Source organism: Erigeron canadensis, chromosome 9 (genome assembly GCF_010389155.1).
Source record: "Erigeron canadensis isolate Cc75 chromosome 9, C_canadensis_v1, whole genome shotgun sequence".
In the NCBI taxonomy this organism is placed as follows: Eukaryota; Viridiplantae; Streptophyta; class Magnoliopsida; order Asterales; family Asteraceae; genus Erigeron; species Erigeron canadensis.
The window spans coordinates 25,856,795-25,928,883 of NC_057769.1; the positions used below are offsets into that span (position 1 = coordinate 25,856,795).

General features: G+C 31.1%; 3 protein-coding genes and 1 pseudogene across 3 annotated transcripts; 3 read left to right on the forward strand and 1 right to left on the reverse strand.

Annotated features, from left to right (window-relative positions):
• The first annotated feature begins 23,700 nt into the window (after positions 1-23,700).
• On the forward strand, positions 23,701-24,805 carry LOC122582332 (FCS-Like Zinc finger 3-like). The gene is made up of 2 exons (XM_043754701.1): positions 23,701-23,918; positions 24,263-24,805. Exons 1-2 carry the CDS (start codon positions 23,806-23,808, stop codon positions 24,426-24,428), a joined length of 279 nt encoding a protein of 92 aa, XP_043610636.1. The 5' UTR covers positions 23,701-23,805; the 3' UTR covers positions 24,429-24,805.
• A 6,789-nt stretch (positions 24,806-31,594) lies between these two features.
• LOC122580991 (eukaryotic translation initiation factor 4G-like) lies at positions 31,595-40,272 on the forward strand. Its single transcript, XM_043753135.1, has 11 exons — positions 31,595-31,714; positions 31,889-32,051; positions 32,162-32,301; positions 32,724-32,870; positions 32,987-33,060; positions 33,194-33,250; positions 34,417-35,196; positions 35,975-36,244; positions 36,329-38,964; positions 39,055-39,249; positions 39,742-40,272. The coding sequence occupies exons 2-11, from the start codon at positions 31,900-31,902 to the stop codon at positions 40,070-40,072; spliced, it is 4,782 nt and encodes a 1,593-aa protein (XP_043609070.1). The 5' UTR covers positions 31,595-31,714; positions 31,889-31,899; the 3' UTR covers positions 40,073-40,272.
• Positions 40,273-53,299: 13,027 nt separating this feature from the next.
• Positions 53,300-57,488, forward strand: LOC122581327 (metacaspase-1). Its single transcript, XM_043753540.1, has 5 exons — positions 53,300-53,819; positions 55,135-55,465; positions 55,638-55,758; positions 56,182-56,415; positions 57,096-57,488. Exons 1-5 carry the CDS (start codon positions 53,471-53,473, stop codon positions 57,153-57,155), a joined length of 1,095 nt encoding a protein of 364 aa, XP_043609475.1. The 5' UTR covers positions 53,300-53,470; the 3' UTR covers positions 57,156-57,488.
• On the reverse strand, positions 56,789-56,932 carry LOC122584051 (annotated as a pseudogene).
• Positions 57,489-72,089: the final 14,601 nt, after the last annotated feature.

Genomic DNA, 72,089 nt, shown 5'->3' on the forward strand with positions numbered 1-72,089 from the left:
TAATTAAGTTAAATTTAATTAAATATGAATCATATATTTCATTCATTAATTGCTAACCAATAAATGAGTTGTTTCTAATTGTGAATCCTATTTGTCCGTAGACTTCAAATTAACCCATCCAAATGGTTTTTTTTTCCAACTTGTGCTAGTTTTTAATCATATATCACAGGTTGCCGACTTCTTTTATAAACTAGCAAAATCATTTATGAACTAGCATAACTAGAAAAGACTAAAAACACAACGCGTGATATATGATCAGCGGTATACATTTACACTACTGCATAAAAAAACATGAATCAAAGTTTTAACACGTAAATAAAAACAAATGTATAAGCCAAAGTATAAATCGTAATACAAAATAAATCAAAAGACGAAATAAGGTAAAATGCGGTGGGCTAGTACTTCAAACTAAATACCAGATTTAGTACAACACGAGTAAAACAAAGATAAGAACAAAATTAAAACAATGAGTTTTATAATTGATATACTTACATTCCGTTGTAGAGAATTGATATACTTACATATAGAATAGGTTTAGAATGAAATGAAACAATAGAGAAAAAATAATTTATACTGTTAGGATTTTTAGTTGTTTGACTTGATAATGTAATGAAATGTTGGAGTAAAAATAGGAGTTAATTGTTTCACGGATTATACGCAATTAATGAATGAAATATTTGATTTATATATAACTAAACTTAACTTAATTAGTATTATTATCTAGAGCCCAAAGGGCTTCCATTAGAATTACCCTATAAATAATCATATAAATACTTCATATGTGAATTCCATTAAAAAATATTTTTAATCTTATCCCTTAATTTCTTTCAAATGACATCATTTTATAACTAGGTTGATTTTTAATTGATTTTTAGGTTAATTTATCATTATCATTTATCAATAGAAAATGATAATTTAACCTAAATCATTAACCTAAAAAACAATTTAAACCTTAAATTTGGCATGTGAATTCACTAAGGGTGTGTTTTATAGCGGAAATGAAAGCAAAAAAATGGAAATGAAATAATTTTCTTGGTAGAGAAATTAAAGACGTTGAAGACACATAGATATAGATTTCTTGGAAAATAGAATACTTCATGTTTTATTTTCATCATATTTTAGAAAAAATCATATTCATTCTAAGAATTTCTTCGTGTTTACATACTTATAAATAAAATGACTTTCAACAAAGGTATAAATATGTGATTTTTTCACATTTCCATCAAAATTTGAAATAATCATTTCATCTTCTAGCCCTCTTTCACGTATGATTTTTAAGAATCTTTTTTTTTCAAATGCCACTTCTCCATTTTGTTAGAGAATGAGTATAATTATGGAGGTCACATGCTCACATTCTATTTTTTATTCTACTCTTAAAATCTTATTTTTGGATCATCTTTATTGGTATTAGTTTTGTTTTGATTTGCAAAAGTTGAGCAACTTATGGTGGTTGGGTTCATTTCCAGTGATAAATTAAATAGATGTAGATTTAAATTAATTCAATGTTGTATGTTGTGTACTTTTTAAAATGTCGTCATCTTATGATTAAGTTGATTTTTATATTTTTTTTTTAGGTTGGTTTATCATTATCTTTATTTATAAGTATGCATCTATAGTATTGTAAAACATTAAAATGTCATTAGTTATATATGTTCACCTTAAATTAACTCAATGTTGTATGTTGTGTACTCTTTAAATTGTCATCATCTTATGATTAAGTTGATTTTTAGATTTTTTTTAGGTTGACTTATCATTACCTTTAATTTATAATCATGCAACTATAGTATTGTAAAACATTAAAATGTCATTAGTTATATATATTTTCCCGCGTATTACGCGGGATAATGATCTAATAATAATCTATATCAATATAAAAGGCTATATCTATATAAAAGGCTATCAGAAAACACTCACATGGCGCTCTCTGAGAATGCCACGTCAGCTTTTTCTTACGTGGCATCACGAGAACTATTCAGGTGACAAGTCATCAGTCACGTAAGCAATTTATCTGATGATGTGGAGTGTCCACTTAGGCATTTAAACGACTCAATCATTAACTATTAAAAGTTCTATAAAAATACTAGATGAGGGGTTTGAACCCGCAACATCCGCGTTTGAAGTCATCGGGATTTACCATTTGAGCTAAGATGACTTTTGTTTCATTTTGAGAGTACCACAATTGTTAAACAAACTTATTAGTCATTAATTACATAAATAAAATATATGCATATACATATTTTTATTGAAGGGAACAAATAAACCCTTATTTTGGATTCCAAATTACGTTGTGATATTAGAATTACATAAAGATAACCTTAAAACTTAAGTTAGATGAATATTATATACAATTTTTCAATCACAAACCAAGGACAAAAAAAAAAAAAAAATTAAACCCATTTGATGGCTTTAATGTTAATTGTAAATTTTTAGTTTATTAATTCATACATATGATTCGCAATATACATACATATATACACTTAACTATAAAGATATGTGATATTAATCAAAAGCAATCAAACATTTTTTTCTGTCATGCATATATTTTTATATATATATTTATATATTTATAATTATTATATTAAGAAAGTTAACAAAAAAGAATATCTAGCTTTTAAAAAAATCAATTATTACATTAGACGACAAAATATATATTTTTTAAGAAAACTTTTAAATCTTAAATCTTTGTGTTTCTAAACTTATATTTGCATTATTTTATGACAGATAATTCAAATGAAAAGCCTTTTAAATATGTCATTTTGTAGAGTCGAACTCATGACCTAAGGTAAAACCAAAAAAGATCCTAACCATTTTATTTAGCCTTCATTATTGTCAAAACTCTACCATTTATAAAAGACAAACATAAGAAATAAGAATGTATTACACGTAAAGTATGTATTTAAATCGCTATAATAATTTTAATTTCATAAGATTTACAGAAAATAATAATATTCTAATATTTACTTTTATATCATGTTTTTTTTAACGACAAACTATCTTAGTCATAGTTCTGAATTATTACGAATGGATATGATCAAAACACAAGACTTTCGAATATATCCCGAATAGTTACTAAGACCTTAACATTGAGCAACTAACTTTATTGGCTTTTTAAAAAAAAAAATTTGGTTAGTTGCATCAAATTATTTATATATCTTTTGATAATTGTAAGTGACTATCACAAAAATGATTGATTTTATAATGTAAACTTAATCTTTTTAAATCGTGTGTATTGTAGATTTAATAATAATAAAGTCAATACTTTTTAATATTCAAAGTAGAGTGTATATATATATCGAATTTCCATCGTCATCTATTATAAATGATTAGTTTATGTAACGCATGTGTATGTATAATCATGTTGGGTATATATATACATAATTACTAGATTTTAGGCTCATATCTAATACGCGCGGCTTACGGTGCTATCAACATTGATGTTAATTTATTACAGTTTAAAATTTAGTATACTATTATGAGTAATAAAAAATGATCTATATATCAACACTTTAAGTTTATATTGAAATATTTTATAAAAAAATATGTTTATCGAAGTTGTTTACTGTGATGACATGGCCATGCTTAGCAATATTTGAGTATTACAAAATATAATATGTCCATCAAAGTTGTAAATTGTGGCATACTTAGCGATATCTGAACATTATAAAATCATAATAGGTCACTATCATTTTAATTGCTTTATTTTTACACATGGTGTATTATATTCTTATTTTATACTATCAGAAATAATATCTTATCTTTAGATGAAAAATATTTTAAATATTTCAATTAGAATATAACAATGTTATACGTTTTTCCTATAACGAATTATATTTTCACATATTTTATTTTTTTATATTCGTCTTGACAATTACTAAAAAAACAGTTCAATAAAAAAAATAATAGTACAATTACTCTTAAAATCATAATATAATTACCTTAAGTTTTATTTATTTTTGATTAATTAATTTTATGTTTATATGATAGAACATAAGATTTGATATATATTAGTTATTATTCAGTTGGATAGATATTATACTATTAGATATATATATATATATATATATATATTAGCTATTGCATTTATTTATTATATGAAAATTATTATTGGGTAAAAAGTGTAAATTTGTGATACAAAATAAAAAAAAGTGTAAATTAATGTAAATATTGAAAAGAAAAGTCAACTTTAAAAAATCAAGAGCTGTCATTGTCGATAAGTTATTCGAGCAATTGTGCTTTAGTATAATAAAAGTTTTTTCTCTTCTATAACACCCCAATATTTTAAGGTAATAGAAAATTTACCCTTTTTATAGTTATGACACTAAATTAATTTCCTAGTATTTAGTTTTGAGTTAAGGGGTTAATTTAGTTGGAACTTTAGTGGCTAGCGGGTATTAAACCCACTAAAATTAGTATGGGACGTGGCCGTATGAGAAGAAAGCCAGCCACATAGTGTTTGTGACTCATGTTTTTCCACTTCAAATTTCACTTCACTTCTAACTAACTCATCTTTCAAATCCTTCCAAAGTTCATGCAATTGAATCATCAAATCATAAATTAAAGAATAACAACAATCATCTCCTATTGTATTAGAAATTGAAATTTGGGGTTTTCTTTGAGGTGGTGGTGGCCGAAATATTAAGGGGAAAAAAAGGGGGGGGAAATTTCAATTTCAAAACCCTAATTCTTTGTCTCTCATTATTCAGGTATTGATTCCATAACCATAGTTTTATTTGTTATTGAAATTTAGGGTTCTTAACCTTAGAATTCGGGGGTTTTGTTAAATGAAATTTTCAAGTAGAATGTCACACTTCACCTTAGGCGGTATTGTAGGATATGACGAAAAGACATAACATAGCACATGGAATTTATAATAGAGTTATACTAAATGAAATCCATAAATGTAATTCCCAAAAGCGGGATAAGACTAGGCAACACGCCCAACGAATAGCAAATGATGTAGCAAATAGAATTCAATGTTCAAGTGCAACTAGGAGTCCATGAAGGATCTCTTTATTAGTCTTCCTAAAGTCCTTATACTCAGTCTCCTTAAGCATTGTTATTACCTGAAAATGAATGCTCGAAAATGTCAACATAATGTTGGTGAGTTCGTAGGTTTAAAGTAATACAAATGAGTTTGTTGTGCATGATATATCAAGTTTGGACAATAGTGTAAATATAAACATGTAGTAGCATACTAAATACTGATCAATGCCATCATATTTATCCAACAACACAATCCCCATCACTCCTGCCAACAACTCAATCATGCTTTAAATACCAATAACTACCAGCTGGAGTATATAGTTGGTCGATAGTTATCCAATAGTCTTCAATAGATATCAACAGACATCTATTGCATAATAGAAATCAACACAAGCAAGCTAACATACACATTTCATAAGTACACGTATATGTCCAATAAACAAACTAGTTTTGGCACAGCCAGTAAAGAAATAAAAATATTTTGAGCATCATTTTCCCCCAAAGAAATAATACAAAAAGGGGTCACGAAACTCACCTCAACAAGCAAGTAGTTATGCAAATCCAACAAGGTCACTAGAATCTACACAACATATATATGAACAAGTTACAATTATGGACATGGTCAAAAACCGTCCATTGTAACCCATATTTGATGAAATACACATATGGCTACTTTCAAAATATTCACAACTGATTTGTCATATATTATTAAGTTACAAGTCACATCACTTAATATATAATATTTGTTTTAATGATTTAAGATTAAATTCTACAAGTTCCTATTCACTGAAATTTTTGGTAACTTTATCTATTTTTTATTAGGATGAAACGACCAATTCAAGTTTTCAAATCTTAACTACTGTTATCTTAGAGTGTTATAAAGCTACATGAATTTTTACTTAATTTATTTCGCACGTTAACTATTTAAAAATTCCATAATCACAGACTAGTCAGAAAATTCACTGTTTGCGTGCAGAAAAGTTTTATAAAAGTTAAGGGCCTACGAAGCTTCAAAAAAAATCCAAATTTTTACTGTACACTCTTAACATCTTAAAAATATTTCTGGAAAAAAATAATCTTCCAGTTCATAAAATCGACCCAAGATATGACTATTTGAATTCTTCCTAAATATATTCGGAAAACTCAGCTTTGCGCAGTTTCGTTATAAAATTCGTTTGACAACCTTAAACTTCATATTTTGACACGAAACCACTTCCACCAGAAAGTAGACTTCCTGAAATTTATTTTAGACACCAAAAACGTGACTTAACCATCTTCCATGACCAAGATACGACCTTTCAAAGTTAACAAACCGAATCTGTCCAGATTCTGAAATAACCCAAACGTACTGTTTTAAAAACTACTACAACTAATATTCATATATAAACTTTCAAAATCTTTCCAACACCTATTTACGTCTGTCATTATGATTTTCATGCCTTCATAATTGAATTTCTCTAATTACATTAATCATTATGATACAATAAATACATAAACTTTTAACATTAATATGATTTATACTTCAAGCTTTTGATTTAACCTTAAAAAAAAAAACCGTTTCATTCATTATTATAAATATGCCATAATATATATTCATCAAATAGGTTACTTATAAATAAAGATTAATAAATAAAAAATATAGTTATATATATAAAAAGAAAAGATAAGTAATTTACCCCAAGATTGATGATCATTCCTTAAGATACCTTTACACAATAAAATAGATATAGTTTATAAGAATTTTACCATAGATTTTTTTTATATAAAAGATCTTTTAAAAATACATAATTAAATTGTATTAGCTTACCAAAATCCAAGAGATCTTTAAGATGATTGCTTGACAATTGATGAGTGTTTAAAAAAAAATTAGATTTTTGTGATGGTGTTGTGGTTTGTGTTTGACGGCAGCAAAGCACACAAGTTGTGTTATGGATTTTGTTTTGATAATTAATGTTATATATATTTTATAAGTGTTGATAATTAAGATTTAGTAGTATACTAATTTAATAAGAGTCATAAAAGGAATTTCATTCCTTCTAACCGTGAATCACAAGTTTGTGATTAGTAAATGGGCTGGACTAAAACTCATTTGTTTGCACTCCACATATACTTATATTAAGTCATGGTAACTTCTAATTTGGTTACTAATTATCTTTTATTTTAATATATTATGGTAAATTGAGTTTATTTCATAAATATTTATTATGACTTAACACATTAACTTATAACTTCAAGGTACACATAATTAGTCTATAATGCTTTAACTTCATCTAATATGAATATGACTAATAACTACGCGTCTAAAAAATATAGAGAAATAGTTATAATCATATATGTTTAGGAAGATCAAATTACTAAATCCAAAACTATTTGAATCCAAGTAATAGTAGTCACATATTGGAATGATCACAACATTTCTACGCTTGCTATACTATATAAGAACGTTGACTACTCAATAAATTAGGAGTTCAAGTTAAAGGCTATTATAAACTATCGGGTTTGGTGAGGGGTGTCACATAGAACCATAATAAATTTGATTGAGAATTAGGTAATTCGATTTAAAGAGTTTGTTGATAGTGAAAAAAAAACCCCATAGTAAGAAATTCATAATTGGTGATGTTTGGCTAGTAATCATGAAATAAAGTTTTATTATGAAAAAATTTGAAATTTGTTGAAAGAGGTTTTGAGTAGCCAAACACCACAATGTTAAAATGAATGAATGCAAGTATATGCTTGGAAGGAAGTTGAGTTTATAGAACTCATAGAATGTTTATGTGTTGATTTGTATATAGGTGGTGAAGAATAAATTGTTGAACTTGTAGCCTTGTAGTGCCATGTAGCCAAGTTTGAGGTGAGTGTATATGCATATAATCATATTCATGTTATTAGAGGTCATAGGTGGGTAAATTCCTATGACCCGTTAATTGATTGATTGTGAGAACTAGTAGGTGGGTAAATTCCTACTAGTCATATTGTATGTAAGAGCTAGTAGGTGGGTAAATTCCTACTAACCACTTTGTCCATGGTCATGTTGAAAATGAATGTATGTTGTTTGATATGTATGAAATGGCTAGCTTGCTAGACTTTATGTGGTGCTTGATGCACAATGTTAAAGAGGGCATGATTATGATTATATGTGTATGCATTCACTAAGCGTAGCTTACATTTTAGTGTTTAACTCTTTTATAGGAGTTGGTAGTAGTAGCAAGAATAAAGAACCGATCGAGTGAAGTTGTGGAAGATTTGGAAGTCTTGGAAGGTTGGAATTTTGGGTATTTTGGTTAGATAATCCCTTTGTACATCTTGGCTCTTGATACAAGTCCTTTCGGTAACTTGTCACTTTGGTAAACTTGGTTAATTTAGGATGTTTGACTAAATGGGTGGTTGACCCGTAAAGTTGTAGAACTTACTCTTGAACATTTAAAACCTTTTGTAATGATAAGTAATGGGTTTATGATTTACTTGTATCAGAGAGTGATAAAGAAAAGTTTGATTTTTAGTCGAAATGTTGAAAAACATCAAAAAGAGTATTTTTGGTGTACAGCAGAGAGCACGGCCTCTGTGTCACAGAGCACGGCTCTTGCCTTGTGCCAAGGGCGTGCTCCACTGACCTCGAACCTTGTTTTTTTCCCAATCTTTCGTTTGACCTTTTTGGGTCCTGAAACTTATATAGTAGTCTATTTACATCATTTTAAGAACACTACAAGTGTTTTTTCTTGAATTGCAACATTTTGATTTTTCGCGAAAAATGACCGTATTTTTCTAAGTATAAAGTCTAAAGTTTTGGTTTTCAATAATTATGCTTTCATTTGGGTTGAGACGTTACATCTTCATTCAAGTTCTATTAGTGGCGAATTCATGATTTTAGGTCGCGGGTGGCCGAATAGTTAACAATATCCTAACAAGTATATAAAAGTAAACTTAAATTGAGTTAGGATGAGCGTATGAGATTCTAATTATTTGCTTTAGTGGGAGGTTAATTAGATTTGAATTACACTAATACATAAAATAGTACTGAAAATATAAAATTTTATATGTTACAACTACATTTGGCCTCTATGTAGCTTTGTCACTGAGTTTTATATGATTGTTTTTGTTGTAAATAATTTACAAAAAATCAGTGAGAAATAAAATAGATCGAGGCAACGTACGAGTATAACCTAGTCATATATATTGATGTACACTTGCATATTACATACCAAGAAACGTATATATGTGTTTAATTACATTATCCACCAATATATTTACAAAGTAATTAAAACATGCATGATTGTATAATTTTTACACAACATAAAAACCCGAATAGTAGTTCCTATATTTTCGAAAGTTAGGGCCTGCTTATTTTTTTTAACCACTAAGTGACTGAATGGATAAATAATGTCTGTATGAATTAAGTCAATACAGTTGTTTTTGTTTATTAAGTTAAGAAAACAAACATTTTTGATAATTTAATGAATTAAGTATTTTTTTTATTAAGTGATGACTTAATTTATTAATTAGTCTCAAACAAACACCACCTTAAAGTCAATTCACAAAAAAAACCAATATACATTTACTACTCGATCATATCGTACAAGTTTTGTAGATGATGGCCGGAGTGGATCTACCAATAAAACAACATTGGTTTGGCCGGGTTTAATTAAGAGCTTCAGAAATCAGAATCATAACAAGGATTTGGGCATTAGGAGTGGTAACAAACATTTTATCAACCCTCTTAAATTCAACCAATAATATTCATCCATCTCACTTTACCTTTTCATCTCTCTCAATCAACCCTCTCAATTTTTTTTACTAGCATCTATAAAATTTTCAACCCTCTCAATTTTCTTTTCTCTTCTTTAAATAAATAAAAAAGATAACAATTTTATATTAAACTAAGAAAAATTTATTCAATTCAAAAAAACTATTATTAAACTTACAGACCCATTACATTGATTAAACTAAACAAATTATTTATTGATTAAACTAAACAAATTATTTAAAACAAAATTATAAATTAAAAAACTAGCTAAATATATAAATATATAATACTCTAAGGTCTGTTTTGTAATTTTATACTAACAAACAACAAAAAAAATAGAAGGAAACTTTGTGGCTGCAGCACTCTCATCTTCTTCCCCTAGTTATATACATACAGATTTATATATGTATAATACTATATCAGTCTTTAAAAAAAAAAAACACACACACACATCCCCCATAAATGCAACTGACCTATGCACGCTCCCCACCAACGTTTTTGATTTTATGGGAGCCAGGTTCACAAACCTTCGACCAACCCGTGAAGCCAGCCCGGTGGTACCGGCAGCGGTGTAGCCGCCGGTGTGAAGCCAGCCCGCCGCAGCCCGCCTCTCCACTCCTTACGCCCTTAGGTGGATCGTATCTTTTGATTTATTTCAAACAAGAAAAAAATAAGTTAGGTCTTAATTGGGAATGGTTCGATTTGATGCATTTTTAACTTATATTTCGCATATAAAAGTGACACTCAATTATGAATCTAGCTTAATTATTAATTAGTTGACGAGACAAGATGTCATTATTCAATAAAAATATTTTAGATATTTAATATAGCTATATTCTAATTATAGTAGTTATATATAAAGTCTCGTGAATCATTATATTTTTCTCATGATTTTAATTATTGAACATATTTATTTATAAATATATCAAGATAAACGATCGATATAAAATATACATAATGATATGAAAGGTTATGAACTTTAAAAAAAGTTAAAAACTTTAAACACATTTTCTTTTCGTTTGTGATGTAGATTTCGGGATTTTAATAGTATATTTAAGCATGATGATGACGATGAAAGAGGGCATCGAGTCTTTTTCGACTTGAGTTGACGAAATAATCTTATAATAACGATATTGTGCATCAATTCGCTTAAAGTGACTCTAATTGCATTATTAAATTGTATATATATAGTATAAGTTTTGAAGCAATTGACGTCAAGCATCGTTGAAAAAGCGTATTAATTTGATTCTTATACGTCACTACAACAAAAATGTCATTTATTCACACTTACTTTAAAGAAGTGTGAAGAAATTTCTTAATTTGTTCACACTTAAAAATGTTTAAAAAATATTCATATTTAAAAGTGTGAACAAATTTAAAAAATCATAAATTTTTCACACTTATATATGTGAGAAAAAAAGTTCATACTTTCAAGTGTGTAAAACTATATCAATTGTTCACACTTAGAAATGTAAGGAATAATTTGTAACATCAAATTGCTTCACACAAGGAAGGTGTGGAGAAATTAAGTGTTACAATTTGACTTTCACACTTTTAAGTTTGAATATATTTGACATTTGTTCATACTTTTAAGTGTTAATTTTTTCTTTCCACATATATAAGTGTGAAAAAATTATAATTTTTTTAAAATTTTTTACACTTTTATATGTGTATACTTTTTAAACATTTTTAAGCGTGAATAAATTAAGAAATTTTTTCACACTTCTTTAGAACAAGTGTGAATAAATAATTTTTTTTAGTGTACAAATTTTTTTTTAACATCTTAACTAATAATAAAATGTGTTTTTCTAGAATGGCAAATTCTAGACAACAAGTCAACAACTCCATCTCATCAAATTCTACGTACATGGTAGACTCGAATATTTTAACCGAATAACCGTCCCCGACTACCGTAAAATTAATTGCTTTCCATGCATCAAATTAACCCCACAAAGACCCAGTCGACGATTAAACCTCCGTTTAGACTTTTTGTTAGGTGTCCTCGATCTAGTGCGTTGCTAAAGGTTCATCTTAATAATATTCATTTTGCTGCCGTTTAAAAAATAAAATAAAATAAAATAACATCTGTTACAAGAGAAAGCAAAGTAGTATAGTAATATGGTGAGAAAGTCCACATCAATTTAAGGAAGTGAATCATCAAACGTCGACATGACTTGTTAAGTTGCTTTGTGACTCAACTCCACCTATCATCTAACGTTAAATATTCATCAAATGTATAAGGACTAGTTTGATGACAATTACTGAATCTCTTATATATAATGTTATGATGATGACATTGTAACTCACCAAAATATCTATTTTATATATATCATATATATATATATATATATATATATTATCATGTCATCTCGGTGTGTGGCCGGGTAAAGATTCAAATCTCCAAAGGCTTACTCAACTAGTCTAAATATAATATACAATCACTAGCTACAAAACTAATGATTCTTGATCTCTTGTAAGCAACTTATTATATATAGTGTAAGTTGATTTATTATCTAAGCCGTTTTGCTTTTTTTTTCAAATTTTAATTAAGTAATTGAACTACATAAATTATCTCTCTTCTTTATTCATTAATTTAAACATCTCTACCTAATATACTTATAATGTCCTTAAATCTCAACCATTCATTTTTCTCTATCTCCTCAAATCTCAACCGCTCATTTTTTTTCTCTCTCATCTATAAATCATTTTATTCTAATAATTCATTCAAAAAGTTTTATCTCAAAAACCGTATATCGATAAATTATAAAAGTTGACTAGGTATTCTTAAAATTTCATGCTCTTAGATTAGAGATGTCATTCGATATACTTTTGGCGAATTTTTAAATCCGATGACGGAACCTGTAAAGTTAAGGCTTTTGTCTATCATACTCTATGACTTGACCTATCACCCCCACCATCTCACCGCCGCAACGCACAAACACTATCTCTCGTTACTTTATAAAAAATCTCATTTGCCATGGAATCTTGAATTCCTTCATATGAGAAAATTCAAAGGATTCCAATTCCAAATCTTTACGATTAACAAGTCATAGAATGGATTTCACACCAAACAGGATATGGATTCCAATTCTAACAAATTCCAACAAATTTTGCGAACCAAGCACCCCTTCAGAAGAAATCTTTGTCACCTATTCATAACACCCCTTAGAAGAAATCTCAACCACCTATTTTTTTCTCTCCTGCATAAATTATTTTATTCCTCTAATTTATTTTAAAAAAAGCTTATCTTAAAAACCGTACATCAAAAAATTATAAAAATTATATGAGTATTCTTAAAATTTCATATTCTTTCAATTGAGAGGTTATTCGATATACTTTCCACGAATTTATATATCTGAGGCTAAGACATTTGGTTATCAGACTCTATTACCTATTACCTCCTATGATGTAACACCCGCCACTTTGACCGGTCAACGCTAGTGAACTCGTAAAATGGAAATTAGTCAAACTGAAGTAAATAGAGTTTTGTAATGAAAAGGTAGGCATGTGAATAATCATTAATTAGGAGCGTAATTTCAAAATATGTTTGATGATGTCGACGAGATATGTGAACAAATCTCTAGCGAAAGATTTTAACAAAACGAATCATTTCTCGGGAGAAACCGGAAGTCGATAGGAGAGTGTTAATAGGGGAACAAAACACTCCCTCCCTCCTTTCTCTTTCTCATTTCTCACACACTAACTCTCTCTATCTTATCCCTACTCTCTCAAAAAGAAAACCAACCCCCCCCCCTTCATCTTCTTCTTCATTTCTTTGATTTATTTTCGGATTTAAGGTTGTGACAACTTCAAAAGTATTAGTTAATCTTTATGTAATAATAATCATTCTTGAAACTTCAAGATTTTTTTTATTATAAAGGTGTTCATCCTTCTCTAACACCCCCAAAAACAGATTTGAAGCTTTGGGACGTGTTAATTAGTAAGTGATTCTTAGCTCAAAATGTTCCTTATACCTTGTAGACAACTTTCTTGTTGTAGATCTAAACGATTTGTGGTTGATTCGAGTGTAAAATGGTTGTTTTTGCTTAAAAACAGGTTTTTAATGGATCTAATGATTTTGGAAGTGTGTTTCGGTTTAGAGATGATATATAAGCTTGATTTTACTAGAAATATGTTGTGTTAAAGTTTTGTAAGTTGATTTGGACGTTTGGTGAGTCAGTTTGTGTCGAAAATGAGGCTTTTGCCTGAAATTAGACGTTATGTACCGCACAGAAGTTCTATGCTCCGCATATTTTGAGTTGACAGATTTTTGACCTCGAAAATGGTGAAATATGCGCCGCATATTTTTTAGTTCAGCCAACAAACTGAATTTTGTAACGATCGTAACTTTTGAACTATAGGTCCATTTTGAACCGTACTTCCTTTCATTGTGGGGTTGTTATTGATCGTCACAAATGAGTTTCGTAGCTCCCTACTCAATAGAGATTCTGGCTGAAAAGTGTACAGGTTTTGTGTGTTGACTTGCTTGATTGTGCATATGCTTGATATTCTTGATTGATGACGTTATTTGACTATGCATACGCTTGATTGTCCTGATTAATGGTGTTATTTGATTTTGCACACGTATGACATGTCTTGTTAGTGGCATTGATTGATTGATTGACGATCTGACTATTCGCTTAGTTGATTTTGCATGATTGTCATATGTATTGTTATTATTAGGATAGTCGTGCAAACATGGAACTTGGTTAAGCCTTCAAAGGGTTTAGATGTGGTGGGAAGGCTGTGGGTGACTCTATATATAAGCATCTAGGACTTTTTGAAAGTAGATACCTCGTAAGTGTATGTACGTATAGTTTTGGTTGGTTTGATGATTATGGACTTGTAATTGAGATAAACACACATACGTATTGTTATGGACACATGTGAGACGGACATGGACCTCTAAGTGTATAGATGTATACACTTGATGATTATGATTGTTGTTGCATTTGTAAGAAGGACATGCACATCCGGGTATATAGACATATATACACCGATGATTTTGAGATGCCACATTGTTCATTGGGATGACATGTAGATATCGTGGCATTGATGACTTGATGGTCACACTTATGATATGCATTATGTCATTGACATGCATACGACACATATCTTGTTATTGACATCACTTGTGCATATTCATTACACGCTTATGAAGCACCCTTGATATTGGCATACATTTAATGATATTGACACACATTTGGTGCACTTCTTGTTATTGATATCACTCGTGCATGTTCATTATACGTTTACTAACTATCTTGTATAGTTACTTGTATGATTACTTGTGTGTGAGGAGGTTTCGCATTAAGCAAACCTATATTACGTGTCATGGTTGTTTAAGGGCTACATGTAAGTTATTACTTGCTTATATCTTGTTCATATTGTGATTATTTGACGATGGTTCCTTGTAATCCATTACTACGAACTCACCAACCTAGTGTTTACTTTGTTTAGTACACTTTTCAGGTAATCAAGTGAATCCGAGACGTGATGGTTGATTGTTGCATTTACCAGGGTTTTGACTTGGACTTACATGGATCCATTATTCATTTGCCCCTTTTAAAGTTTCATGTTCTTTATGTGTATTGTACCTTAAATGTTTGATGTTGGATTCACTGAATCTTTTTATGTTATATAGTTCATGTTCTACGATAATTCCATGTTAATGTTATATCTTTTCGGTAATATCTCAGGCCTAGCTTGGGGTGTTATATATAACCTAACACTCTCACCATTTCACCGCCGCAATGCGTAAATACTTTCGCTCGTACAAGGAAATTGTCTAGTAAACTAAATAGAAGTAGATTGGAAATCAATCATAAAATTTTACTATTGGCATAGAGGAGGTAATAAACTTAAATGTGTTTGTTTTTTCGTTCATAACAATTACCATGTCATATAGTTTATACTATACAATTGTATGATGTAATAATTATGAGTATTAATTATTATTGATGGATAAAAGTTCATATGAATTTATCACTATTCATTGAAATTTTGAATAATACCTATCAAACAATAAAGGAAACAATTTCGATAACATTTATGTTAGTTAATTACATACATATTACATGTCATTTATTTTAATTCTCACGTACCATATTCAGAGGCTCTCACGTACCATATTCAGAGACGGTATTAAAAAAAAAATCTTAAAAGGGACAAATTTGAAAAGTAAAAAAATAAAATAAATCTAAAAGTGGACAAAATATAAAAAACCTATAGAAAAATTTCTAAGTTCATTAAAATTTTAAATATACATGGCAAAATTAAAATTTTAGAGGGGACATTGGCCCCCCTTACACCCCATTTAATACCACCCATGACTATATTCAACTAACATATATATACGAGATTAAAAATTCGTTGTATTGTATGTTTGATATGTCATTTACGAAAATTATAAGGCGGTATATGTACACAAACAGTTAATAGCCAATGATCGAGCTCTTATATAGTACTCGTAGTAGTTAAAAGGGGAGGTAAAAAACTTCACTTTTTTGAAAATTTAAGTTTATATCCAAAGTTAATTGTTAATTTGGTGAAAATTTAGTTACCGAAATGACAAATTTCTGTTAAAATTAGAGCAACTCCAATGGTAGGTTGATGAAAAGCTTTTTGTGAAAAAAAAAGTCTTTCAATAGCTTTATACCATTGGAGACAATAGCTTTTTTCTTCAAAAGCTTGATTGATTAAAAACTTTTTATTACATACTCACACTCATTTTTAATTAAATACTTGTTTATAATTTCTATTAACACTTTTAATTAAATATCATATATTGATAGTAAGAACATTAAAAAAAAAATCTTTAATAATTTGATATTATTGGAGATGCTATTAGATAAAACTAACTTAACTAATGGTGCTCGTGCAGGCTCAGTGAAACGACACCGTGTGACTTTCAACTCCGTGCCAAATCGACTGCAACATGTATCTAACGTGAGTAAGTAATAATTTAGTGCATCGTTGTCCAATCATTCCTACCCGAGATCATTAACGGTCAGGCAGGTCCGGGCAGTGCAACAATGACCTCGTAGACAGAACCTGATGCCGTGGGACCCATTAATCAAGAGAAAGAACCTTCGAACACGAGTGGCAAGTGGCAACTGGTGGGCGCCCACGTGTTTGCCCAGTTTTTCTTTGATTTCTTCTCTCTCAACATATTTCAATCAACCCCCCTATTGTTTTGTGAAGTTATTGCTTGTTTATGTTGTATTATTACATGATTACTACATTTTAAAAAACTTGGTATAATGCAGAAAATAATTGCATACAGAGGCGGTATCAGGAAAGAATTTCAAAGGAAGTAAACTTAAAAAACTTATGAAAAATAAATCTAAAAGGAGGCAAAATGTTAAAAACCTATAAAAAAAAATTTAAAAATTTATAAAAAATTTAAAAATACATGACAAAATTTAAATTTGAAGGGGGCATTGGACCCCCTTGACCCCCCTTTAGTACCGCCCATGATTGCATGGATCATACAACTTACGATTTTCTTTTTCGAATGGAAAGTTATTTATAACATTTATGTCACTACTCTTAAATAACCTTAATATAAAGGTATGTGTCAGGAATTGAAACATGAATTTACAACTCAAGAAATATGAACGACTCTATTAAATAGACTAACTCTAAATGAACAGCTACAACCTACAATTGCCTAGTTAATAATATGATATAGGTGATATTAGCTAGCTTAAATATGAGATTAAAAGTTTATAGTGGCTTCAATATTAACTATGTTTGTAGTCATATGTGTGGTCATATAAAAAGCCATTGAGATCCTACTTAGGTATATATTTTAAAATTTAGCAGATACTATCAAAGTCAAGCTACTGTTCCTGTCGATATTGAAGTGTTAAAGATAATTGGCTTTTAAAACACAAATAACGGATATAAAAAAAGAAATGAGAAATAAAATTAATAAGTATGTCTAGAAAACAAATTCTTGCTTAACAATATTAAAAACTCTACAAAACATAGATTTCATATTAGAAAACTATTGGTAGCTCATGAAAGGTAGGTCTCGTACTCTCGATTCATACAACAAACTGAAGCTAAGTGTTTGTAAAAGGCAATCAACAACATTGTTAATTGATATTGCAAAGTAAAATCGAATAAGAGGGTACATCTGAGAGTATGGAAATAGTCAAGGGGCGTGTTGAAATTATTTGGGTTTCAAAGGACCAATGCTTTGTCATCTCCACGGTGGGGTATTTTATAATTATCGATAGCGACCGTCGTATAATGAGGGACTGATTTGTTACCCATATTATTATTATTTTTATTTTCATTATATAGAGAATGGATAAAAATCTTTTAAAATTGTTTTTAAATTTATTGGTAAAGTTAAATTAAAATGATCAATAATAAAATATCAAGTTTAAATTTTAATTTTTTATTTTCATCTAAAGGTTAAAGCTAATTTAACTTTACCTATAAAATTTGATTAATTTTAAAAGATTTTTATCTATGAAAAAACTTATAGAGAAATATACAAATTAATATATATAATTATATATCCAATATTTCTTATTAGATTCAAGTTCTGATATATATATATATATATAGAGGTTGGATATTGTAAAACAAATATTAATGTAAAACAAAAAAGACAAGATCTTGACCCTTGAATCATGGTTAAATTGATGCACGAAGATTTACGAAATAAATGATACACAATGATTTTAATGATGCACGGTGATTTTCAATGAAGAGAAACATATTATTTTATTTGTTTTACTTTAATACTTGTTTTATTTTACCTAAGACCTATATATATATATATATATATATATATATATATATATATATTACATTTTACTAATTTAATATAAGAAAAAAATGTAGTTTTATGCGTTTAATATAAAAAAGAACATTATAGGTTGATAATAGTAAAAACATGTATTAAATTAAGACGAATAGACCAAACTCTTGATAATTAAGTTATGATAAAACTGATATACGAATAAAACTGATACACGAATATTCATAAAACACGTATATAAACACTCATGCACTACAATTTTTGTTATGCGCAATACTTAACAATAAAAAAGAAAATAAATGTCTTGTTTTTTATACATTAACACTTGTTTTATTTGAACCAAGACCCCAAATATAAATATATGTGTTTTTTTATTACCTACAAGATGTATTTGAAGTCGTTCAATATGATTAAATAGTTACGAGTGATGACGTTCTACAATTCATTGGGTTTATATATTTAGAATTTGCTATCTAGTGTGATTGTTATTTATCTTTCAAACTTCAAACTACAGATAGTTTTATTTATCAAAAAGTTTAATTCATTTTTCCTACTAAATTCACTGTTAGCCCTTTTTTTTTTTTTTTAGTTTATTCGGTGGGGGTTAATCTCTATTATTTGTACCTTCTATGGATATTTTGAAGCGACAATAAAAGATTACCAGAGGGATTCCCGTAGAATGCGACGATAGTGTGATAATAAATGATTATGTTTAGTCTATATTATCAGTTAAGATTTGAAAGTTGGGATGGGTGGTTTAATAAAAGAGTAAATTACACTTTTTATCCCTGAAGTTGGCACGTTTAGCACTTTTTATCCCGAAAGTGAAAAAATTATAATTTTGACCCTAAACTTGGCAGACTTTTGTAATCGACGTCCCTCGCCAAACGGTGTTAAGTTTCAACCGTTAAGTTCGACACTTGCAAAACACGTGAGGGACTGAAAGTGTAAAAAATGACAAGTTCAAGGACGAAAACTAAAATTGTTGTCATCATCTTCATCTTCTCCGGCTGACATTCGTCAGAAAATTCACCGGAAAACTTAAAATGTCGATATTTCACTCGTTTCTTCGAATTAGACCACGAAACCACCACCAAACTTCTCAAAATTAATTTTCGCACAAATCCTAACAAAAAAATTTTAGATTCAACACTTGTTGGAAAACTCAAAATCTGGAAAATCAATAGATGTACAAAACCACAAGTACAACATAGGGGCTAAAGGTATAACAAATTGTAAGTATCTGAATCTTATAAAAAATGAGGTCAACTCTAAGTGATTCTTAAGGTTGTTAAAAAAAAATAAACGATTAAATATACCTGCTAAGACTTGCAACCGACAAACCACGATCCAATGCCTCTTTGCATATGTGCGAGCCAACAAACCCATTTCCACCCAACACTAGTAACCATCTATACATGATACACCTAAGATCCATTAGCACGAGTAAATAAGATTGTGATCTCTCCGGGGGGAAAAAAACAACAATTTACGATTTAGCTTGTTTTAAGAATGCAATATTTCTGTTTTCGCAAAGTTTCATCCGACTCTACTTACTTTTCCTGTACTAACTATCACAACTTTACAAGATACCTATAACATGGATTTTGGTTTTTAAAACGCATGCACGTTGAAGGAAAACTTAGCCAATGGTCAAACTATATATATGCAAATCGATACAAATTTGGGACAACGGGAATACCAGTCAAACATACAAGAAACCAATGTAGTACACATATACGCACATGAAAACCATAGAAAAGATATGTTCTCTGTAAGAGGAAGTGGGGTGTTGACTGTTTCAGCTTTCTCGACTTTAAGTGGTTCATCAATCTTATTCGACTCTGTTGACAAATACCTTCCTTCCCCAAAAGTACGCGTAATCAATCTACCTCGTTGAATGTATCGATCCACAACATCAACTCACATCAAATATCAACCAAAAGATTTCAGATTTCCGCAAGTATTGAATCTGAAATCTTTTGGTTAGGATTCATGCGGAAATTAATTTTGAGAAGTTTGGTGGTGGTTTCGTGGTCTAATTTGAAGAAACGAGTGAGATATCGGCATTTTAAGTTTTCCGGTGAATTTTCCGATGAAAGTCAGCCGGAGAAGATGAAGATGATGACAACAGAAAAGTAAATCTCAGTTTTCGTCCCTGAACTTGTCATTTTTTGCACTTTCAGTCCTTCATGTGTTTTGCACGTGTCTGACTTAACGGCTGAAACTTAACACCGTTTGGCGAGGGACGTCGATTGCAAAAATCTGCCAAGTTTAGAGTCAAAATTGTAATTTTTTCACTTTAGGGATGAAAAGTGAAAAAACGCGCCAAGTTTAGAGACGAAAAATGTAATTTACTCTTAATAAAATGTATATATACAATATAAAATTTAGGGGTGAAGTAATATTTACATTAATATATAAGATTTGGAGAGGAAATTGGTGATTTTCATTAATAAAGAGTATAGATAAAGATTTTATTCTAGAAATTTTCTTTAAATTAAGCATTTGTGATTTGTATAACATATTTAAAATCCAAATTATGATCCAAATACCTTTTAATGCAATGTGTTTAATCCTACTCAGAATTAGATCATATTGATTGATTTGATTTAGATAAACTAATGCCCCAATCACGTAAGGTTTTTTTATTTTGCATGTGATAGGTGATATTTCAACTTTTCTTGAAATTACAGAAATTGGTTTTGAGATATTCTTTGATTATTATGCAAAAGATGAGAATCAAATCAGCGACCATTATTTCCCCCCAAAAAAGAAAAACGTTAAAAGTGATTAATCTTTGCTTGTTCAGGAGTCAATTTCACTCTGTCAAAAAATGACATGGTGACAACCAGTTTTATAATAATGATACGTGACAAAATAAAAATTAAAAAAAAAAATAGCATACCAAAACATAAAGGTCTGTTTGGCGAAGGCTTTTTGGGAATGATAGCCTTATATGGATATGCATTTGAAATCAAAAGTCCAACCACCAAAAAGTTTCTAAAGACCTTAAAAAGGTCTTTAAAATAAAAGTTTGTATAAGTAGGGTTAAAATAAAAGCTCCAACCGCTAGCTTCATTTTCAAGCTCCAACTTCAAACCCTTAACTACATCCCCAACCTGAAGCTTTTGTGCTAAACATACTCTATCAATTTATAGCAAACTAAAGGGTATTCATGCCAAATGATAATAATCAATATTATTCTAATTATATATGTATGCATAATACACTATTATAATAATTATATAATTTCTGATTCAAATAAAATAAATATTAAGGTAGCACAAACATAATAATATCCGTGCATCAATTTTACCATTGTCTGGTTGTCAAAACTTTATCTTATTTGTTTACTTTAATATTTGTTTTAAAATAACCAATCATTAATTGCACATGCCCTCCCCCTTCTAACCACACCAAAAGTGGTCGAAAAACACAGGCACGTAGCTTACCACCATCTCTATCATCATCATCCTTTTTTTTAACATCGTTATCGTCATCGTCATCTTTTTACATGCCAGAAAACGTACAGCTACCTTCAAACACGCATCATCGGAAAACAGAAAACGAAAGAATCGTCGAAAACATAAATTTATGTACATATCGATATATGTATACACAAATCGGCACACTCCTTTGTCTGTTTGAACCGGTGTACTGGTGCCGATTCACCATCAATCTTACCGATACCGATGCTTACTAATTGAGAAGAGATGTCAGATACATATTTTCGTTATCGGGCCTCCACATCGTTGGACTCCCTCACCTTTACTATCTAGATAATTAGATTAATCAAAAATAAATGATTGATCCTCTTAAAATGTTGGTTTAATAATTCTTCTAATACTATAAATTTTTGACATGTAAATTATTTATAACTTTTTTCCATTATGATTTGATCGTTATGCTTAGAAAAAATAATTAAATTTGATCAACAAGGACCTATGATTTCTCCGATCAAAATTGTTACAGAAATTAATTAAACTTCAATTCAAGTGGATATAATTTAGTGCCACTATAATATGATCGTTATGTTTAGAAAAATAATTACATGTACGCGCTGTTCATGAGCCGATTTAATATTGATTATTATTGTTAATTATTAGAAACATCAACTATACGTAGTTTCATTCAATATTATATTTAATGAATTGATTGGACACCCTCAGGCCCATGAGCACAAAAGACATCAAAAATATCATTCTCCCTCTTTTTTTTAGCAGGAAAATATCAATCTAATTGAATAGCATCCGTTGTTATTGGCTCCCAACAGAAAACGATGTTTAACAAAATATAACCTCTTCTATTTAGACCCCAAAGTTTATATTTTTCAAACTGCAGATATAACTTTGGATTTTGTAAGTAAGTAGTACACTACTTTCTAAAAAATACCTTAAAACATTGGGAAACTTTAAATATGTAGTTCTTTAATCCAATTGATAGTTTATAAAGACCGCCATTTTTATAAACTATTAGTCGCTATTTGAATACCCTACTAGAACGTTTAACTAATTTTGTAAAATATACACATCCAAGTTTTCTATAAGAATGATGTAACATGATCCAATTCGATAATTGAAAAAATGTTCTGATCACGCACATAAATCCCATTTCATTAATTGTTGCCGAGCAAAATGACCTGATTGTGCAATAGTAAAAAGATTCACTTGCTTTTTAAATTAACCTTTAAAATAAAAAAATGATTAATCAACTTAACTCATATGTCTAAAAATTAATCTAAAACTTTAGGAATTTGACATGTAAATTTCACTAATTCTAGTTCCCAATCCTGTCCTTGATTTTTCACTTGTCATTATCTTAATATTAGACATATCTTTATATATGCCAATTAGGTTTATTTATTATTACCCTTTAATATAATTAATGGACTATTAAATAATAATTTCAAACTCCAAGTACTAAAAAGGTTCTAAAAACAAATAATTGCATAAATAATCAAAGTGTGGGCCACTGGAGTTAGCTGTCAGGCCCTCAGTTTTTGGAGCAAGCAGTTTATGATCACCTGCATCGCAGTTTACAACAAAAAATAGAATGATAGAGGGGCCATTCACACGTGTCACAAATCTATTAGTTAACATACAAGATACCTACCTGTTCTTGCCCACACTGAATCATTACTCCTTTCAATAAGACTCTATAAATTAACACTTATTCACAGCCTAAATTCCTTCCCCCACTCTCTCTTCTCTCAATTGCTTAGTCTAACATACGCACTATAAAGCATATTTTAGCAATAGCCGGCCCAACAAAGCTCTTTTTCCACTAGTAAACATACACAATGAGTTCTACCTTGCTAACGTACGCAGGTGGTGAAAATACCACTTATTTTCTTGAAGCTTGTAGTTTTTGCTCAAAGCCACTTGGTCATAATAGTGACATATACATGTACAGGTATATCATGCATTAATATGTTGTACCTTATGCTTTTCTTGTTATACCTTGCCATTTTTACTTGTATATGTCAAAAGTCAAAACCCATGACAAAAACATCTTTTTTACTTAATCAATTCTTGCAAAAATCCAAAACACAAGATTCCATGCATTAAAGACTTGTACCTTATGCATATCTTGTTGTACAATCAGATTTATACATTTGTAATTGAATTTAGGCAAACAAATTTGTAGATACTTACAACAAAAAGGTTGTACCATGAGCATATTTGATTGTACCGTGTGATTTTTTTTTATACTATGATTATTATAACTAATGGTTTTTTTTTGTATGTTATTTTCAGAGGGAACAAACCATTTTGTAGCCAGGAGTGCAGGCAAGAACAGATTGATATTGATGAAAAAAGAGAGAAAAGATGGAGAGTATCTAGGAAAACAAAAGAAACAAACAAGAAATCAGCCACAGACAACAAAAATAATGTTCAAACAGGAACTCTTGTTGTGGCATGACAACAAAAATAATACATGTGAACCCATAAATTATATATTTAAAACCCTTTTTGAAATGAAAATATATGATGAAGGGGATGTTAAGGTATTAATTTGTGCTTGACTTGGTATTGTTGTATATATAAAATCATAAATCATATATCATAATAATAATTGATGATGATGATGGATGATGATGATGATGGGTTTTGATGGTGGTAAATTTTGGTGAATGGTGGAGGAGGAGAAAGGGACTTTTTGAGACAATTTTGGTTGTATTTTAGGTTGATGTATTTTTGGGTGTTGAATTGGTCAATTCTGTTGTAACTTGTAAGATAACAACAACTATTTTAATGCAAAATAGACGTATCAAAATTTTGATATGTTTAAAACGTAAATGGTTTTGTGTTTAGGGGTGTTCTATACAATGGTTAAACAATGAGGTCTTACACCATCTTTAACTCATCGTATTGAAAACCAACTTACACTGAAATATCATATTATTTGTTTCATGTCATCATTTATATTAATATGAAAACCACATTATATTGAATTAAAAGGCACTTTTCATCAACAATAAAATATATATTATACATTAATAAAATAATTAAATAGAAAAAAACAATCATATTACGAGTACAAGAAAAAAAAAAGCTTACGTGAAAAAAACAAAAAACCAAATACTTTAGAAACCGATCTGTAAATACTTGAATCTTCAAAGGTTTAAAATGAAATACATAATATAATACGTATAATGAAAAAAAAAGAGTACCACACAAGTCGTCTTCTTCAAAAACACTGAAGCCATACATCTCCATTACCATACATATCATATTTATATATCATACACACTAAACATATACATATCTCTATCTCTATTACATTATAATATGTTTGTTCCTTCCAAATTTTTTCAACTTTTCAACAAAGTACACCTACTAATGCATAATGTACAATACATCTATATACATCTCAACCACTCATTTTTCTCTCTCATCCATAATTTATTTTATTTCTCTAATCCATTCAAAATCAATTATCTCAAAAACCATACATCGATAAATAATAAAAATTATATGAGTGTTCTTAAAATTTCATGCTCTTTCATTAGAGATGTTGTTCGATATACTTTCGCCGAATTTTTAATTCCGATAGCGGAGCCCGTACGGTTAAATCATTTGGCTATCACACTCTATGACATATCACCTTCGTCCTTCTATAACCTATCACACTCTATGACCTATCATCCCACCATCTTATCGCCGCAACGCGCGGATACTTTGTCTCGTACACATATATATCAGAAATTAATTATAAAAAATAAACAATAAAAAACTCAATACGCCCAGTGACACAGCGTGGTGGTGACCAATTCGGGCAAATACGTCGAAGAATACACCGGTGGCATCAACGGGATGCGCCAGAAACTCAGCATATTCGATTCAATACTCTGCTAATAAACGTTGCATTAAAGGTGGTCTTAGAGTCAAGTATATGTGATCTAATTCTAGAATTTTCATGATTGTTACCAAACATTTATTTGGTAACTTTGTTTACATTTTTATTTACGAAAGTTTCTAACTTCAGATATTTTGAAAAACAGAACACCTAATTATTAGGTGATTTGACGATGATTGCTATGAGACAATTATATCCTAATATTAATAGGAATGCAGTCATGAACAGTGCACGGATAAATAGTAACCGTCTATGTGGCGCGTTACTATACGTCCACCACACATACTAAATCACTAATCGGATTTTGCCATATCGCATTTCGTTCTGGTTATTAAAAACGGATTGTTTAGTGGTTTTCTTCACAATTTTTTCCCTTTGAGTTTACAATCAATATATTGTACATTTTTTTTCGTCATATCCCGAACCATTATGTACCACTATTTAGTTTTTTCACACTTTTTTTTCTTTCATATTTTACCTAATATATTAAAAACACAGTGCACGGGATGAATAGTAACTGCCTATGTGGCGCGTTATTATTCGTCCACCACACACACTAAATCAATTTTTTTTTTTTTAATTTTGGTTTATTGTATTTATAAAATACATGTATTCGTTAATATAAACTTTTAAAATCGTTTGTGGTGTTAACTTTAAGCAAATAAGTACTTCATATTTAAACTTTTTAACTAACATATATAACGACACATTATCGATAACAAAGTCTAATCACAATAATTGAAACCCTGTAATGCGCATAAGTAACCTAATGTAGTTTTTTCCAGTTTTATCCCTTTGGGTTTTCAACCAACATATTGCAACCTTTTCGTCGTCATATCCGAAACATTATGTTATTATTTAGTTTTTCTCACACTTTTTTCCTTTGATTTTTTTAACTAATACATTGAAAACTTTCATCTAAACTTTTTTTTTTTTTCATTTTTCATTTTTGGTTTATTGCACCTATAAAATATGAGGAAATGATGAGAACTGCAGCAGTACCCTATTTCTTCTCACATCATCTTCTTAACCTCTTTACATGATTAAATCAATAACCCACCCACCCCCTGATTGTGAGAGGTGCAAGACGGAAGATATGTATTGCCCGCAGTACCTATGCCCATAAAATATATGTATTCGTTAATATAAATTGTTAGAATCGGTTGTGGTGTTGAATGTAAGTAAATATGTACTTCATATGTTAAAGTTTTTAATAAACATATATATTTTAATAACAAAGTTTAATCAAAATTATTGAAACCCCGTAATGCACATAAGTAACCTAATGTGGTTCTGACCTTAAATAAATATATATTTTAAACAATATTATCAATTACGTAATCATTTTTAATTAAACGATTGAGAGTTCAACGCAGTAATAATAAAATAATGCAACTGTTTCAAGGGAACAGTTGAAGCTCCGCAACGTGGGGCCAAATTTTATTATTAGTAATATTATATTTCATTAAAAAAAATCTCTTTATTAAAAGCTCTAATAATTACTGCAAACTCTTTTATATTTCTTTTTCCTAACTAAACGATTTTGTCATAACAACTTTTTAAACATATGCATAATAAGCTAGTTAAAATACAAAAAAGCCATGCCTCCAATACTTGGCTAGTTGGCTTACACTTTGTTTTTTTTTTCTCTTTTACTTTACTTAGCCTGTATTCTTGAGTTTTTTTTATGAAGAAAGAGGAAAGAAGAGAAGAGAGCCTGTGTTCTTGAGTTTTTTTTATGAAGAAAGAGGGAAGAAGAGAAGAGAGATGAATGGAATAGAAGGAGTAGATTTTATTTCCTTTCAAATTATCCCAAAATTGGGAAGAAAATATTCTTAACAAAATCTATTGAATTCTCCTTTCATATCTTTTCCTTTCTTTTCTCTTCTTCTTTTAAATAAAACTCAAGAACACAAAAAATTTTTAATATCCTTCATAATCCTTTCCTTTCCCTTTTAGAAAAAACTCAACAAACATACCCTTAGTTTTTAAACCGTGCCTTGTAAAATGATGATTTATATATTTTTTTCAAAAGACTATTAGATGTTCTGGGTTTACTCTTTGATGCACCTCAAGTCAAGTGCCCAAAAAAAGATTTTTTTTAGGAAAAAAGAAGACAGAAAAAAGATATATTCGAACAATCGAAGATTAACAGATCCAATGAGTTTCTTTTTCACGCCTCAACCAATCTAGCCATAAACCATAAAAAAAAAATCCTTATATAAAACTGTGTGTCCTTTTTAATCCTGATTACGTCACTCATAAACCATGAATAGCTTCACTTTTTCAGTATTTATTTTAGTGTGGTATTGTAGGATATGATTATTTTTTTTGAATAATAACTTTTATTAATAAATCCCCTACTCGCTCAAATTAGGAGTGGCCACCAATATACACCAATAATTACAAAAAATTACAATTACATAGCGATAATGCAAGAATTCCAATCTTCCAAACTAAGTGAGCAATTAGACGTCCTATTATTGAACCATAAGAAATTAATGGCCTTTATGTCTTGAAAAACCTTTTTGATTCTAACCGCCTCACCTTCAAATCTCTTAGCGTTCCTTGCTCTCCATAAGCACCAACATGTCACAAATACTATACCTTTGAAAACCTTCCCGCTACTGTTCTCTAAGCCCACATGTTTCTTAATATTAAACAAATCCTTGATTGAGAAAAAGAAAAGGGGAGGAACCTTGCACCAAAGTCTAATTATATACCAGATTTCGACTCCGCTTTGAGAGACATCATTGTAGGCAGCCTTTCCATTGAGACTCTCCACATGAACACGTTACACTTTTTGGCAACCCATTTCGACCATTTAAACACAAATCTATCCATTCCTCAAATACTTGGCTAGTTAAAATAATTAAAATGAAAAAGATAATAGAGGACTCAATATCCAAGGGGAAGCCCAGTCCACAAGAACAAGCAGGCTATGTTTCCCTTAAATTTTATTTTGGGTTGAGATAAAAATAAACAGGTTAAACCTTTTGATTAATAAAAAAGTATTTTTTAATACTAAAAAAAATAACATAGATTCCAATACATTGTTTTACAAGAGAACGGGAGTGATGTTAAAGTAATCTGGTAATTTAATTAGTATCGTATTCTTTGCATTATAATCTCTTGTGTTTATAAAAATATTTCCAAAGTATTATATATTATATATGTATATGTATATGTATATATACATCTATACTATCTTTAGTCTTTTATAAAGCAAAAGCCTATTTTTATTTTTAGAAAGTTCTGTCTTTGAATTACCGAAATAGTCTTTGGACATTTTATGCTTTTAATGAATTAATTTACACTTCAACCCTTATCTTTTAAAATATTTTCACTATAACCTTTACATCAACTTACAATCCTACACGATTTGACACCACCACCACCACCAATAATACCATCACCGACACCACAAAACCGCCGTCCCCGCTAACACCGCCGCATTGCGCGGGTACCATGCTCGTTTATATAAACAAACTACCAAAAAAAAATTTAACACTCTACCTTTAAAATCTCTAATTTACACTTTTAATCTATACTACCATTTAACACTTTTTCCCTAAAATTCCAAAAATATCCTTAAAAAAAACAACCTTCCCTTCTCTGAAGTTGCTCACATAGTATACCAAAAAAACACACATGCATTAAATTTAATAATCAATCAACATAAAAAACGTTCACTCTAAAATAACAACTGTGATTTGCACTTTCAGCCGGACTAAAACATATTTGAGTTGAATCATACATTCTATTAATAACACAATACCGCTACTTCCAACTTTTTTTTCCTATGTCCCGCCGCATCGCGCGGGCACAAGGCTAGTATACATATACATACATTAATATATATGAACATCATTAAAACATTAAGAGTAATATATAGAACACGTAGTGTTTTTTTTTTTTGAACATACCTTTTCGGTTGTTCAAGTAGGTTGCGATGATTAAGTTTTGGTTTATCTTATAGTTTTTGTAGTCATAACAAAGGACCAAACATATCATTTAAGTATTTGAAAACTTATAATGAGAAAATGTTTGCTTGTGAAATCTTCTTAAATAATATAAGTGATTAAGCACAATTTTTTTTTTAATGAATAAAGGTATTGTTGAATATGTTATTTTGACGTCTTTTGGCAACAAAAACAGGTCTCAAATTTTTTTTGCACGATATATATCAAATGTTGAATAAACATAAAACAAAGTTAGAATAAGAAAAGATTGTATGATTCTCACTATCGTACCACGTCACTTGCATTGTGTTTCAGTATGGTCTGTGATCATATGGCTAAAATTTTGCAATATTTAGTTTAGTGTTGGTATGTCAACTTTAATGTTGATCTATGTTAAAAATTGGTAACACTTGGTACAGTTATAGAAATTTCAACATATTAGAGAACAAATTATATCCACTAAATAAAATTTTTCTTATTTAACATTCACTAATTTGTTGGATGAAAGAAATAATTATCAAGTTGTGAGTACTAGTAAATTAAATTTTCAGCTTGAGATGCAAGTCATCAATTTTTCTATTTGATTGATATATGAAGTATGAACGTCTAGACGGTCTAGTATGCTTGCTTAGCAAACGGGCTTTTTAAGCCCAGGTAGAAAGATGGTAGCCCAACGTTTCTAGCAATTATAGACTTATAGTTTTGAGCAACTGCAACTCCAAAAGTCCAGTTACGCTATTTTTTTTTTGGTTTGTTAAACAAAGCCCTAAGGACTTTCGTTAAGGTGCATTAATTAGTTGTACACTTACCATAAAATTCAGGGGCCGACATTTAATATAGAAATGTACAATCTTTTTATGCACGTTAAGTAAAGCCCTAAGGGCTTCCAATATTTTTTTTTTTTGAGAAAAGCCCATAATTTGTGATTTGTATTTGGTATTTTGTCAATTGTGTTTCAAACTTACATATTATTTTCCTTAGTCGAATTATTTTATGAAGTGATAATGTGAGATGTGAAAGTAATGATAACTTCTAAATCAGTCACTAAAATATAATGACATAAAATCTATAACATGTTTTCAAATCATATAAGAAGTTAATAATGTGAGATTAGAAAATAAAATTTTTTAAATGTAAAGTAATATCTTTTTTATGGATCTTGAAACTCTTCTAAAAAAACCGAGTTTTTCATAACTAACACGACATATCAAGTTATACTAAACTCAAAATAGTCATAATCATCTCTAACTTAACTTGTTCTCAACTCCAAATTATAACTATTACATTCAACTGGAAAGAATCAGTATTCATCTTTAACTAAACTTGTTAACAAGTAACTAAACTCGAAAGAATTATAGTTTATTCTAACTCAACTTGTTTACGATTAACAACTATGACATTTAACTCAGAAAAATAATAGTTTATCTTTATTTCAACTTTTTCACAAATTACAACATTATAACAATGACATTCACATACTCAAAGCCATTTAGGTAATTAGGTGTGGTGAGGTGTGGTATAGTGGTTGTAAACAAAACACGAAGGAAAAAACACACACGCACACTAATTTTTATACTTAGTGAGAGTAGTTCAAAATTAAAACCCATAATCATCTCCTAAAAAACCTTAAAATTTGACCAAACTTTGTTACCATCCATAAAATTATATTCACCATTACCACATCCTTCTTTTTCTCTCCATTCTCTCTCACACACTCAATACACCCCCAAAACACACACACACATACTTCTCAATTTTCTCTCTTTTTTTTTTCGACCCAAATATATAACGTTTCTCTAAACCCTAACTTCCCCTTTTTCGTCTCCCTCCCTTTATATATCTATCCATCGCTTTTATAATTATTTATTATTTATTATTTCACTCCTGGTAAGTATAATAAATTAAAATCAATTTTATTAATTCGATTAAAGCACACACTTTTTTATATTTTCATCACTTTTATTGATCTGGGTATGTGTTATTTTTCCGTTTTATCCATTATTTATATTGATTTTTGTATAATTCATGAAATTTTTTTTTTTTTTTTTGATTTTTTTTTAGGGTTTGAATACATGTCCGTCAATCAATCAAGAGGTGATAAAAACGAGTATCCATCGCAATACAAAAAATCAAATCGATCTGCCAACTCATCGTCGCAAAGGAATTTTTCCGGCAATAAAGGCGGCGCCGCCGCCGGTTCCAACACCTCCTCATCTAATAAAAGGTATAATTTTAATTATTAGGGTTTGTTTTATATATATGTATATATGTGTGTATGTGTAAAGTGTGTTTGGGGTCTGTTTTGATATATATTTGTGTTTTGTTTATGTGAAGTTTTAAGAAGGTAAATAGTCATGCACAAGGAGTACAAACTCGGGTGAATAGTCCGAATACGAATGCGGAATCGGTGAATACGTCTGCTACTGGAGGTGCTAAAGTGCTTAATGGCGTGCATTCGCAACAGCCTGCACGTGGTATATGTGCTCTATAATATGAAATATTGTTTTGTTAATGTCAAAGTTATTTATTGCTACACATTCGGTTTATTGTTACGTATTTTGTTTACTTTTCATTAGATAATTCATAACTTTTTTAATGACCTTTTTAGTATGATTTTTCTTGATGGGTTGTCCATGTATAATGCAATGCCATGTCATTAAAATGGTACCGCATCATCTGTTTACTGAGGTTAGAGACATACAATAGCAGTGAATTGAGAATCTTTTACGATAGCAAAACATGGATACTTGAATACATTTGGTAAACTTTTTGGCTTGTTTAAATAGGTTTTTACTTATTTGAAGTACCATAGACGAAGAAAACAAAAGTTCGGGCTTATATTTAAACTTACTTGCTGTTTGAAATGGTACTTACTTTTAAACTGTATATATTGTAGGTCCGTCTGGTGCTCCTGCTACTGGTGCTAATATAAAGCCGTCCCATGTATCAAATGAGAAGATCACCCCGGGCCTACCGAGGGCCCCGCAGGGTAATGCTGGCGTTCCGGCTGCTGAGGCTACTGGTCTTTCGACTCCAACAAAGGGTATGGTCAATGGTGTTTGGCATTTGACATATTTTAGGGCCCTATTGCACTAATGAGTTGTGTCTTTTAGTTGAATGAAAATTATTTTGATTATTACTTATTGTGTGTGTGTTCAGATCAAGTAGATGCTTCTAAGGGTTTTTCTCTTCAATTTGGGTCAATTAGTCCCAGTTTGATGAATGGAATGCAGGTAACGTGACTCTCTGTGAGATGTAGTTCTAATATTCTTAGCTCGGTTTCATTATGGTCGACATTTATTTTTCTTTTGTACTTCTGATTGGATAGTTTTCTTAGAGGCTCTTTGTTTTTTATGTTGTCTGTAGGTACCTGCACGAACCAGTTCTGCACCACCAAATTTTGATGAGCACAAACAGGCCCAGGTGTGTTATGCAATATGGTTTGTGCTTGGCATGTACTAAGATGACTTATATCTGTACCAAAGATATATTTTGTTTCTATAGATTAAAATTAAATAATTTATAATGTTCCTTACTATGTTTAATTTGTACAATGTACAATATCGAATTAATTGCTAAAACTTAAAACTGAAGAAAAACAATAGTGTTATGACAAGTAAATAACCAAGTTTATTGCTTATTAAACATTATGACTTATCTCAAGTTGGTACTAGCTAGTGGAAAATTTCGAACAGCCAAAAGGTGGACCTTGTTTTTTTTAAGATAACGAATGACATTTTTTCATGCAAGGATATCTTCTATGTCTGTTGGCATCAAGGTAGTTAAAGGTGAAGAGGCACTCAAGGCGACATTTCTCTATAAGAGCCTAACTGCCTAAGGGGAGAGTTCGAATACATTATAGGGTTAAGTTATGCCAGTAACATTCATCGCACAATTTAGCATAGAAGCAAACGTTTTAAGCATAATATGGGATACAAAGAAGGATGCATATCTTAAATACTAGCTTTTAATAAGTAATACTTAAATAGTTAAATACCTGAAAAAGAGAGGCTATAAATGAGTTAAGTTGCTAATGAACTAATTGCTTAAAGGCTCAAAGTTCATCTTTTGAGTTGAATGTGGAAATTGGAAAACTGAACTTCATCCTAATGTGTTTTGAATTTGAATTTACTAGTTTGCCCCGCCTTATGATTTCCCTTGGTGATGAGCCTCTGATCCCTCGCCTCTCGCCTAAGGCATGTGTATTTGTGTCTGACAACATCGGTTGGCATACACCATTTAATAGTATGTCGCTAAACGGGCTAGGGTTGGGTATGATTAGTACTTGCTAAACAATAATGTGTCAAATGGGGCTGTTGGTTTGGCCCTCGGGTCAAATACTTTGTTTTATTAACAATTTCTTTATAGAAATCAGAAAGTTTTGTGTCTATATTTGTGTGTCGGAAGTCGGTAGCATATTTAGATCACCTGTCCCTATTTTAATGACAACGGGACATATTCTTGCATGATGATAGAAATTTTAATTTTAGAATGATCGGTTTGATGGCAATGTGTATGTATACATTTTAATGATATATCTGTTTTGAATTTTCTTACAATTCTCTTATTTTTTAATCACTATCTGGCAGGCTCTTCATGAACCCTTAAAATCTGTTAAAGCTCCACCTCCAGCTGTCCCGAAACAAGAGTTACCTAGGAAAGATGCTGGGTCGGTTGATCAACCTAAGGCCAATGAGGTCCATCTTATCCCTAAACCAAAAAAAGACGTTCAAACCATGCCTTCACTTGCAACTCTACCTCAAAAGCTCTCTGGTCCTCCAATTCCTGGGGTTCCCATGCAAGCACAGATACCATTCCATCATCCTCAACTTCATGTTCAGTATGGTGGTCTTAATCCACAAATGCAATCCCAAGGAATGACTAATATACCCCTCCCAATACCTTTACCGATGGGAAGTCCTCCTCAAGTGCAGCAGCCGGTATTTGTTGCTGGCATCCAGCATCATCCAATGCAGCAGCCTCAGGGGATCATTCATCAAGGTCCGAGTTTGAACTTTCCAGCTCAAATAGGACCGCCTCAGATGCCACCTCAGCTAGGAAGTATGGGAATTGGTTTAGGACAACATTATCCTCAGCAGCAGACTGGAAAACCCACTGCGCATAGGAAAACTGTGAAGATTACTCACCCTGACACTCATGAGGAGTTGAGACTTGATGGTGGGTCCAAAGGGCCAGGCCTTAGGTCAACTCATTCTCATGGGATGTCTCAGTCACAGGCAATATCATCTTTTCCATCTAGTCATCCAATGAACTACTATCCAAATCCAGTTTTTTTTCAACCACCTTCTAATCCTTTGGCCAGTACGCAAACAACTCATGTTTCTCAGCCACCGAGGCTTTATAGTCAGGTTGGCTGTCTTTTACGTTTTTTCTTTTGTTGAGAGGGTGTTTGGAATTTGGATATGAATTAAAACTGATTGTCAAAGTATCGCAAATTGAGTCTGAAATGATCAGTTTTGGGGTAAAGTGGATGGGTTCTGAGTACATTGGTTCATACCAGCCACAAGAAACTAGCTATTTAAGGGAAGACGTAATTGGTTATTTATCTTTTTTATCCCCCTATCTTAAGGACCATTCATTTGCATGTCTTACTGCTAACAAATTTTTTGGGTTAAAAGTTTAGGCACTTTTTCAGTTTATTGCTAGTTTTATCTAGCACAATTAGATATTTTGAAAATCTCATAATAATTGTTATATTTTTGTCATTTTCATTAATAGACACTGGAACAATCAGAATTTCATTAACACTTAATCATTTATTCTGATGGTTGAACATCACATAATCAGTTTTAAAACACAAAAGTCCAAACATCCCTTAAGGCCTTGGTTAAAATAGCTTGCAACAGGCGTGGCTTTGCGTTGCGTGTTGCGACCCTAGGGCGCAATGCCAAGGATGTGGCGACCAGGTTACATGTTGCGAGCGCAACATGCCTGTAGCGAGCCGTTGCGTGTTGCGTGTTGCGTGTTGCGTCAGGGACTTTATCGCCACGGGTCACCACACGCTATTTCAAACCAAGCTTAAGGCTTAATTCTAATTTTTTTTTATTATGTTCGTCACACTAAATTTTCAGAAAGTAAAGATAAGACGACCTCCCGATTTTCTTAGTTTGATATGTATCTATGCAGGTGACAGTAAAACCTGCTGCTAATGCGCCTGAAAAGGTTATTGATTCTGCATCTATTATTGACAAAGATAAGCTCCACAAAACTCCCATAGATCATAAAACCAGCACTGGATTGTCTACTATAGCAAGTAAACCATCCAATGTAACACAATCTGAAAATTCATCCGTTTCTGCTTCTTCTAATGTTGAGGATGAAGTTGCAAAAGGGCCAATTGTGAGCAGGTCTGGTTCTTTTAAAGAGAAAAAGGCTCAATCAACTCCTCTGGATCAGGTAATTAGCTGTATGTCTTGTTTGCTATTGTATACGACATTAACTTTCCTTAAATTGTGATCTGTTGTTTACTTGTATTTACAGGAGGTTGGACATTTGGAAGTTTTAATGACCTCAAATCCTGTAATGGCAACCGAAGAGGAGGCTTCAGAAGCCAGCAAGAAAGTAGCTGCTGTAGATTTTACTGTTTCAAAAGGTAAAGAAGGCCTCAAGTGTACTGAAACAAGTGACGTTCAAGAGCCAATTGCTGAAGCTGTGGGGTCAGATGATCGGAAAGAAGATGTGAGGAACAACGAGCCTGAGCAACACAGGATTGTGACATCTACAAGTGATCAAAGTATGAGTGAACATAAATTACTGACATCAGCAGATCTTAATGTTCTTAATGCTGAAACATCTTCACTTAATTTGGGCCCCTCTCCAAGTGATAATATCCCAGTTTCAGAATCTGATTCGAGGGCAGTATCAGTTTGTGTTCCTGAAGGAGTGGAGACAGTTGACACTGCCAGCTTGGAGTCTTCTACATCATTGGTTTCCATGGTGGATATCAGCAAGGGAAAGGGTAATATAGGTAAACCCAAGAAAAAGAAAAAAGATATATTGAAACTTGCAGATGCTCAGGGGACAAATTCTGATCTTTATAATGCTTATAAAGGCCCAGAAGAAAAGAAAGGAACCCCATCTCCTGAAACACCAGATACTTCCTCGGGGATAACAGCAAAGCAGGTAGAGAAAGATGTTCCATGCGGCAGTAACAAATTTGAGCCAGATGATTGGGAAGATGCCGCTGATATTTCTACTCCCAAACTTGACACCCCGGGGAATTCAGTGGAAAATGATGGATTGGCCAAAAGGTATACCAGAGACTTTTTACTAAAATTCTGCGAACAGTGTAAAGAACTTCCAAACGGGTTTGAACTGATACCAGAGATATCCGAAGCAGTGGTATCTGTAAATGCTTCCCGGGAATCATATCCTAGCCCGGGTAGAGTTGTCGACAGATCAGCAGCCCGATTAGATCGCCGGTCAAGTAATGTCAGTCAGGATGACAGATGGAATAGGGGTCCCATTGGTGTTCCTGGATGGGACATACGGATTGATAATAGCTACCCTGGAAATGTACCTGGTATTAGACCGGTCCATGGTGTGTCAAGGCACCCACGTGCATTGACACCGATTCAGTATACAAATGGCATCTTATCTGGCCCAATGCAGTCTCCTGGCCCATATATGCAACGCAATAATTCTGATTCTGACAAGTGGCAACGTGCGAGTAGGGGTTTACCTTCTCCACATACTCCAATGCAAGATATGCATAAGGCAGAAAAAAAATATGAAGTGGGTAAAGTAACAGATGCAGAACAAGCCAAGCAAAGACAGTTAAAGAGTATCCTAAATAAGCTAACTCCGCAAAACTTTGAAAAACTGTTTGACCAAGTCAAACAAGTGAATATCGACAATGCAGGAACTCTTTCAGGTGTAATTAATCAAATCTTTGATAAAGCTTTGATGGAACCCACATTCTGTGAAATGTATGCCAATTTTTGCTCTCGGCTGGCTGTAGATCTGCCAGATTTCAGTGAAGATAATCAAAAGATCACGTTTAAGAGACTATTATTGAATAAATGTCAAGAAGAGTTTGAGAGAGGAGAACGGGAAGAACAAGAAGCCAATAGAACTGAGGAGGAAGGTGAAGTTATGCAAACTGAAGAGCAACGGGAAGAGAAAAGAATCAAGGCTCGGAGACGCATGTTGGGTAACATTAGATTAATCGGCGAGTTGTATAAAAAGAAAATGTTGACAGAAAGAATTATGCATGAATGCATAAAGAAACTGTTGGGCCAGAATCAAAACCCAGACGAGGAAAACATAGAGTCGTTGTGTAAATTGATGACCACAATTGGGGCAATGATTGATCATCCTAAAGCTAAGGAACACATCGATGCGTATTTTGGCACGATGTTAAGATTATCAGATAACATGATACTTTCTTCAAGGCTGCGTTTTATGTTGAAAGACGTTATTGATATGCGGAAGAATAAATGGCAGCAAAGAATGAAAGTGGAAGGACCCAAAAAGATTGAAGATGTACACCGCGACATTATTCAAGAACGGCATGAACAAACAACCAGACTCACTCGTGGACCGAGTTTCAACTCTTCACTTAGGAGGGGGCCAAGTCAGCCCACGGACTTTGGACAAAGAGGGTCAAACTCGAATCTTTTACCTTCGCCGAATTCTCAAATGGGTGGATTTCGTGGACCGCCCCAACAGCTTCGTGGCTACGGAAATCAAGATTCTCGATTTGATGAGAGACAGGCGTCTGAAAATAGGATGCTGTTAAGATCCTTTGGTGATAATGACTCTATTACCCTTGGCCCACAAGGTGGGCTTGCGAGGGGGATGTCTGTTAGAGGTCAACCTTCCATTCAAAGTATAATATCTGAGCCTGCAGCCTCTAGGAGAGTTGCACCTGGTCCAAATGGTTTTGGTCCACGAGAAGACCTTGGTTCGAGATATATCTCGGAGCGGTTAACTCCTCAACCCGCTTATGGCCCGTCATATGTTAATCGAGACATATCAAACCCCGAGCAAGGGTTTGACCATGGTGCATCCTCTTCACTAGTGGCAAATCCTTCGCAAAACGTCTCTTCAGATAAAGTCTGGCCTGAAGAGCGTTTACGCGATATGTCGATGCAGGCAATTAAAGAATTTTATAGGTACCTATTCTCTTTTTTGTGAGCTTTTTGGAGTGTAGTCCTTGGCTTATTTTTTTGGCTTATTGATTACTTTGGTGTTCTTATTTTCAGTGCAAGAGACGAGAAAGAAGTTGCTTTATGCATCAAGGATTTGAATGCACCCAGTTATTATCCGTCAATGATATCCATTTGGGTTAGTGATTCCTTTGAGAGGAAAGACGTGGATAGAGATTCACTTACTAAGCTCCTTGTCAATCTTGCAAAAGCTCCAGATGGAATGCTAAATCAAGGCTCATATATTCAAGGGTAATAATATTATCTATAATATTTATGATCGTTAGTTAGTGCATAAATTTTACCCTACTGTTTATGAGAGGTGTCAGGATTGACGGGTTGGATGATGGTTATATTGAGCTGGGTTTGAAACAGATCTTCTATTAATACAGGGTGGTTGGCCCCTAAAATTTTTTGTTCTCTTCTCATGAATAAGCAAATGTATTGATCGTGATTTGCATATACAGTATTACAACGTTAATAATTTAAATCTTTAAAGAAGAGCGATTAGGGTGCCGTATGTAAGACTGGGTGACATGATTTGTTTGAACTTTTATGATTACTCGTCCGTAATAATACACAACCCAAAATGAGTTGAAATGGACACCTCTACTACTTGTGTTTGCCTTTTGCTATACTAACTAATGCACATTTATGTTTTTATATAATTTATATATATCTTTGCATATATGTATATATGTTTGGGAGTTTAAAAGCATCGTTGTTTTGTTTGAAAATGACCAGGTTTAAAGCTGTTCTTGCTACTTTGGAGGATTCTGTCAACGATGCTCCAAGAGCAGCAGAATATTTTGGCCGAATATTGGGGAAACTGCTTATAGAAGATGTGATTTCGTATAAAGAAGCGTGGGGGTTGATATATGAAGGCGGGGAGGAGCAAGGAAGGCTAGTCGAAATAGGACTTGCTGCAGAAGTACTCGGGGTCATTTTGGAGATAATTAAATCTGAAAAAGGCGACCCGTTTTTGAATGAAGTTCGTGCAGTATCTAATCCTAAGTTGGAGGAATTTCGGCCTCCAAATATTAAAAAACCGTTGAGATTAGACAAGTTCATTTAGATAAGATAGTGATGCTCATTATTGAATCTAGTTAGAAAATGAAATTAGTGTCTAGCTTAAATAGGCTAATGTGAGTGGTCAGATAGTAAGCAATATATATGATTTTGGGGTTTTTTTTCAATTTTCTTTATTCTTAAATTTGTTATTAACTTGAAAAGAGATTATATTCCAATTGCAAAAAAGAGAAGGTTCAGTGAGCATATCATCCAGTTTTTTTAAGTTTGTGCTTGATATACTAGGTTTATATATTACTTGATATTTTGTATATATATATATTAGTTGCTAAAATGCATTTTTTTTGTTGCCTCAAATATCCAATGGATGAGATGGATTAGTCGATATTCATTGGGTGACTTTAAATTATTTTCGCAATAAAAAAAAACTTGAAATATGACGTAAACATTGTTATCAATAAATATGTTGTTCCAACTTTTAAAAATCACAAGTCATCATTTTTTCATATTACGTTACCCGTGCAATGCGGCGGCAACGGTGTGGTGGTAGAAGACGGCAAGTTTGTGGTAGTGACAGCGTCGAGTGATGTTAGATAATTGATGTAAAAGTAATTGATGGATATTTTTTTTAAAAAAAGCCGATGATGTTATATAATCATTAAGAGTTTTTTATTCATTTTTTCCTATGTAGTTATTCAACACATGAGCTATTTTTTTTTTGTTATAGATAGAATCAAAAGTCCCTAGTTATTTAGTTTGTACAATCAAAAGGCATAATGATTTCCATGCTTTTTACAATCCAAGTCTTAATATATTGAATACTAAATACTAGCTTAAAGTTTTTTTGGTTGCAACATCAAGATTTAAGAAACACACCACTTCAAAAGTTACATATGAAAATGTAAAATATGTTAAACAAATGTGCAATACAAAAAATAATAACAAATTTAATTAATTTCTTAGTAATGGATGACATCCATGTATGACAAAATTTCATCAATATCGCACTCCATTAAACATCCATATTCATTCCACATCCAATATTCATCCACTTAACGTCACTCATATCCTTCAATAATGGATCGGATCGGGTAGATATTCATTAGATCAGATTACCATTTTCATCCACACATGAAAATAAAGCATATGATGCTTTGTGTATCTGTGGCGGTTATACAAATACCACCACTACATACTAAAGCTGACATTAAGGTTGTGGGATTAGGCATCGAGGTATTTGATGCTGAAGCTGCCATAATTTACGGCTGAGTTGTTAGTGCAACCTCCAATAGCATTTACAAGGATTTTTTCATGTTAAAAAAAATATAAAACCACTTATTTCTATATTATTTTTAATTACTGTGAATAAGTCTTTGATCTTTAAGCTATTCTGTGATTGGCATGCTATAATCTCATTGGTATCCTGTGAATGAAGTGCCCCTTTCCTAAGCGTGTAGTACAAAGTGGACATATTCCCTGGGGTCATTAGATCACCTCGTAAATTAAAATCTCCAACCAGGATCCATAAGAATTATTAAGGATTTTAGCATGGTCATAAATTTCGGTATTAACTTCGATATTACCGGTACCGAACCGATTGGTACCGATACCGATTTTACCTCAAAATCAAAACGCTACTAATTTTCGGCAAGGGTACCGGTTCGATACCGGTTTTCCCGTTTATTTGCTCATCCCTAATTAAGCTGTAATTATCATTCTACCGTTCATAGGCCGTCTGTTCAAGTATATAAACGACAACCGTCTGTTCAAATTATAAACGACAAGTATGCAACTGTATGCTTTGTTAATTTCTATTGATATAATTTCTATTGTTTTTGTTCCAAAATATGGGTTTTCAGTAGGTTTTGACAATGTGGAAATTTTTGGTTTTGTAATAAGGACTATGGGGTTGTTTTTTGTTTTTGTTTCTTAGTTAAAAGAAAAATGGAAATTAAAATTAAACAAATGTGGAATTTTGGTTAGTGACCAATAGTAGTTAATTTATATGCAAAAGCAAAGCTAAGATGGTTTTAGTTGGAATTTAGATTTAGATAAATTTCTTCGTAATATCACTATATATATATATATATATACCAAGTTTTTTATCCGCACGATGTGCGGTTGTTATAATTATCGGTTCATTCTTATTTGTTAATGTTTTGTATATTTTGCAGATAAATAGAAACAAAACAATGTTAAATACATTAATGAAAATCATGTTATTATAAAGTTAATTTTTAAAATACCAAAGATATTGAAACGACTCGACCCGAAAACATAAATTTTTTTTAAAAAATTTTATAACCAGATGAAGAAAACGACAACCCAGATGAAGAAAAAGGGACAACCCAGATGAAGAAAATGCATAACCCGGATGAACAAAATGCATAACCCAGATGAACAAAATAACAACTGAGATGAAGAAGATGCATAACCTAGGTGAAGAAAATGACAACCCAGATGAACAAAATACATAACCGAGATGAACAAAATGACAACCTAGATGAAGAAGATGCATAACCCAGATGAAGAAAATGACAAACCTAATGAACAAAATGTATAACTCAGATAAAGACTTAAAAGACTTGCAACTTTCACCATTCATTTTCAGTTCAAAACAATTGTAAAACTTAAAAAATGCACTAAAGATATATGATTCAACTTAGGGAAAACTTTCAATAACATAAATATAAGCAAGTCTTCATATTCACAATCAAATAGGTCATTTACCCATTTTGCCAAACCTTTATTTTGACACTTAAGTCACCATGACCATGATACAAAATCTGAATGTACACAAACTTCATTACATGACAATACTGAATTCAAGCCATTACATGACCTCACTTTAAGCATAATTCGAGTACTCTTTTGACCATACATTCATTTACACACCTAAATGGGTAGTTTACCCAAAACGCAGATTTTCAAGTCAAACAAACACTTTTCAAGTACCAAAAGACCATGCATGACATACTTTGCAGAGAATGTAAATAAGACCAAGTTTACCAAAATGACAAAAGTATCATGAGCCATATGAGGTAGGATAACTAGCTGCCTAAACAAAAGTTCCATTCTTTTAAGAATGGATAAATACCTCCAAGTCTTCTATATCAACCTTCCTTCTAAAACTTCAATCAATAATACTAGTTTCCTCTTTCGGAATCACCTATAAAAAGGGTAAACAACTAAAACGTAAGAGAATGCTTAGCGAATATTCTTGCATACATTTATATACACGAAGGTGGGCAACGCACAAAAGGACTATCACATGTAGCCTATGGCACCATTGTGCCATATCTACATGCTCACCTTTGTACTTTTACGCATTAGATGGATCCATATAAGCAGTTCAACACAAACAATATTACGGAGTATATACTTGGGATTCTTAGGCCCCATACACAAGTTCTTAGGCCTCATAAATCACATAACAAGAGGTTCTTAGGCCTCATTCATCCTATTGTCCCACATGGGATTTTAACGCCAAATCGATAATTACCACATATGAAATCCATCATCATATGGTAATCGACCCGACGTATACATAAAGGTATGCAACAATACTCACCTCCTTCGCGACTCGAACAACAACTCAATATAATCGCAAAAGCACAATTACAAGTCTTTAACCTATCATTTCCAAAAGATTATTATTATTGTGATTGTTATTCACTTACTTGAATTTGATTAATTGAAAGTGTCAAATTGTTAGAGTCAAATTGTTTTGAGTGAAGTAGAAAAGAGATTAAAAAGGATGGTAGAAATGTTAATGGAGCTATGAGTCACATATGGAAAAATGGCTTCCTTGATGTCACGCCTCTTTTATTGATTTATGGGTATTTTATCCGCTATTATAATTTTAAAAATGAAATACTATGAACTTATTCTAATATCAAAACTATAACAAATAGTTGATTTTTTACCTTAAAATTCGAGATGTTACAGATATTGTTGAAGCTAATGTATAAATATATTAAAAATATATTGATGTTATTAATTAGTTCGAAATAAGTTTTTGTGAAATCACTTCTGAATTGCAAAAGACCCTTCATGGCTTGAACATAAACATTAGAATACCGTCTTTTGCTACTGGAACTCAATAAGTCGATATTATTAAATTATATAGCTAGATTATTGCTCGCGTAAATGCGTAATACGTGAAAAATATATACAAGTAACTAGTACTAATGCTCGTACGATATACGGTAACTATAAATTGTATCATAAAGAAATTCGAATATACTACATACATGATTCATGAGTATAAAATAAATTGTGGTTAAAGTAAACCGATGATCGAAGCTAAATTATACTCCATCCGTCCCATTTTAAATGACATATTTTGACTTTTCAAGTCTTTTTCTTTAAACTTTGATCATGAATATCTTTGTTTGTGTTATATATTAGTTGATGAAATTTATATCATTGAAAAGTATAGTCAAAATTCAATCCATTCATAAATTTTATAGCAAGTGTTATAAAGTACAAACAAAAGCATTTACGGTCAAAGTTGAAGGCAGAAGACTTGACAAGTCAAGTTTGAACAATTAAAATGGGACGGAGGGAGTAATAAAAAGTAATGATAAATATAATATATGTTTAGTTAGAGTTCTGGATATACCTTAATTTTTTACAATCACATCAAATTCGAAAATTGTAAGCATAGTGGATGATGGCAAATAGCCTTGTGATTTCAGATCGTAAACTCAAACTTTTAAAGTGTTCATGTTAATAATTTATTATAAATAATATAAGTAATAGTAGTTGAAGAATTAGAAAAAAAGTAATAAATTTATTAATGAGAAAACAATTAATCAAATAAAATTATAATGTGTTTTGTATTTATAAGCGAAGAGTTAGAGTTTGATTATAAGTCTAATAAGGAAATTGAATCTATATACATTTAAAAAAGTTAACTTAATAAAATAAATAAGTTAAAAAGACACGTGTCGATCAAGAATTACGCCACGTGTTGTTTAAACAATATCTTAATCATGTTTTAGTTTATTGGTAGATGACACGTTAAATATTTATAATGTCGTTAGTTAACACATATTTAATCACTAGGAATTGAACCACAAAGAAACATGAAATTTGATTGGTGGTTGTTGAGATTCCGGTTAATAGTGATCGAATCGTTGAAAAATGGATACATCATCTATTAGAGGTCCCGCTAAGTAAGATTTACGTTTGTTTGGATATTTTTCATACATCCACATTGTCTGCATTGTCATTGTTCTTGTTCTTTAACATTTTGCTCAAGTAATTTAGTTATCCAACTAAATTTACTAAACCATTTAATTATCAATCTATATATCGCATGTTGTACTAATCTAAATTAAAGTTACGCATAATATCTTTGTGATTTTCATACAATTATTCTTTTGATAGATAGTTGTGATATCTTACTATAGATGTCGTACTAATGACTGGTAAGAAGACCGATTTGACATACGGTCTAAAATTTAAAAACATTGATTTAAATATAATAATTGTTTAAAAACGTATTCCAGTAAAAAAAGGAACTTCTTTAAAAAAAATTAAAGATTAATTCTAAAGAATAAAAAATGATGTAATATGTAAAATATATTTTAGTTTTCAAAATTATATTATTAAATGACTTTAATTATTAATGTCTATAAATTTAATTAAGGAAATAATAATTATTTGAATTTATTAAATTATATTTAAATGTATAAAAGTTAAAAAAAAAGTATATGACATCATCGTTTTAATCTAATGATTCTAATTAAAACTTAAATTTCATCTAAGGGTCCAAACTTCTCCATATATTTTGAAATTAAGAGTTCTCTTTTATATACGAGCATAATACCCGTACATTGCGGCGGAATTTTGTTTTAAGAATGAGATAGATTCAGGGGTAGTTTAGTCCAACTAAAGAGATGGGTATAGAAAGATGTATTAAGGCCAGTGAGGGGCATTTTAGACTTTTCAGATTCTTAATGACTTAAAACTAGTTTGCTTTATTAGGGAGTATAGATATTTAGAGATAATTTTTTCTCTTTCCTTATTATGTTTTTCTATATCACGTGTAATTATCATTTGTCAAACACGATGAGGGAAGTTGTATTCAACTTTAGAAAGTAAAATAAGTTCATTGTTGTTTTTACAATGGTTGGAAAAATGAGTGGAGAGAAAACCGCTTAAAGAACCTATGATATTCCTTCGTTTTCGTAACGATGTAAGAGCTCAAGTGGGAAAGAACAATTGCTGTTAGTGAAAAGTGAAAACAATTTTTGTAACATTCTATTTTTATAATAATAATAATAATAATAATAATAATAATAATTTTGAAAATAATAATTAATTAATTACTTAATTACTTGCTTATCTATTTAAAATGTTCAATACGTACATATACAAGTTCGATATTTACGAACGATAATATTATAAGATAAGCCGATATTTAGCATTTAGAGTATATAGTGTGGCCTTATATAGTTAGGGAATATTATTACAAGATTAGTTTAATAATAATAATAACACTATATATATATATGACTAAGCTTAATACGTGGCCGACATTTAGAAGCCATCATCCATTTTCTTTCATCTATCTTCTAACCCTATCTAATTGTTCTTATCATATCCTCTAATAAGTTAGAATTTTCATATCCTAAAATACTGTCACCCGAACTCTCTACAAGAAAAATAAGATTTCTAGAAATAACAATACTACTCTTATAACTAATAGTAATAGTAATTCAAGAGTGAAAGAGGGTGCATGGACGAATAATAAGAAGGGATGCAGAAGAGATTTTAGATTTGTATGACTTCTAAAATCATAAAAGTTATTAATTTAATAATAATGGTAACCAAATCTTGCTAGTAAGGTTGGAGAACAAATAAATGTGTGAGGATGGTGTGTACATTAGAAGAAAAAGGAGGTGACCAAGAGTTAGCAACTTGCCTAAATCTTTATTGGTATGAATTTTTGAGTTAAATCTTACATAGATTGATATGGAAATATTGTAGTAAATGTCTTTGCTAGTTAACCACTTTAGTATTTCACTTACGGTGTTTGGCTATTAATATTCTATTAGTTGATGACGAGATCGATATAAATCGTAGAATTGTTTGAAGAGTATGAAAATGATGATTTAGACCTTAATGGTGAACTGAGCCAAACATCTTAACGCTTGACTTGAATCGTGTGGTTAAATTAGCAAAGACAAAAAGATAGATGAGTGGTTTAATCAAATTATGAATATATGTGATAGTTGCTTGAAAGGAGATTTTATGTTTGTAACCATCCTTATCATGGCCAAGGTGAGTATATCTATATGTTATATTCTGTCATGGGGCTAATATGATTTGGAAAATAAATCATGATTAGTCGTTGATTATGATGTGTGAGGCCACAAGTCTTGGGTGACGACTCATGAGCTTGGTGGTGTAATATGGATCCATATTAGGTATGATGGTTAGGACGTTATGTAAGACCCGGTTGGTATTAACGTTCCTAGCGGATTATGTTATGTGGTGGCCATGATATGTATGTAGATATGGATATACTCACTAAGCATTTGCTTACTATTTAGTTGTTCCCATTTTTATAGGTAACTCAGAAGACCGAGACAAGTAAATGATTGATTAGAAGCCTTGGTATGTAGAAGTTGCTTTGGAGGTTGTACATCTTAGAACATACTTGTGATCAAGGGTTGGTGATCCCTTATACTTACGTTTTGGTATACTTACGTTTTGGTACTCATGTACGCCCACAACATATAAATTTGCTTCCTTTTTGATATATATATATATTTAATATAAACTTTTTTTTTTATATTCTATGTATTAAATTTTTACATAACGTGTTTAAGTTTGATTATTGATAGTTTTAAATACATAAAAAGGATTTCTAGATTTTTGGGGCGTTACAATTTTTATCACATCTTTTATTCTGCATTTGCCTATAGATGGTGTATATCAACATATGCGGGCACTATAAAATATAAAATAACTTTGGAACGATATTGTACAACTACCACGTATCATAATCCTTAAGACCAAGATTATTCGTAAAACAAACGTGAATTGGTGAGATGTTGTGCTCAACCCTCGCCTAGGTTGCACCAAGGCGGGTACAGTTGAGGGGTACGGAGACGATACAGGTATGGGAAAACGACAAAAATAAAGATACGGGAACGACATGTATACGGCAATAAAAAAACAATATGTGCTTTAACACTTGAATACGATCCACTTCTTTCATTACTGCAAAACTTGCACTTATTGAATCTCCATGTTCCTCCACTACTAGTATCTTGCTTTCCAAGTTTAGTCACATACACTTTCCAAGTTTAGTCACATACTCCCACAATGGAGGGTCTTCTATTGTTGATGATGATAATGATGATCCCTGTGTTTGTGTTCCTTGAGAAGCCATGAGAGAATGATCGAATATATGATGCTGATGCCTTGATGTTGATGATTGATGAACTGATGATTGATGAATGTTGTTCGGCTTCGATAGTCGATCGATGTGTATGATATTAATTGAGATTTATTAGCTGCATATATACATCCCAATCCACAGGTCGGTTAGAGTTTTTTAATGGGTCGATTCTAATTTGAAGGGTATACAAACACTCCCAAAGTAGATTTTAGTTTTCTTTAGAATTAATTGCAAGATTGGTCCCTGTGGTTTGTACATTTTAGCAAGGGGTTCCTATTCGAGAATCATTGCAATGGGGGTCCCTATTTTGAGAATTTTTCGCAAAATTGGTCCAAATTTAACGGATTCGTTAAAGGTGGCCGTTAAGTGTGCACCTGTGGAGGGTATTTATGTACTTTCCACCCCATAGGGACCCCTATTGCTAACATGAAAAAACCACAGGGACCAATCTTACAACTAACATCTTGATATTTTTTTTGGATTTAATTTAGGAGATTGTAACATACAATTATCTGCTTGTTAGGTCTATAATAGTAAATTTATGTGCATTTTGAAATTTTAATAATATACCTTGTATGAATACTTTTGTTTTAAAAAATTGATTTATATATAAACTTTTGTTATTATATAAGCTTAAATAAATAAAAGATTGTATGTTAAGAATTTAATTATTATTAAAAAGAAAAAAGCAAATATGTTTAAATAATATAAATGTGATATATGGTATTTTAGTTATCTATTCTCGAGTCAAATACACAGAAAATGTTGTTAACTTTCTGTGTATTTTATTTATTTAATAATTTATTTTATTTCAAAAAATGTTGTTTACTTCTGTGTATTTGACTCGAAAATAGATAACTAAAATACCATATATGACATTTATTATTCGGACAAATTTGTTTTTTTTTTTAATAAATATCAAATTACTAACATACAATCATTTTATTTATTTAAGCTTATATAATAACAAAAGTTTATATAAAATTAGTTTTCAAAATTTTTTTTTTTATATATTTTTATTGTTAAAATTTTAAAGTGCACATAAATTTACTATTAGAAACTTAACAAGCATATAAGTATCTATTACAATCTCTTAAATTAAAAAATAATATATCAAGGTATTAGTTGCAAGATCGGTCCATGTGGTTTTTCTATTTTAGCAATGGGGTTCCTATGGGGTGGAAAGTACATAAATACCTCCACAGGTGTACACTTGACAGCTACCTTTAATGGATCCGTCAAATTTGGACCATTTTTGCAAAAACCTCCATTGCAACGATTCTCGAATAGAGACCCCTTACTAAAACGTACAAACCACCGGGACCAATGTTGCAATTAACTCTTTTCTATATTATTATATAAAAGAAATAACACTCTCTCACATCAAATGTTGAAATGTAACCATGTGAATATACAAGAATGCCCTTCCATTATTTCAATTAAAATGCACTTCTATTTAAACTATTTTCACAATTTCACTTCAATTGAATATCCACTTATATTGTTAATACATGTATTTTTTGTTACTGTTGGTTAATCGTGGTATCTCGCTTAATTATGAAAGAACTCAACTCGACTCGACATTTTTTTTTTTTCAAATCCATACTTAGAAAAATTTTAGACAAAATAAGGTGAAAAACTCAAAATGTTCAAATTCAAAATCTAACAAATTAGAACACCTTAATATGTTATAATAAACATATCCTATAAGTTTCAGACCTTGAAAACATCGGATGAAGCTCGGAAAAATTTTGCTCGAAGACAGAGAAACTGCGGCCGCAAGCACGGTCGACCGTGCTTTGCGTCCGTGCTCTCAGAAACTGAACACCAAAAAGGAAATATTGCAGACGCTGAGCACGGTCAGCTGTGTCTGCGTCTGTACTCTTACTGCATACACCAAACATCAAATTTGACTATTAACTCAATTTGCGACCTTTTTCAACTCAAAACCAAACCTCATATTACAACATTTTTTAGCTCAAACAAGGATTTGACCCATTTACAAGCATAGTTATGATATTTATTTGAAACAACATCCATAAACACAACCAAATGGGTCGTCTACCCAAGTTGACAATTTAAACAAAACGACCATACTTACTCTTGAAACCATAAGACCCAACATGACCATAATTCCAAAAATTTATCAAAAACAAGATTAGCAAAACATTAAAGAGTGTCAAGAGCCATAATGATGTGGGATATCTAAAGGGCTGTTTGGTTGGGTGGAATCCTTTGGAATTCATGGGAATTGGAATCTAAATTCCACTCCTTTTACATATTTAGTTGGGAAATCAATGGAATTGGAATTTCAAAAATTCCATCAAGGAATTTACAATTCCTTCACAAATATGATGGAATCTTTAAACATTCAAAGGAATTCATCCATGTTTACCATAATACCCTCTTACAACTAAAACCAAAATAAAGATACCTTTCTTTTTGGAATACCACCATCAGTCAATCACCATCCACCACCCGCTATATTCCGGCTGCTGTTGAATTCCGGCTATATTCTGGCTGCTGTTGACTTCCGGCTGCTATCGCCGGTTGGGCTGCTTATTCCATCTATTACGTACTCCCGCTGCCGGAGATTTATATCCTGGAACAAAAGATATAGCGTGTATGTGTGTTTATTTGGAATAATTTTATTATTTACGTGTATGTGTGTAAAAGTTTGGGGATAGATTAGATTATTATGTATAAAAATTTGGGGATAGATTACTGTGTAACAGGAAAAAGGAAAGTGACGATGGCATGAGTTTTTGAGTGAAACATCAATAATTATTTTTTTTTATTGATTGGTGTGTCTTATGTATTTTCATGTGTATTATTATTATTATTATTATTATTATTATTATTATTATTATTATTATTATTATGCAATTAAAAATGAAAAAGAATTATTTATATTGTTAAATGGTAATAAGGTTAATTTTGTCATTTGACATTGATCAAATTCTAATTCCTTTAACTGAATTTCATTAAATTTTGTCAACCAAACACAAGACAGACTGGTATTTTCAAATTCTAATTCCTTCAAATTCCAATTCCTTCGACAAATTCCAATTCCTTCAAATACATTCTGCGAACCAAACGGCCCTTAAGTGTCTACACAAAATACCATTCTTCCATGAATGGCAATACCTCCAAGTCTTCCAAAAGCAACTTCAACTTCAAATCAACAAATCCTTAGTTCCTTCTTCCGGAACCGCCTATAAAAAGGAAACAACTAAAACGTAAGCGAATGCTTAGTGAATATACTTGCATACAATTATACATACGAAGGAGGGCAAAAACACAAAAGACTAACGCATGTAGCCAATGATACCGTCATATCATCACTTGCATACTCACTTTTGCGCTAACAAAACATACATGGATCCACATACGCTAAACAATCATCAACATGATTAACTATCGGGATTCTTAGGCCCCGGAGGTTCTTAGGCCTCATAAACACTATGCCCCATATGGGCCTACGCCGAATCAATCACCACACATGGATAAATAAACTTCAACATGATGTGGTCAACACCACACATGGACAAAAGGCTTTAACATGATGTGGTCGATTGACCCAACGTATACATAAAGGTATGCAAGAGTACTCACCTCCTCCGCGACTATCAACAATCAACAATGCAACAACAAGTGCAAAGCTTTCAACCTATCAATTCAATACAATATGCACATAAGACTTTATTCACAATCTTGGCTAACTCACTTAGCCAAACTAACGATTCACTAGCATTCCTATTCTCCCAAACTCAATTTGCTTGAGTTGGCTTAAAATCAAGTTTCACTTAACAAAGCTCAATCTTTCTAACTCATCAATCTCAATAATCTATCATTTTGCTAAAAATCTCATTTTACCACCAACATGTGGCCATTTCATCTAGTTGCTCAAAATTACCAAATTCTCATTCACTAGCCTTTTCCAAACCCAAAACCCAACCCATTTGTCATTGAGTTACTTCCACCTTTAACAACAAAATTAGGTAGTTCATCTTACCTTTTTCAACCACATTTCAATAACTAGCAAAAAATTTCATCTTTTCTTGCAAACTCAAAATATTACTTTGAACTTATCAATTTCATAATCAAACACATCATATAACTCAATGACAACTAGGTTAACTAAGGAATTGGGGAGAATATAACCATAATTCATCTTCTAGTAAAAACCCCCAAATTGGTTCACTACATGAACCCTAATTTTAAAAGAAGATGAAAACTAAATTAGGGGAATTCAATACCTCAATAAACAATAAGTTAATGCAAGACTTAAGCTGAAAATTCTTATTCCTTTTTTTTCTCTTTGAAATTCGGCCACCACCACAATACCCACAAACCCTAACTTTTCAATTCTTGAATGAAGATTATTTGATGGTGATGATTATTATGATTTCTATTCTTGAATTTGAAGGAATTAAGCTTTGATTTTTGAAGAATTAGGAAGAAAATGCATGAAGAAATGATGGGGAGCAAAGTGGAAATGTGACTAAGGAAAAAGATGGGAGGCTGGCACCCTCCTGTAATGCCACGACCCAAAATAAAAAATAGTGGGTATTTTACCCGCTATCCGCTAAAGTTCCAACTAAATAAACCCCATATCCAAAAATAAAATACTGGGAAATTATTTTAATGTCATAACTACAAAAAGAGGTTAATTCATTTATCTTAAAATTATTGGGGTGTTACAAATTAATTGTTCACGGATACTTTTTTGGTAATCACGACATTGAACACATTGTCAATGGTATCCGCAGCAACGCGCGAGTACCGTATTTATTTATAGTCGGACGATATCCGCGTTAAATAAGTTAACACCAAATAATGCAATTTGGAATAACAAACAGTCCCTTTCTCCGCGTTTATCTCCTGCACTAGATTTTCCCATATCCTTCTCTTCCTTCAATTTCTCAAATCATCAAAATTCATAAAAACCAAAATCCCCAATTTCTCGCAAATCAAAACCCTAATTAAATTCAGATTATATTAACAAGTAAAAAATAAAATAAAATGATGATGCTTGTAAACTGTTCAAATTGCCACACACCATTACAGCTACCACCTGGAGCCAAATCAATCCGATGTGCAATTTGTCAAGCTATTACACATCTCGGCGATCCTCGTACCGCCGTCGCACCTCCTCCTCCGTTGTCGTCTTCTTCTTATGTTCCTCCACCTCAACCGTCGCACGGCCCGCCGCCGCCGGCAGCTCACGGCAGGAAAAAAGCGGTGATCGTTGGGATATCTTACAAGTTTTCGAGACATGAATTGAAAGGATGTATTAATGATGCAAAGTGTATGAAATATCTTTTGATTAATAAGTTTCGGTTTCCAGAATCTTCCATTATTATGCTTACAGGTATCCCATCAACAACCTTTATTACTTTATTATATATATATATATTGGATGTTGATCATAATCCACAAATTCATCATAGTCCACCGTAAGAGTTTTAGATTTATAAATAGTAGTTTTTGCAATTAGGAGAGCGAATTCCTTGAAAAAAGAAGAGAATTAAAAAAAAAATGATGCTAGCTCAGATTAGGCTTATGTTGTACCTTCTTGTTAGATGCACGTCGATGCCCTTAATGAAAGCACAAGTCATGTATACTGACCGTCGAGTTCTTAGAAATAGCACAAACATTACTACACATGACAAAAAGATTGGATTAAATGAATGCAATTTGAACTTCTATGCATCTCAATTTTCCACAGTATAAAAGGTTAACATCAGCCTTCTTTAAACACTATAGATATGAATTCATTACTCTATAGGAACACATAAAAGTTGAAATGCTAAATCTATATATATATATATACTAGCGCGGTACCCGCGCGATGCGGCGGTGGTCGTGGCGGCAACGGTGTGATGGTTGGGTGACGGTTGGTAGTGGAGCGGCGTTGAGTTGTGTATATAATTGATGTAAAGGGTTAATGGACATATTTTAAAAGATAAAGAAATGATTGATAGTATAATTTAATCGTTAATGTTAATGGAGTAGTGTATGTGAAAATATTTTAAGGGGTACCAAGTGAAAATATTACATATTTTCAACATTACCAAAAATAAAAATGGCTATTCTTTTTACAATATATAAGTATAGATATAGAAGTATAGAAGTATAGATATATATCAAAGGTTGCCACCGACCTTGTGAGTTGTCATATGCTCGTAACACTAAAATACATGTTTACAATATAAATGTCTACATATTATTATTTGTAAGCATGAACTTAAAGATTAAGGGCATTTTATGGATTAATAAATCAACAAATTTCCTACCAGTTAAGTGTGATGATTTATGAATAGATATAAACACATATAACGTGGGTATATGCGTAGTTTCAACAGTTGGAATAGATGGGATTAAGAAATGGGTCAAATGCTTTATAATGTAGTATAGATAGGTAGTGTTTGATTAATAGGAATGAGAATGAAGAGTAGGCATCGAACCCTTCAATTTAAGCATACTTTAAACCAACCATTTGATTCCCTATTTGAAACCCATACCCATAGTGATTCCTAGTCAACGCCTCGTAGTTAGAGGTTTCAATGTGTATTTTGTAGGTATAATATTTAACATGTATCTTGAGTTAGGTGTATTACATTCTATTTATGACTAATGTTTCCTATAGATGATTTATATGTTAAACATTTCCTTTATAATCACAGAGGAAGAAACAGACCCCTATAAAATTCCGACCAAACACAATATGAGGATGGCGCTTTTTTGGCTAGTCAATGGATGTCAACCAGGAGACTCACTTGTTTTTCACTACTCTGGTCATGGTTCGCGGCAAAGGAACTATAATGGAGACGAGGTTGATGGCTATGATGAAACCTTATGCCCCTTGGACTTTGAAACCCAGGGTATGATTGTTGATGATGAAATTAATGCAACTATTGTCAAACCTCTGCCTCTTGGTGTTAAACTTCATGCGATTATTGATGCCTGCCACAGTGGCACTGTGTTGGACCTTCCATATCTCTGCAGAATGAGCAGGTGGGCTGTCATGCCTTGCTATGGGTTATTATGTATCTGTTCAGCTAGATTTAGGCATAATTTTGAACTTCCTCATATATGTTGCATTTGCAAAACATTACTACTCAGAATTTGGCTTGTGGCATAGACTTATTTTCTTAAATTGTGGGTCCTTATTTTTTTGGTGTTATAGGAGCGGACAGTATGTATGGGAGGATCATCGTCCTCGATCCGGTATATGGAAAGGTAGCAATGGGGGTGAAGTCATATCCATAAGTGGCTGTGATGATGATCAAACATCTGCTGATACATCTGTAAGTAACAAAAAATATTGTTAGACCTTTTTACCCTTTCAGTTTACATTATTAGAAGTAACATTTTTGGCCCAAGTATGTATGAAATGGTTGATTTGAGTTCTTATGTATTTCTAAGTGGTAAAATATAAACAATAAATAGCTTGAAAAGAAGCTGGTTAAGAGTCACCGTATGTCTTTTAAATGCATAAGACCTCCTAAATTATGGTATTTAAAAGGTTAGATTATTACTACTCCGTAAAATAATATGGAGTATAACTTTTTGTAGTCGTATCTGACAGACTTTATTATAAATCAGTTACAAGTATAATACACAAAAGAGTAGTTCAGGCATTTGTCTTGTTACCCAACTCGCCCATTTGCTACCTGTAAATATTATCTTCTGTATGATATATATATATATATACATGTTTGTGGGAGCAGGCTTTATCAAAAATCACATCAACGGGAGCCATGACGTTCTGTTTTATTCAAGCCATAGAACATGGAAATGCATCTACTTATGGGAGCTTATTAGGCTCTATGCGTAATGCCATCCGCAGTGCAAAAAGTGACATGGGTCTTGGTATTGGCGGTGGTGCTGTCACGTCTCTCCTTGGTATGTTATTGACTGGGGGTAGTCTTGCTGGTGGTCTAAGTGGTGGTGGACTAAGCCAGGTATCGTCTCATAGCTACTCAATCAAGTTGATTATTGATAACTAACATAGGGCACTTGTGACTTTTGACAATTTCAAACCAATTTGCTTATGAATAGAGTCGGCTGTTATTTTTAATCAAGTTTATAGTTCAAGTTCATAGAACTTCAAGTTTGCTTGATATAAAGATCTAAATTATTTTAATTATTACAGTATTGTGGGTCATTATTTAATGCATTAGTTATTTGCAGTTAAAAAGTTAGTCGGAAAGTGTTTTATCTCATACTAATCATTGACATGTTGCCCAATTCGCCTAGCTTGCCACCTATAAGTGTAATTGTCTGCTTTGTGGCTGTTATGAGTCTGTAATTATCTCGAGTCTTGGAAAGTCTTCAAGCAAGTCCATAGAACTTGGTCCATAGTGACATGGCAACCCCTTAATACCGAACAACACCTTCTAGAAAGACCTCAGGCAAAATTGTGTCTCAGAAATATATAGATACTACACTTGATCTTAGCCAAAAGGCTGAGAAAGGTATTTGTCTCAGAAATATAAGTGGCATGCAAGTGTTAGTGTTTGTTTGTGTATGGATATAAGAATATAGTGCATGCTACTGTTTGAACTAGTAAAATGGTGTAGTATGAGAATTTGTTTTGTATCCATATTCAGTAACAGCTTATCTACATTTGGTTTGTTGACAGGAGCCGCAATTGACTGCATGCCAGACTTTTGATGTTTATGCAAAACCATTTTCCTTGTGATACATGATGCCGTTCGTTTGTTTGAGCAATGTACAGTTCATCCCCTTTATGATAGAGTTTCGGGTTCTTCACAGAACCATGCTAAGTTGGCCATATTTGTGATTGTGAAGAACCTTTGAATTGCATATGTTGTAATGGACTTCGTCCATGTTTTGCTCTCTGCATATTACCCCTTAAAAAAAGGTACCACAGATGCCGAAATCTCCATTGAAGGAGTTAATTACTTGCAAAGATTTTTATTCTTTCCTTTTATGGTTTGGGGGAGTATCTAATTCCTGATTCTGTATTTATAAATTTAAAATTAATTACAAAATGTGAAAGGGGATCTTAATATTTGTTCTTCCCTTTTGTCTAATTATGTCATTTTGAGGGCTAACTCTATCTTTAGCGCCCTTGTTTAAATTGGCTGATATTGCCGTACTTGACCTTTTGACATTAAAGCTCAATTTTGTAAATCTGCTTTATTTAAGGCAAATATCTACATATCTTCAATGTAGCTTAAAATCTCCAACCTTTTGGCTAATTAGATACATTGAATATCACTAAAATAAAGATTTTAGAATTCGATCTGCGTAGGCAATAGGATGTTCTGCCAATGATGACTAGTCAAACTGGTCAGATGCATTTCAGGTTTTACTCAAGGTCTTAGTTCGATCTTTAGGGATGATAAGTCTTGGAGTTTTTTCCTCTGAATATTTGTAACGACCCATGGTCAACATTTCGTTGTCTAGGGTACGTGCAATGCTTCGTCATTATATCGTGAGGTTTCCTTGATGTCACATACTGACATACCGGCTGAATGTTTGAAAAAAAAATAGGAAGTTCTATCTGATAATACGGAGCTCTTTTCTTTTTAGTTTTTCCTTTCCCTGTCGCTATGTAGGGTGATTGTGGACAAAAAAAATGGGGACCTTGTCTACTCGAGTCTTGACAAGCTAATGGACTTGGTCCTTCACTTAAAGCAACAAAAGAGCACTTCTAACTTTAGGATTACTTTAGCTGTAGCTCCGGTTTTGTGATGTCAAGCGACGTCAAATTAAAATACCGAACAAATATAAGCTGTCGTTTGAAAGGTGGTGATCCAAAATCACATCAAAAAACTTATCTAACTTTTCTTAAAGACATGTAATTACAAGACAAATTGTAGCAAACTAGCAACACTTCCATCTTATTTAGACATTAGGTATTATCAGTGCCAAGCCAAAATAGTGAAATACCCAACAAACATTAGCTCCTCGTCGAAAAGGTGATGATCGAACCGCGCTTCACAAAACTTGTCTTCTAAAGTTCCAATTGACTAATTTTTTTTTTTCACGAACAAGACCAATTGTTGTAACTTGTTAGGTTTTGTCCACTAAATATTTACCAATATACTAAAACAGGATTGTAGTACTCTTCAAACGACATGTGGCGAGATCCTTGATCGACATGTGTCTTTTTTTTTAATTTTTTAAATACGTATATTTAATTAAAGAATCCTAATCCCATTATGTTTCTAATTAAAGTTAATTAAATTAGTGAATCTTATTTATATGGAAACAACATCATATGATTTTAATCTATACGATTATTATCCATATAATCTTTTAACGAGTAATAATAATATAAATTAATCCATGGAGATAACTTTTTTTATTTTTCCTATTTTTACTTTTTATAATAAAATGTTCAAATTTAATAGGTAATTAGAAACCATATTGATTGTAAAGTAAATTTTTTATTTTGTTATATTGATAGATTATTTTTATTATTATTGTTATTGATATTGATATTGTAAAATTCTAAGTTAATTGATATGGGGTTTTAAAAAATTATTCTTTCACAACAAGGATGTTGTTTTTCATATTTTGAACAATTTTTTACCTTATGAAATTTTAGACTATACGTTTAATTTGGGGAAGAGCATATAAATAAATTTAGGTTGATAGATTTAACTTCGTTTTTTTTCTTAATTATATGCTATAATCTTTTTAAAATTTTTTTGGAACGGCGCCAATCTTTTTAAAATTTATTTATGGTTTATAAATGTTTAAAGTGGCATTACATGGTTTATGCATCAAATAGTCATATAGAGATATAAACTTTAATATAACAAAATAAAATAAAATTATAAATATTATTAGTCAATTCGTGCATCCCGTACGGGTATTAGTACTAGTTATCATATATAAGTCTAGCAAAAGCTTGGATAACGACAAGTGACTTGTTCATATACTGTCAATTACCGATGATTTCAAAATTTCTCTTTGAGTGGTATCAATTACTGAATTGCATATTGTTATATAGCCAGATTGGTATAGAAAAACTATACGAAGTTCCGTACATGACGTATGATGTAATGACAAAATACATTTGACTGCATTGAAAAATACTAGAAACCTATTGTACATGCGCGCTAAATATATTGATAGGCCACCTGCATCTAGAACTTAGGAGAGACATTCTATAATTATCAAATTGTCAAAATTATGACTAGTAGAACTACCTAAAATATTTTATCCAGATATGACCTTAGACTATTTTAAGCTCTTGCCTATTTTTTTTGAAACGCAGGAATGAAAAAATGACTAATACTTCCACGCGGATACGTTCATACCAGTTCGACTACTGACAACACTCTAAAGGGTTCGTTCCCGATGTATTAGTTGAGTTTTGCATTATTAAGTGACACAGACGGAAATTATGGATAGATAATTGATTCTGTTGATTCGAAGAATGCCCAGAAACAATTTTTCTAAAATTAGTTGATTCTAAAAGACGACCAAAAATTAGGGATTTTTACACAAACACATACATGTGCAGGGAAAAATGAATTTTTGATTTATGATGAACTGATCATTTTCCCATGTTGTGATACATATAAATAGAGTTGCAAATTTCGAATGGGCCTCAAAATATAAGTGGGCCCAAAAGTTATAACAAAAAGAAAATCTGAAAAAACCGAAACAACTTATAAAATGGTCCAAAACTCATAGAAAAAGGCCGTTTTGGGGCTCGAAGGTTGACCTTTGGCGGTTTGCAACTTGATGCGTCTCGTTTCTGCGGTCGTTTTGACTGGTCATACGCCCAAAACGGAGCCCTGTAGCTCAAGTTATGCCCATTTTAGTGAGAGCCTCTTTTGTCTTGACTTTCTAAGTACAAAAGGGCCAAATTATCAATGCTTGGGCTTGGGCCTGCATCATTAAGGCCGCTCACCACATTTGTATGTGACAGGATACGAACCTATCTAAGTGGTTAACATATTTGATAAACGTTTTCCCCCTTTAGCCAAATATAGGCAAATTGAATCTGACTATGTTACACTGTTTGAGTAAATATAAAACTAAGTTTTGAGATGAAGCTTAATGGGTATTTCATGACTGAAGATGTATAGATGCTAGTGTTATCAGCCTTGAAAGAGATATGGATACGTAGTCTTTATCAAGTATTGTTTTACTTTTTAGATGAGAGACGAAATTCTATTGATGAGGATCTTGTTGCTTGTTGGAATTAGGTTGAACTACAATCTTGTTGCTTAGTATATTGAACTACAATCTTAAATACATTGATAATATAAAAGGTCATAGGGATTATGATTACGTATACCCGGATCAAGCCATTCCGTCAAGTTTTCACGTGGCTATCACGTGCAGGAGTAATATTATCTTTTCATACAAAACATAAGGACCCCATGGCAAGTGAACTCGAAAAAAGGACCCTTATTGCTAAAATGAAAAAAACAAAGGAACTAATCTTACAATTAACACATTAAGAACTTTTTTAAATAAATAAAAGATTGTAAAATAAGTTTTTAATTTTTCTTTTCAAAACTAATTAATATATAAACTTTATTTATTATTTAAGGTTAATAACTAAGATATTTTACGTCAAGAGTTAGATATTTATTAAAAAATAAACTTGTCTGAATAATATAAATGTCATATATGGTATTTTAGTTCTTTATTTAACTATTAAACATTTATGCAGTTGGTTGATTTATAAGTATTAATTAATACGTGAATGTTTATTTTGATATAAATGCTTACAATTTTTTTTAATATATTTTAAATATATCAAGTATACGTTGTATTTTGTAGTACGTGAAAATATATTTTTAGTAATTTAATTAGGTAATAATAATGAAAAGTAAGAAAATGTTAATAACTAATTAAGTATTTAGTAAAACTTATTCTTTAATAAAAAGACTAAAAAGTATAATTTAGTGATGGATTATAAAAAAATTTAAATTAATAAAACTTTTTTTAAACAATTATTATTAGTAATATATATATATTTTTTTTGGTTTACAATTTTAGCTGTTAATTAAGTTTTTTAGTTGTTTAATAAATGGTTAAATTAGTAGTTTTTTAGTATGTATAAAGAAAATAGAAAGATAAATATAATTATCTTTTAATTTTTTTTAAAAAGGTTATAAAACTTACTATAATTTAACGAAAATAGTCAAAATATAATTACAATTCACTAAAAAAAAACCAAATAGGTATGTTATAACAAAATACAAGAAAGTTCACAAATTACAAAAAAAAAAATAACATTAAAGTATTATAAAACTAATTTTTAATAAAATTCAAAAAATAAAAAATGTGAATACCGGAAGTACCGGAATGGTAATATCGAAAATACCAGAAATAGTTGTACCGAGTTACCTTCTAACCGGTATTACGGGTAATACTACTGGTATTTAAAACATTGTATGTGCATGTTTGCATTTGAAAGTGATTGAGCAGGTCCTAAAATGTAGTTATATAGGCTTTTGTTATGTTTGAATTAAATTGGTACGGTAGTTTTTATTTTTTTTTTATTATTAAATTTTTCCTGGATTTGTCAACGACGAGGACGAAAAATGCAAAAACGATAAACCACAGGGACGATTTTTGCACTTAACTCTATGAAAAGACGAAAATGCCCCTCACATGACTTGCATGTGAGGGAGTTAACGGCAAAGTTATAACGACAGGGACGAAATGCAAATCATAGGGACGATTTTAGTCAAAAGTTAACGACGAGAATGAAAAATGTTTATTCGAAAAATCACAAGGATGAAAAAAGTAATTTGGCCTAAATGATGTGTCAAGAGTTAATTGCAAATTTTGGTCCCTTTTGTGTTGAGTGAAAAGAGGATATTGTCCCTACATATTATTGTCACATGTCAAGTTAACGACACCCGCTAACGGTCTTGTTAAAAAGGGACCAGTCTTGCAAAAAATTCACAAAATAGGGACCTCATTGCAACGATACTTGAAAAGAGACCCTCATTGCCAAAATGTAAAAACCACAGGGACCGATCTTGCAATTAACTCAAAATTTAAAATTAATTACAAAATGTGAAAAGGCAATGGCAAATCAAAATACTTAACAATTGAAGCTTTTGTTCAAAAGGAGCGGATCCAAACGCACATCAAAAAACTTAACTAATTTTTTCTCTTAAAAACATGTAATTAGCAACACTAGCTTCCATCTCATTTAGGCGTTAGGTGTTAATCAGTGCCAAGCCAAAATAACCAATAAACATAGCTCTTGTAGAAAAAGTGATGATCCAGCCGTGCACAATGTAATTAGCAACACTTCCATCACATTTGAGGACTAACTCTATCTTTAGTGCTCTTGTTTAAATTGGCTGTTATTGTTATACTTAACCTTTCGATATCATAGCTCAAATTTTCAAATTTTCTTTATTCAAAGAGGCAAATATTTACACTTTTATCTTCAATGTAGCTTAAAATCTCAACCCTTTGGCTGATTAGACCCATGAAATATCACTTTAATAAAGCTTTTAGAATTCGATCTGCGTAGGCAAGTGGAAGTTCTGGATGATAATACGAATGCATTGTAGTTCTGTTCTTTTTCGTTCTTTTCCTTTCCATATATGCCGCTACATAGGGTGATCGTGAACGAAAAAATGGGGACCCTGTCTACTTGAGATGACAAGCTAATTACCTTTGTCTTACTTCACTTTAAAGCAGCATAAAAAGCACTTCTATAACGTCAGGATTAACTTAGCTGTAGCTCCCGTTTTTGTGATGTGAATTGAATTAAGCAAAGTCAAATCAAAATACCGAACAAATATAAGCTTTCACTAAAAAGGAGGTGATTCAAACGCGCATGAAAAAACTTATCTATTTTTCCTCTTAAAAGACATCTAAAAAGACAAATTGTAGCAATCTTATTTAGGCATTACGTACCAAAAAAAAAGTAAATGAGTGGAAACTCTCTGATCCCATATATCATCTTGGTACTCAAAGTGTACACTCATTACTCATAGAACTCGTGCCCGATGAATTCAAAACTTGTTATTTTCTCTCAGGACCAAGTCCAATTGTTGTAACTTGCAAGTTTTTGTCCACTAAATTTCAGGCCCGTCCTATGGATTTTAGGTACCCTGCTCGACAATATGAGAGGTGCCCACTAAACACCAAAAGAAATTAAAATCCACATAGATAGTAGATATTTATAAACGTATCAAGACAACTATAACAATAATGTCTTTCAATGGATATAACTAATTGATAAATGCATTAAAATTGACAAATCAAAATAAAATAACATAAAATTGTTAGAATAGAAATTAATGAAAAATAATAATCAAATTGAGTAAATCAATATAAGTTTAATTTTACTTATATTTGTGTTTGGATCTATGCGATTTGCATGGGAAAGTCAAAAATATCGAAAGATAGAATAGGATCGTTATTACATATACAATTCTAAAGACTAAAAAGTATTAGATTGTGAGTCTTTGACTAAAGTTTGGGCTTTTACTACCCGATTGGACTAATACATGCATTAAGGAATTAAGATATGTGTAAAATTTTGGTCCCCGTGATATTTTGAGGCCCCGCTTAATTGTACCATTTGCACATGCTAAATTTTATCATACAAGTTTAGCAATAACTTGGATGGCAACAAGTATGACTTGTTCATATACTATCACTAAAGTGATTTCAACATTTTTTTTTGAGTGGCATCGATTACTGAATCGCATATATAGCCAAATAGGTATAGAGAAACTATACGAAGTTACATGACGTATGATAAAATGATACAAAATAATCCCTGACCGCATTGAAAAATACTAGAAGCCTATTAATTACGTTCGCTAAATATAAAAGTTGATAGGCCAGCCACCTACATCTAGAACTTAGGATACATCTGCCAATCTATCAATATATATATATATATATATATATATATATATATATATATAAATTCATTCCTAAACAAACAAAAACTCTTTAATGGATTCCATCTTTAATTTAGAACCATTAAATCAAATTTAATTATTTCATCTTTATTAAATAACGATATTAATACTTTCACTTTATATAATTAGACAAAATACCCCCTTTAAATCATAAACCTTAAATAATAATAAATCTATATAATAAAAGACGTAGAGGACACACAACAACTTTACAAATCAAAGGAAACTATTGTTATTTATTTTAAATTAAATTAATTAAGATTGTTTATGCATGATATATGATTACTTATCTTAGGAGACTCAAATTATTATTATTATCATTATTTTATTCACATTTATAATATCTGATATTATAATATATTAAAACATAATTGTTTTAATAGCTTATCACCCAATCATAATTATTAATTTCCTCAAGTTTATTTTTGTTTTCAATTCTGACTTGAATTTACACTTTTTAAATTTTTTTTTTTATCATAAATCTATATTATATATCTAAATAAACTTGAGGAAATTGATAATTATGATTGGGTGATAAGTTATTAAAACAATTATGTTTTAATATATTATAATATCAGATATTATAAATGTGAATAAAATAATGATAATAATAATAATTTGAGTCTCCTAAGATAAGTAATCATATATCACGCATAAACAATCTTAATTAATTTATTTTAAAATAAATAACAATAGTTTCCTTTGATTTGTAAAGCTGTTGTGTGTCCTCTACGTCTTTTATTATATAGATTTACTATTATTTAAGGTTTATGATTTAAAGGGGTATTTTGTCTAATTATATAAAGTGAAAGTATTAATATCGTCATTTAATAAAGATGAAATAATTAAATTTGATCTAATGGTTTTAAATTAAAGATGAAATCCATCAAAGGGTTTTTGTTTGTTTAAGAATGAATTTAACACCTTGTTATATATATATTGGTAGATATGCATATCTTATATAATTAGTCCAATTTATAATTTTTTTTAGACATATTTTATGTCCTTTCAATTATCACTAGATCTGTTCTTTCATTTTAACTTTTTTTTTGCTAATTTTTTTTTCAACTTAAATGAGAGTAAAGTATAATAACATTTGAATAATACATGATTTTCAAAAAAAAAAAAAAGTGTTTGAAACCAGTAACTTGGATATCTAGTTAGACTGCATATACGTTATATCAATCCGTACAACATACGGGTATTAAGACTATATATATATATAATAAGGTCCTAAATTCATTCTTAAACAAATAAGAACCCTTGGATGAATTCCATATTTGATTTATAACCATTTGATAAAATTTAATTATTTCAACTTTGTTAAATGACAACATTAATACTTATACTTTACATTATTTGTTAAAATATACCCTTATTAGTTATTGAAATATACCATAAATAATAATATGTACAAATTATTTGATTCTCATTCCTTCTTTACAAATCGTGATATTATTATTTACGTATTGTAGTTTTGAGATATATCTTTTATTTATTGATTGATTATGATTATATTGTAAATTATTATATGATATCAATACGTAGAATTGTGGTTTTATTTTAAATTCATTCTTAAACAAATAAGAACCCTTGGATGAATTCCATCTTTGATTTATAACCATTAGATCAAATTTAATTATTTCAACTTTGTTAAATGACATTATTAATACTTATACTTTATATTATTTGTTAAAATATACCCTTATTAATTATTGAAATATACCATAAATAATAATATGTACAAATTATTTGATTCTCATTCCTTCTTTTACAAATCGTGATATTATTATTTACGTATTGTAGTTTTGAGATATATTTTTTATTTATTGATTGATTATGATTATATTGTAACTTATTATATGATATCAATACGTAGAGTTGTGGTTTATTTTATTAAAATGGATCATTGCCCATATGATGTTGTTACTTTTTTTAACCTTTAGATTAATTCCATCTTTGATTTAAAACCATTAGATCAAATTTAATTATTTCATCTTTAATAAATGACGATATTAATATAACTAGATTATTGTCCCGCGTAATACGCGATAAAAGTATATAATTAATGAGAAGTGAGAAGTTAGCATTTTATAAAATTATAAATTAATAAATATAAATGAAAGATGTTGAAAAATTATGATTATAAATACAAATTTGTCTCATGAAGTTTTTAATACTTAGACCAGATCATAACGTTATTAAGTCTATTCTTTATAAATATATTAAAATTAAATTTTAGAGCAAATAGGAGTTGAAGGGTTTTAGAGTTATATTAAATAAAGGGTTTAGAATTAGAATATTCTATTATTTTATTTTATTAATAAACTTGAACTTTTACATAAAAATAGATAGAAACATTAATATTTATTTGATATTCTTCACGTATGGAAACAAAGTTAATAATGGACAATTTAAAATTGAAAATAACTTAAATGTTGTATTTTATTTGTAAAAAGATATATCATGAATTCATTTAATTTATCAAGGTATAAAGATTCACGTTGTATTTTTTTAATAGTAAAGTTAGAAATAATACTATCATTTTAATCTAAGGTTTATGATTAATTTATCCAACGATTCTTGATTCTCCATAACATAATTTAAACAACACATGTTAGATTACACAATGCTCATTGTATATGGTTCCAAATGTAAAAGTCATAATGGCTCTGAGAACAATATGAAGTTATTTAAGTAATGTGATTTATAAAATACTCTAGATGAAGGTTTACAACTCGTCACAAAATGATTTATTCGTTAGATAGTTTAATATAATTAACGTGATATAAGGATTATAAATTATCTATGCTATATTATAAAGCAAAACGTCCTTATATAAATTTAAGTTTCAACATTACTTCCCCAAAATGCCCCATATATATTATATATTTATCTAAAATAAATATAGGGATTAGTTTCCTGAAATGTAACTATCTTTGACCGGATATCTATAGTAGGAAAAAACTAAAGTTATGTGTATTGTATGTAAGCAACTTGAAAAAATGTTTATTGTATGTAAGAGAACATACGTGGTAACCATATACAGGTGCCACTTGTCAGATTGTAATTGGTTGAAACGAAATTCTTACATACAATAAACATTATTTCAAAGTTGTTTACATACAATACACACAGCTTTAGTTATTTCCTACTATAGACATTCGTTCAAAGTTTCTTATATTCGAGGGAACTAATCCCATAAATATATTACCCTTTCTCTCTCTTCAAATCTCAACCAATCATTTTTTTTCCCTCTCCTCCATAAATCATTTATTCCCCCAATTCATTCAAAATCTTTTATCTCAAAAATCGTACATCGATAAATCATAAAAATTATATGGGTGTTCTTAAAATTTCATGTTTTTTCATTAGAGGTGTCATTTGATATACTTTCGACGAATTTTTAAATCTAAGGGCGGAACCCGTACGGCTAAGGCATTTGGCTATCACACTCTATGACCTATCACCTTCTATGACCTATCACACTCTATGACCTATCACCCCACCATCTCACCGCCGTAACGTGCGGGTACTTGCTCTCGTTGATTAAAATATATCTAATAGTCTTTATATTTTTAAGGATAATTTTATAACCATATATATATATATATATATATATAGGGGACCCTTATTTTCAGAACCCATATTTTTGTAAGAACCGTAAGAACTCCTAAATTACGATCGTACAAATGCCCTAAGCTGCTTTATCAACTTCTGGTCATTGAAATCAAAATTGGGATTAGATAAACATAAAAAAATAAAACGTATATTTCAACTGATCTTGTATATAATTAATAAGTATCTTATTACGAAAACTTATATATTGATCTCGCGTATTATGCGGGAAAATAATTTAATTATGTAGAAACCAAATTGTCAAAATCTTAACTAGAAGAACTACTTAAAATAGTTATCTAGATATCATCTTAGACTAATTTAAGTTCTTACCTAATCCATGTATCCAAGTGTTAACATATTTGAAGCAAGTTTTTCCCTTTTATACAGAAATTAACATATTGATTCTAACTAGATCACACTGATTGAGTAAATAATAACTTTTAAAGTGTCGAGATGAATCTTGATTGGTATTCATGACTGAAGATGTATAGATGCTAGTGTTATACGTCTTGAAAGAGGTATGGATCGGATGCGTTGTCTTTATCAAGTATTGTTTTACCTTTTAGACGAGAGACGAAATTCTAATAATTGATGAGCATCTTGCTTGTTGGAATTATGTTGATATATACACTTGCAACCACACATAGTTTAATCCATTGAACACTGTACTATAATAACGAATGATATTTATAACCATTCAAGAACTGTTGTAAACTTGAAACATAATGAACAATAGTTTAAGCCAACGTTCTTGATGTTGATTTCAATCAAAGATGTCTACATCTTTACCAAACAACGTTAACTTCTTGAAAAATTGAACGAGACATGCAATGAAATCTTGAATTTTTTTTGGAATGGACGTTTTTGAAAGTGAATCAAGTAATTCCGACAACTTAGCTGAATCCGGCAATGAGGATGCCAGATTGGGTTTACGTGGAATAGCTTTGGACCTGTGGTAAGTATGACATTTAATATCCAGCATTTGCATTGCTGGAGTGGAGTAAATAACATTACAACTACACAAAATTTATTGTCTGCCATGCATTACAACCACACATGACATTTATTGTACATGATGACATACGAGATTTATTGCGTACATAACTACCAATTTATTGCCATGTGAATTCTAGCATCAAGCAAGTATCATCTCAATACTTCCCTTTCTTTCTTTCTTTCTTAAGCCCTTTGTGTCCTACATAAACAAAACATATTACTTTTTTCTTTTTATGTATGTCATAAATGGCAGGCCTAAACGTTACATGCGTATCAAGGAAGTGAAGGAACCCTGAATTATTATGGTCACAAGGTCCAGATGACTAGCGTTCGTGCAACTTATTCACCGACAGAGCAGAGGACAAACTAAAAGTGACTCGAGATTAACTAATGAGGTCAAGACAAATAGTATCCACATAACTGTGTTGGGGCATGTAACGAATGTTGGTTTAGAATGTGTATTGTCGGCATTGGTTCGCTAAATTGATCATCAAATATAATGGTATTGGTAGAAAGATGGCGTTCAGAGACGCATACATTTCATTGTCCCGCCACTGTTACACTTGAAGAAGTGCAAGTCATACGGGGTTCCGATAGACCAGTCGTGTCTCGTAGTTGGCATGTATAGTAGCACCCCATTTTTGGATTGAGGCGAGTATTCCAATCGAAGCAGAAGTTCACGAGGTCGTTCTGACTTAAATGCAAGTCCCAACAACCTCGTGCATGTCTGATTCGATTGGAATACTCGCCCAATTCTAGAAATGGGGTGCTCCATAGTGCGAACTACTAGAAATGGCTGGTCCATCTATCGATAAGCCTCATATAACTTGCATATCTTCTAGTGTGACAATGGTTTCTCCGTTAGGACAATGGAATGTATGTGTCTCTGGACGTCATCTTTCTACCAATGCCATGATAAGTTGACGAGGCAATACACCTCAAAAACTAGCATTCCTTACATGCCTAAACAGATTTAAGTGAATACCATTTGTCTTGACCTCATTAGTTAATCCCGAGACACTTATTCTAACTTTTAGTTTGTCCCCAACTCCATCGGTGAGTAAGATGCATGAACGTTGGCTATCTGGAATTTGTGACTACAAGAATTCAGGGTTCCTTGATACACATGTAACGTTTAGGCGGCCCTGCTACTAGCCAAGTGGGCGCAAGCCCAGAGCAACAAATATGTTTTGGGCAACGGGCTTTTAGTCCATATTAGTATATACTTATGTTAAGTGTGTGGACCATATATTAAGCTCATGTGCCCATGATATGTTAAATGCTTATGAAAACCAGAAAGTTTTATTGGACATCCAAACGTCTAAGTGTCAAACTAATCAGAATCTAAAACCCCCTGTTTATTTAGTATACATCCATATATTTTATATAAATTGTGTAAGAAAATTTTTTATTTTCTTTTAGGAGCCCTCCAAACAAATTAGGTCGGTCCTTATAGTGCGTCTAACCCCATGTCCGACGCCGGACCGGCCGAAGACGCTACTAGCATGGACGACGTCGAGGGGGGGGGGGTTCCTCCTAAGTTTAGACGTACGTTTTGGCTACATGTGGGGCCCGATTGAGCTTTGGAGCCGTTGGAAACAAAATAAAAAGGTTGAGTGAATGATTTTTCTTCCGTTTCTATATTGTCTTTTTTTTTCCTCATTTTTTTTTTATTATTTAGGTTTTAATTTGGGTGAATGTTTAATGTGTGTGCAGGTGTGTGTGATGTGTGTAGTATATATATATATATAGAGGTGTATATATATCATAAGAAGAAGGTGAGATGTACTTCGTATTGTATTATATAATATTTAATATTAACTTTCGTTTTAACCCCTCAACTTTAAATTATTTACAAAGTAATTTTTATAGTTTTAAAACTTAACTTTTAATCCCTAATTTTCTATCTAGATTTTGTTTAAAATGTTATAATATTTGTTATTATTATTAAAAAAAGTTTAACGTAATTTGTTTTTTAATTTAGTTTAATTTTGTGAAAAAGAAAAATGAAATAATAAAATAACGGCTTGATCACGTAGAAGAATAAGGGGAGAATAGGGTAAAGAGGGGTGTTCTATGAGAGAGAAAAACTGATGAATAGTGAAAGAACAGGGAAAGACGTGGGTTCCTATAAGGAGAAGCCTTAGTGAAGAATCTATCTATAACTTTTTATTTCTTTTTATATTTTTGCCTATACATGTAGTTTAATATAATCTACGTTATTTAAGTGGTTAGAATATATTATATAGGATAATGATTGATCCTCCTAAAATTTTAGCCTAACAATCCTCCTAATAGTGTAAGACTTTGACATGTGTAATTCACTAATTATCTTTAATCATCACCCCCCCCCCCTTGATTTTCCATATGGCTTGATCCTATGATTAGGAGGATTATTAGGTTGATTAATTAGGAGGGTCCATCATTACTCTATTATACATATCTGTTTATATAGACTTTGCAGAAATTAAATAGTTATGATTTCTCGTAAACAACCATCCGATGACGAAAATAGAAAATGACCGCAACAAAATTGAAGTTTTTCAAAATTGAAGTTATTGAAACGAGTCAAGAATCAAGATGTTGAGTGGGTTACCAATTTTAAGTAGAGATTATTACCTATGGATGTAACTAACTATGAGTAAATGTCTATGTTATGTAAAGATTTTGTAAAATATCAATGTCATGTAATGAACTTTCAAATCTCGATTATTGGATGTATCTAATCAATCAAAAACTTACACGTGACAGATAATATGGTTGCCGTATATACTCGGGTACATCCAATAACCAAGATTTGAAAGTTCATTATATTACATAGACATTTTACGAGATCTTTACATAACATAGACATTTAGTCATAGTTGGTTACATCCATAGGTAATAATCCCTTTTAAGTATTAAAATTATGTTTTTAGCTAATGTATATTATGACAATATAATTAAAGTTCTAGTATAAAAAATGTAGTTTTAGGTGATTTGTATATTGTAATTTCAATTCAATGTTTTTCTATTTAATAGTATTGGCATAGAGATAAGCCGCCTAACTAAATTAGGTTCCAAACCCCCAAACATTATTGTGTTGTATTATTAAAAGTTTTTGATCTGGGCAAAAT

Excerpts from the sequence above, each read along its gene's own strand:
- LOC122582332 (XM_043754701.1), top strand. The coding sequence starts at position 23,806 with ATGAGTTCTACCTTGCTAACGTACGCAGGTGGTGAAAATACCACTTAT. Across the intron at positions 23,919-24,262 it reads AGTGACATATACATGTACAG|AGGGAACAAACCATTTTGTA; the intron begins GTATATCATGCA and ends TGTTATTTTCAG.
- LOC122580991 (XM_043753135.1), top strand. The coding sequence starts at position 31,900 with ATGTCCGTCAATCAATCAAGAGGTGATAAAAACGAGTATCCATCGCAA. Across the intron at positions 33,251-34,416 it reads ATGAGCACAAACAGGCCCAG|GCTCTTCATGAACCCTTAAA; the intron begins GTGTGTTATGCA and ends ACTATCTGGCAG. Across the intron at positions 36,245-36,328 it reads AATCAACTCCTCTGGATCAG|GAGGTTGGACATTTGGAAGT; the intron begins GTAATTAGCTGT and ends TTGTATTTACAG.
- LOC122581327 (XM_043753540.1), top strand. The coding sequence starts at position 53,471 with ATGATGATGCTTGTAAACTGTTCAAATTGCCACACACCATTACAGCTA. Across the intron at positions 53,820-55,134 it reads TTCCATTATTATGCTTACAG|AGGAAGAAACAGACCCCTAT; the intron begins GTATCCCATCAA and ends TTATAATCACAG. Across the intron at positions 55,466-55,637 it reads TATCTCTGCAGAATGAGCAG|GAGCGGACAGTATGTATGGG; the intron begins GTGGGCTGTCAT and ends TTGGTGTTATAG.